The sequence below is a fragment of the Emydura macquarii genome, unplaced genomic scaffold (assembly GCF_026122565.2).
Source record: "Emydura macquarii macquarii isolate MOO-44397 ecotype Brisbane River unplaced genomic scaffold, CSIRO-AGI_Emac_v2 contig_1353, whole genome shotgun sequence".
Classification (NCBI taxonomy): Eukaryota; Metazoa; Chordata; order Testudines; family Chelidae; genus Emydura; species Emydura macquarii.
This window is the reverse complement of record NW_027131490.1, coordinates 672,823-744,911: the sequence shown is the minus strand read 5'-3', so window position 1 is coordinate 744,911 and position 72,089 is coordinate 672,823. Positions and strand designations below refer to the sequence as shown.

The window sequence follows — 72,089 nt, the reverse complement described above, 5'->3', positions numbered from 1 at the left end:
GTACGTAGTATTACAAAACATTAATGAGGGGAAAATCCAATATTTGATTACAGATTATTAAACTAGACTTGCTTGAGAGTTGTTCCTTTATGCAGAAAGCATAATGGATAGAATTGTTGTAAAATACAGCTTTAGTAAATGCATTTCTATGACAAATCAATTGTCCACTGGGTGCCACTGTTGATCCACGTGGTCTTAAACTGAATACTTTCTTTGGCAGTATAAATGTTTCTCTTATTGTGAACAGCAGGTGCTCTCTTAACCATTTGATGATTCCTACAGAGAGAGCATCAGTTTCTCGTGGATGGAAAATTGAAAGCTTTCTTTCTACTGTTAATGGATGATGATTGAATCTCACATCAGTGTCAACATACAAGGATTCAGCAAACACTATAGGTGAACACACATTTGTGAGGTCAGACCACTGCAAGAACCATTTTACATGCAGAACAGACAAGATTGTCCATGGACATTGCATTTTGTTGCATTCTTGCTTTGCATTGTTCATGTTTTTTACATAAGGTGTTAATGTTCCTTGCTTCAAAGAAGTTAACTGTGGCATGACAGATCTGTTGCCACCTTGCTCTATCAAGGGCTGTTGCTTCCCGGTTGCTGGGGTCAACCTGACATGCTTTCAATTTTTACTTCAGTGTGTCTTTATATCATTTATAGTGGCCACCGTGAGAATGGATGTCTTGTTTTAGAGGGCCATAAAATATGGCCTTGGGTATTCTCAAGTTGGGTCTACAAACGAGATGTCCAGACTAATGCAGCTGAGCTTTTATGAGCATACTTTGAATGCTAGACATCCAACAACAATTAAGGATTTTGATATTGGGAATCTTGTCCCACCATTGCAAATCAGTTGTCCAGTGGGTGCCACTGTTGATCCATGTGGGTTTAAACTGAATACTTTCTTTGGTAGTATAAATGTTTCTCTTGTTGTGAACAGCAGGTGCTCTCTTAACCATTTGACAATTCCTACACAGAGAGCATCAGTTTCTGGTGGATGGAAAATTGAAAATGAAAATTGAAATTGAAATAATTGAAATGGGACAACACATATGGAACTGATCAAGTTTCCTAACGTGATGGCAATATGTTGTCTTTTTCTCACAACCATGTAGATGGGTTGAGAGTCATCAGCTCAAGGGAGTCCTGTTTGCACTAGCTGGGTGTCAGGTCCCTAATACCACCAGTCTGTCAGCCATTCATACACCCTCCTCTGGGCTACTGTCTTTACCTTGCGGGCTGACAACAGATGCATCCCAACCTTCAAGTCCCATCAAAGTATACAACCCTGGATCACTGGATACCCACAGAAATCCCAGCTCTTCTGTTCCTAAAGGAACAGTGTACCACCGTCTACCAGTTTTACCTTAGACTGCTACTCCTGTATTACACTTATGCTCAATTATAAAACAAAAAAGAAACTTAAGAAAGAAAAGAGATTCAAATAAAAACATGTGTGAGAGATGGAAACAAATGAATACATATAAAACAATACCATAACATGATTTCTGATGACTAAACTTAACTAACAAGGCATTCCCTTATCTCCTACAAGATAGCTTACCCTAAATTCTTTCTTCAGTGTTTCCAACCAGTTTGGTTAAGATTCCTTCCCATAAGGTCAAGCTTATTAACAGTTAGTCCTACAAATGGAAGGAATAACTGGCATTCAGCTTCACTCTCTAGAAATAGTTCTCAACACCATTGTTTCAGTTTGCAAACAGGATAAACCGTGGAGGCTTATTTTTAATCCTGTGTGCTTCTGTGATGCTGATGTCACATCCCACCATTAGCAATTAAGTCAGTATATAAATGGGCCTCCACTGTAAATCTTACAGTTCCTCGTTTACATGTAGCCAGAGAAATAGACGTTCCTTACCTCCAGTCTGGTGGAACCATTCTAGGGCAAGTCACTTTAATAATTTAAGAACATAATTTTATACAGATACATAGCTCCTTAAATACCATCTGTACATACATCTCAAAATGATTGAGGACCAGCATGACATATGCTTAAATTAGAAACCTTCCATGACATTCTTTGGTGAACTAAAAAGTGTATACTAGACCCAGGTGATCCCTGTATCCTATGGCACTTCTTATGGCCTCTACCAGTTGGTATCAAGAGGTCTCTGGGTCACTCTTAGCAACTTGAAATCTAATCAATTAAGAACAAAGAGTAAAAAGTAGTTACAGATACTACACCATACAAGACCACTAACCCAGGAACCTATCTCTGCAACAAACCCCATTGCCAACTCTGCCTGCACATCGACTGTAGTGACACCGTCACAGGTCCTAACCACATCAGCCACACCATCAGGAGCTCATTCACTTGCACATCTACTAATGTAATATATGCCATCATGTGCCAGCAATGCCCCTCTGCCATGTATATTGGCCAAACCGAACGGTCACTACACAAAAGAATAAATGGATACAAATCAGACATAAAAAATGGTAACATCCATAAGCCAGTGGGAGAGCTCTTCAATCTCCCAGGACACTCTGTAGCTGACTTGAAAGTTGCCATACTTCAACAAAAAAACTTCAAAAACAGACTTCAGTGAGAAACTGCAGAGCTGGAACTCGTATGCAAACTTGACACAATCAGACTGGGTCTGAATAGGGACTTGGAATGGTTATCTCATTAAAAGAAGCAATTGTCACTATTCATACATTCTCACCTTCTAATCAACAGTTGTAAATAGGCCTCATCTACCCTAACTGAATTGTCTTTGTTAGCAGTTGCCCTCCCTAATGTTATGTTTCTTACCCTTGGATGTATATATATATATACCTCGTATCTGTGATTTCCATTTCATACATCTGATGAAGTGGGTTGCAGCCTATGAAAGCTTATGCCCGCAGAAATTTGTTAGTTTTTAAGGTGCTACAGGACTCTCATTGTTTTTGATAGATACTACAGCTTTCTCTAAGTCTCTCCTCTAATTTTTGTGGTTTTACAATCACATTTTCTATTTTTATGGAAGTTTTTCTTCTGCTGCTGCTGCTCCTGCAAAATATCCATATCAACAACATAGAAAAAAGACTCTCCAGGGGAAATGGTAAAATTGGCTACACATGAAGTGCTAATAAATGGACAAATAAATGGTTTCTCTATTTTTATATTCTCCCCTATCCTAGTTATGGTTATTTTACTACTACTTGTAACTAGAGTAGATTAAACATTTTCAGATAGAATTATGACTGACTGCATCCCTTTAAAGCCTGAAACTGGGGAAACCTAAGGTATCAGAAGAAGCAGTGCAAAGTCATTTACTCTGACAAAGACTACAAGATATGTTTCCCATTGTGAATGTTCTCAATATCCAGTGCCATTTCCATCATCCTTGAATGAAATAAAGTAGAATGTAGCTAATTTACAAGATCAGTCCTTATTCAGACTTCCCTTGTTGAAAACTCCAAATTTTTTCTTCCTGTTCCAGTTTGTTTGTTATGTTGATATCTTAATGGTAATGATTCTTCGATTTTCATAAATCAGAAGATCAAGATCTGATGTTTTGCAGTAGAATACAAATATCACACAATGGTTTCATTAGAAAATACATATTGAATAAATGGATATACAATAGTATTCAGTTTTTTATTTATTTTGCTATACTTCTGTAGAATTGTTTATAAAGCTTGCTCCTAACCAAGGCTCGGTTACAACAAAAACACAATGCATAGATTTATCTGTCCTCCCACACACAATCCTTATCTCTTCACATACACTCATTGAATCCACCCATAGTTAAATAATCTCCTCCTCCACAAACCAGTACAAATATGTCAACTCACCATATGAGGAAAAGCCTGAAAAAATAGATGAGCCTTGCAGCGTACTCTGAAGGTCAACAAATCCAGGCTCCGATGAATCAGATTTCACAGTAAAGCACTTAAACAAAACATCAACTCTTTTCCTTTTCAACCTGAGCGTCTGATACTTGAGCAGCCCCAGTGATCACATGGGTAGTGATGCTATATATGGAGAGAGGCCAAATCTCACCTCAGGTAATTAGGTTCCAAACCATTTAGGAATCAATAGATAGAACCAGCACACAAACTCCATCCTAAACAATCAAAATCATATGTAGACTAATTTTTAAAGTGGTCATACACTTCCTACTGTTCCCACCATTATAGTATGCAATGAACTTGACTACTTTATTTATGCTTTGCAAGGTGTATACTTACCAAGAAACTGAACTCTGAAAATAATTAATAGTAACCTGTCTCTTTTTATTACTCACTACCTCTCTGTTTGTTTGCTATTTTTGTAAATCTTCTTTTCACTTTCTCTTGCCACTTCTTAATACCGTACTTTCCCCTTCTGTCTGTATATCTTTGAATACTCTTCTCCATTTCTTTTTTATTTTAAAACTCATACTATGCTAATTACAGAATATGAAACATTGGATACTGAAGTCAGCACCAGAATAACAAAAATGAAAGACAAGGTGGGTGAGGTAATATCTTTTATTGGACCAACTTCTGTTGGTGAGAGAGACAAACTTTTGAGCCACACAGAGCTTGTCTCTCTCAACAACAGAAGTTGGTCCAATAAAAGATGTTATCTCAACCACCTTCTCTCTCTAATAGCCTGGGACTGATATGGCTACAACTACACTGCATACAAGAGTGAAAGAGACATTCTGGAAGAATGAACATCTGTTGAGAAGGGACATAAATCTGAAGACTAAATTCTGATTCTTACCACACCCCTTACATTTGGTTTGTATTGAATTATGGCTGTGAAACATGGACATTCAAACAACCAGTGAAAAAGAACCTACAATTATTCAGATTATGGAGTTATAGAAGAATTCTGAAAATATCCTGGATTGATTGTGTAACCACTGAAAAACATTGGAGATGATTGGAACTCCAGAAAATGCCAGTCAGAAATGGAACCATAGGTTTAGAATGGACCACAGTGCTCAATTAGTCTAACACCCTGCCAAGATGCTAGATTTGTTGTGTCTAAGCCATCCAAGATAGATGGCTATCCAGCCTCTTTTTGAAAACCTCCAGTAGGGGAGTTTCCATGACTTCCCTTGGCAGTTTATTCCATTTTCCTACTGTTCTTATAGTGAGAGAATTTTCCTGAGATTTAATCTAAAACAACTATGCTGCAGTTTGAACACATTGCCTCTTGTCCTGCCCTCTGTGGCAAGAGACAACAATTTTTAATCCATCTTTTTTTATGGCAGCCTTCCAAGTATTTGAACACCACTATCATATCCCCTCTTCATCTCCTTTTCCAAATTAAACATAGTCAATTCCTTCAGCCTTTGCTCATATGGCTTGCAATCTTCCCTTAAATCATCTTTGTCACTCACTTCTGGATCCTTTCCAGTTTCTCTACATCCTTTCTATACATTGGTGACAGAAACTGGACACAATACGCCATCTGAGGCCTAACCTGCGCTGAGTAGAGCAGTACTATCCCCTCTCATGACTTGCATCCTATGCCTTTGTTAATGCAACCCAAAATTGCATTTGCTTTTTTTTGCAACAGCATCACATTGTTGACTCATGTTGAAGTTGTGATCCACCACAACTCCCAGCAGTGCTGCTGCCAAACCAGTTATCCCCTATTCTGTAGTTGTGCATTTGATGGGGTGTATACCCCACACTGGCATGGAAGGGGTTAACCCCAGGACTAAGCAGTGGAGGCAAATCCTCCTAGGCTGAGTTGGGCACAGCCACTCTATGCTGCTATCAGGGAAGGGCTGCAGGGAGCAACCAATCAGAGCCCAGTGGGCTCATATAAAAGAAACTGCGGGGCCAGAGTTAGTCAGTCACTGCCTGGAGCTTAAGGAAGAAGGACTGGGTTTCTATCAGGTAGATGGAAGCTAGCACCATGGACAGAGCAGTTATGGTCAGGGATTGGGGGTGTGGGAGAGAGCTCCAGGTTGGCTGCTAGGACTAATATGCTGAGGCCCTCAGGTAAAGGAGAAGAAGGTGCTGGGGCTATGGGGAAGTGGCACAGTGAAATTTACTGAGCAGTTGGAGGGGATTTAGCTACCACCTACAGGATGTCTGGGTCAGGAATTTGAGTAGTGGGCAGGCCCGGGTCCCCCCCGTCCACTACTGGAGAAGTGTCTTGACAAATGGACTGCAGCATGCTTACCTTCTCTCCTCCCCCCCAACCTGGAAGGGGGAAACACAGATGGTGACACAGCTGGAGGGCTGAGAAGACGCTGCAGTTCCTGGAGTGATGCAGGTCGGCAAGCAGATACAGAGTGACAGTGTGCAGACTGCGGACAGGGGAGTTGGCCTCAGGATAATCCCCAGAAGGACCAGGAGGAGGCTGTAGTCTGGCACTGAGTGGTACATCCTGTGACAGTGCATTTGGTTTTTCTCCTCTAAGTGTATCATCTTACATTTGTCTTTACTCCTCCCCGCCCCAGCTTTGTGCGATCTGCAAATTTGATCAGTATGCTCTCTATTCCTACATCCAGGTCATTAATAAATATGTTAAACAATCCTGAATCCAGAACAGATCCCTGTGGAACCCCACTTGAGACCTCCTTCCAATCTAACATCATTCCATTAATAGATACTCTTTCATAGAACCATAGAGTTGGAAGGGACCTCAGGAGGTCATCTAGTCCAACCCCCTGCTCAAAGCAGGACTAACCTCAGATAAATAATCCCAGTGAGGGTTTTGTCAAGCTGCAGTTTAAAATTCCACCATCTCTCTAGGTAACCCATTCCAGTGCGTCACCACCCTCCTAGTGAAAAACTTTTTCCTAATGTCCAACCTAGATCTCCCCCACCGCAATTTGAGACCGTTGCTCCTTGTTCTGTCATCTGCCACCACTGAGAACAGCCTAGCTCCATCCTCCCTGGAACCCCCTTTCAGGTAGTTAAAGGCTGCTATCAAATCTCCCCTCATTCTTCTCTTCTGCAGACTAAACAAGCCTAGTTCCCTCAGTCTCTCCTCATAAGTCTTGTGCTCCAGCCCCCTAATCATTTTTGTTGCCCTCTGCTAGACTCTCTCCAACTTCTCCACATCCTTTTTGTAGTGGGGGGCCCAAAACTGACACAATACTCCAAATGTGGCCTCACCAATGCCGATTAGAGGGGAATAATCACTTCCCGCGATCTGCTGGCAATGCTCCTACTAATGCAGCCCAATATGCTATTAGTCTTCTTGGCAACCAGGGCACACTGCTGACTCATATTCAACTTCTTATCCACTGTAACCCCCAGGTCCTTTTCTGCAGAACTGTTGCCTAGCTCATCGGTCCCCAGACTGTAGCTGTGTATGGGATTCTCCCATCCTAAGTGCAGGACTCTGCACTTGTCCTTTTTGAACCTCATCAGATTTCTTTTGGCCCAATCCTCCAGTTTGTTTAGGTCCTTCTGAATCCTATCCCTACCTTCCAGGGTATCTACCATTCCCCCTAGCTTAGTGTATTCTGCAAACTTGCTGAGGGTGCAATCTACCCCATCTTCTAGATCATTAATGAAGATGTTGAACAAAACTGGCCCCAGCACTGACCCCTGGGGCACCCCGCTTGTGACTGGCTGCCAGCTAGAAACTGAGCCATTGATCACTACTCGTTGAGCCCTATGCTCTAGACTATGCTCTTTGTTTGCAATTGTTTAATCAATTATGTATCTGCTTAATGGTAGTGTCACCAGGACCACATTTCTCCAGCGTACTTATAGGAATGTCATATAGGACTGTGTCAAAAGCCTTGCTGAAGTTCACGTATATTATGTCCACTACATTCCCCCCATGCACCATACCAGTTACCTTGTCAAAGAATGAAGTCAGGTGAGTTTGGCATGATTTGTTCTTAGTAAAGCCATGCTGTCTGCTAGTGATCATCCCTTCATCCGCCAGGTATTCATAAATTAAATGTTTTATACATTTCTCTAGTAGCCTCCCAGGTACTGAGGGCAGGCTGACTGGTCTATGGTTCCTCAGCTCCTCTTTTTTCCCCTTTGTTATGTTATAACTATGTTAGCCCTTCTCCAGTCTTCCAGGACTACTTCTGTCATCCATGAGTTTGCAAATATTATTGCCAGTGGTTCTGAGATGTCTTCAGCTAATTCCTTCAGCACTCTGGGGTGAATAGCATCAGGCATTTATGACTTGATGCATTCAGATTAGTCAGAATATATCTCACGTGTTCAGAGAACAGAGAAAATCTATTTGCAGAGCTTATTTTAAGAGGTTCGATGGGCAATGCATGTTTATGGACGCTGGAAGGAACAGTTGATGGCAGAGGAACATGAGGCAGAAAAAAATCTTGGATGGACTGTGTGGTATCCTGCGTGGATCAAAAAGACTATTGATCCACAAAGAGATGAGCAGGGGATCATACAGGATGAGCTACCATGGTTACAGACCTCCAGTAATTGAGATGCCACAAAATAATAATTATGCTCTTTTTAATGCTATTCCTAATGATTTGCTGTTTCTAATTTGAAGAGCAATGTTTTGACTGAATTAGAATGACAAGGAGACTACTTATTTGTATTATTTGTTTGTTTTACTGCTCTGCCCTTCTATTTCTCCTCCCTTGTGCTCTGCATCAGGGGCACTACCTCAATATTTATAATGCAACATAATTATAAGGTTTACTTTAACAAGAGGGAAAGGAGAATAAACTAATGAGGATACAGTTCTAAACTAGCTCTTGTGTTGTTGATTTCCTTTGGAAATATTCAGAAGTCAAAAACAAATCGAAGTGAAGGAAGATTGCAACCATGGTGATAGAACTGATGGTAATCTTTATGACCATGAAGAAAAAGTAGATTTTGAATTTTCTGTAAACTAGTAAATTCTCCATGCAACAGGTTAATTCCCAGTTTTGGACATATATCATAAGGTTTGGTATATTACTCTCTATAAGTGGTCATAAATGTTTCCCTACACCGTGTTGGAGACCAAATGTGGCTGATATAAATTCCATACCCTGTTAGTTAATCATGGCACATAAGGATTAATTTAAATTGAATACTGCTAATAACAAAAAATTATCCAATACCAATATCCAAAATACGCCTCTGCCCTATGTACAAAAGTTTGATTTTCTACATGTATAGTTTTTTGAAGCTAGAAAGGCAAAAAAATATATTAACTCCAAGTTTTAACTGATTATAACTCAAACTAGAGAACAGATTTATTTGAAACTGCACAGAAAATTCAAGGTTTATTCAGATTATGTGGTGAAAATTTGGGGCAGATACCCTTTGTTTTTCATACAGAAAAATAGAACTCCTGCTTTTACAGGCACAATAGAACCTAATGGCAACTGTGGCGTTGGAGCATCAGCACTATTTTGTTTAGAACAAGGGAACTGTGAATTGTGAACTGGAGTGCTATAGAGCCTCTGAAAATACGAATACGCCTTTTTTGTTACATAAATTATTTCATCTAAATACAGTGATTTACAATAAATGACCCATCCTTTCCCCACAGTACACATGCATGAACACACCTTGTGCTTTGAGTTTTGTGCATGTTGTTTTTTAAATACTATTTCCACTTTAAGACCCAAGAGACTAGTCAAAGATAGGGACCCTGGGGATGTTCCAGTTGGAAGCAGAAATTCATGCGTCTGGTATTTTCTTTGATGAAATTTTGTTGATTTACAAGTTATGTACAAAGTCATGCTCCTCTGAATACAAGAGGAACCACGAACTAAAGGAGCATTTTCTTAGCTTAGAGTCCCAAGCCTGCATAGCCAATGCATACGTAAACACACATGCATCAGATACCCAGTTGAATCCTCCATACATATGGTGATAGTTTCTTTGCAGACTCTGTTAGGCCTTTTTTTAAGTTGGGGCCCCTTAAGTGTTTGTTATAACTGTCTTAAGTGAAGAGTGTGTTCACATCCAACTTCCAAGGGTATGTCTACACTGAAATAAAAGACCCGCAGAACAGTCACAGCTGACCTCAGTCAGCTGACTCGGGCTTGTTGGGCTAAAAATTGCTGTGTAGGGGTTTGTGCTTGGGCTGGAACCCTCCTGCCTCACAGGGTCTCAGAACTCAGGCTCCAGACTGAGCTCTGTAGTCTATGAAGCAATTTTACAGTCTTGCAGTTCTAACCCTGAGAGCCCAAGTCAGCTGACCCGGGCCAGCTGTGGGTGTTTAATTGTTATGTAGATGTACCCAAATAGGTTTGTGATCTAAGCAATCATCAGTACCTCTCTGCATAACAAAACAGTAACAGTGTCAGAATTTAAAAAGTTCTCCCATTTTGAATGCTTCTATCAGTCTGATGAGCGCTATTTCTTATTTTTAAAATGGGGACTACTGCAGAATTTGGTAACCTATCTCAGACTGAAACTTTAAAAATATACACTGAACAGCAGATATATTTTCTGTTCCATTATTCAATTAAAAATGCATTATGGTTGGTTGGAAGCCTATACTTCATTGTTTTATTTTCTTTAAATTTGGTCATGTATTTTGAAAATATTTATAGGTATTTGAGAGTGTTAAAACAAAATGAATATTCATTCATATTTCTGTGCATAGTGTAGCTTCTGTTTAAGTAAAGTTTTTACCTTGTGAAAAAGTCTGTATAGTATCCAATTCCAGATGCATCAGAAACAAGCAGCAGATAAATATTAGCAGCATTAAGAAAAAAATAATTCTTCAAGCTCAGGGAGTTCCTCCTCCCCCAAAAAACACTAATATACAACACTGAGAGAAGGGTCAATGATCTGGGAATAGACGAACATCTCATTATAGAAATAGGTTAATAGTGGGGTACCCCAGAGATCAGTACTAATGGTCTAGAAAAGGGTTGAATAGGAAATGGCAACATTTGCTAAACAACATTTATTTATGACTAAGAAGTACTGTGGGGGACTTCAGAAGGAAATAATAAAAACTAGATAATCAGACAGTCTGATGATAGATTAAATTGAACGAAAGATGTTCGAGATAATGCAATCTTAGAAGGAACAGTTAAAGCTTCCAGTAGGCTCTGGATTAGTTATGGTCTCCTAGGAAAAGGCTTAGGTGTCACTACTGACAGTTCAATGAAGATATCTGCCAGTATGAAGCATCAGTTATAAACAAGTGAAGTAAAACGAAAAAAAAAGAGAGAGAGAGAGATTAAAAACTACTAATCTTCATTGGGGGAATAAATTATAAACTAAGGCATAAAATAATGACTAGCTGGTAGAATAGGAACAGGAAATTTCCTTTCATAATATAATATTGCATAGGGCAGGCACAATAAAGGCTTTAGATCTTCCTTTGAAGCAAGCAGTCTTGACCACTGTCAACACACCAATTTTGTATGGTATACTATAGCAATTCCTGTGCTCCTATGTAGTGATAGAGGAAAGAGTAGACTGGTTGATTCAGGCTGTGCACTCCAGAAGGGGTGCTAGTTTGTTTTGTTTTTCACCTACAATCCCTAACTTGCTCTGAAGACGACCATTTTTTATCTTTACCATCACATCCTTACTTTATGTATCATGCTAACTTATCCTGAGAGGAAAAACTGGTTTATTTTTCTTTTAATATTCAGGCATCAGGCAGAGGTACTCTGGATTATTAGGGATCTGATTCTTACTTTATGTGGGCCTAATTCAGTATGGAGTGGACTTCATTAAGTACTCAGGAGTTGGCAGTAACATTCTAATTACTGTATCATTTATGTATTTTACTATAAAATTTGTTTTGCTGCTTTGGAAAGAAATTAGTTATTTCTTTAAAATATTCTGCAGCTGAATGAGTTACTGTAAAGGGGAAAAATTAATAACAGTAGTCATTGAACAAAATTATACATGTATGGTATCCTGTATAAATTATTATATTTTTGGATATCTGTTTGCAAATGGGAAGATGTTTTAAGAAATATTTTCCTATTTGTTTATCAGTTCCCTCCATATTAGCATTGTGTGGCAATATCTGATATAGTGGAAAACACATCAAACTATAAAATCTATAAAGAATTTTTCGAAGCCTTGAAATCACTAACTGGAAATATTTTCTATCTGTATAGCTACAGTATATGGCGGTGGTGGGGGGAGATGGATTTTAAATGATGTAAGACTGAAGTATTCTACTAATGCAACAAGATCAATATTAGAAAAAAGGCATTGGGATCAGCTAATGCTGCAGTTTCATAAAAATCTGAGCTATCAGGAGAATCTGAGAAGCAGAAGTTAATGAAAAATAGAGGATCTGGAAACTGATCCAGAAGCAATAACATAAGACAGATGTGGAGGGGGGGCACTGGAAGTGCCCTTTACAATGAGAGAGAGAAAAGGCCTCAGTGTGAAGAATATTTTGGAAAAAGTGGTTCTATCCATTTTCTAGGGTCAATGAAAGGATCATAGTTCTACAATTGAAAAAGCTCATTGTAGCATTATTGGAAGTCTCCAACTGGATTACAGATAGCATTCTATGATCTGGTTATCTGAATTTATGGGTGTTAGATACTAAAGAAATGCTTATTGTCAGTAATCATATAATTATTTTTTTAACCATATTGAATGTATCATCAGTAAAGTAAGTTTTCTGATTATATAGTTTTCTGCAAGGTCTTCATGTTTGTGTGAAAGCAAATAAAATGATGTCAGTAAACTGATGAGCCTGATCCTCCTTTCTTTTAGTGTTACAGGTTTGTGGAATGTCAGCAAAGCAGAAATAACTTGTTCACAACAGGAAACCCAGGGGTGGACCACTAAAGTGCTAAGTGTGATCCACAGAACTGTGCAATATGCTACTAATTCTCTCTCTCAAATATACTTCATTTTAAAAGAGGTCACTATTTTTAGCTCCATAGCTAACTACTTTCCATCCACATTTGCTATCCTCTGACTATGATTGTTGAAAATCAATTTTCATTCAATTCGAATGAACCCCACAGCATTTTAATATTTTTTGTCTCTCTTAATCTGGGCCTTTCTTACACATTGTGTCCCACATTTGGACACTGGCATTCACACTACCCACTCCTATTTTTTGCATATGTCTCTCTAAAACATATGGGATGTGATGGGTGGGACCTGCTTCCTAAACTGTTCCGTAGAACCCTTCCAATGAGGAAAAGAATCAGACCTTTAAGTATATAACACATTAAACAGGCCCTTCAATCTGTAGTGTATTTTAAATTTATTAACTCAACAATTCTGGTACCACTCCGACTGCTAAATCTCATTCTCATATAGATTTTTTTTTAATTCCCACCAAATTCAAGGAAGACTTACAAATACTGAATACAGAACATGAGATTGCACAGATCACTATTTGGTCATATTTAAAAGTTGGTGTAATGTCCCTATTCCACAAGATAGATGTTGATGCTATAATTCTGCCCCCTCCCCCCTTCTTAAAAATCCCAACTTTCAGCATTTACTTCACTATGAAATCAAATTATATTTTTAACATGTCTGTCATAAAACATTCCTTGACATTAGCTGGAAAGCTTTCAAAGCAACCATTCAGAATATTCAGATATAATACTGTAGCAAAGAGACATGGCTTCCCTCGGAGACTGACAGAAGCCCCCAGTTGGGAAGAACCAGGAAAGCCACACCCACCAGGCTGGAAGCAGAGGAGCAGGACAGTGACAGCAAGTACAAAAGGCAGACCCTGCAGGTCAGTTGAGGGGGAGCCACCGAAGAGGAGACAGATCCCACCGGCTCCAAGAGCCAAAGGAGCTGCTGGGGCTGTTGCCTGAGGACTGGCCTGGGCCGCTGACCGATCAGGAGGTAGAGGAGCTTCTGGAACTGCCGCTTTCAGTGTGCCTGGGAAGATGGAAGACAATCCCAAGTGGCAGGTACACTACAAATGGGGTGTAGGAAATAGTCCAGGGGTAGCCAACCACAGTCTAGCTCTGCTCTTGCCCAAGTACAGGGTAGTGAATTTCAGCCAGAACCCTGCTGATCCAGTGGTGGAATACTCCACCACTGTTTGGGCCCTGCGCTGGGACCCAGTGGAGTAGGGTGGAGCTGGGTCCCCCTATCACCTGCCACCCCAAACTTGGGGTGACAGACTCCCCGCCAGGAGGCCTGTATTTGGTGCTCAACCCTGCCTGTGAGCCCAGACTGTGTTGGTGCTCACCCCTGCTTTGGTGGCCTAGACTGTGTTGGTACTCACCCTTGCCTAGGCCCTTTGATTGTTTGGTGCCCCACCCTACCTGAGGGCTTGGATTTACAGACTCACTACTGCCCTACGCTGTCGGAGGGTTGGAACCCTGGTGACTGCTAAATTCTCCTGTTGATAGACTGTCGTCCTAGGACTGTGTAGCAAAGAGGTGTGGCCTCCCTCAGAGATGGACAATGAGAGAGGGCCCCGCACTCCTACACACCTACAAATACAAATAAACTGCCCACACACTCAGATTTTCTACTGAAGTTTACCTTCCCTCACAACTCAAAAAGTTCAAAGATCTCAATCTCTGAGGGTATGTCTCCACTGCAATTAAAAAATGTGTAGCACCGATTCTCAGAGCCCAGGTCAGCTGACCTGGACCAGCTGTGGCTGCGCTGTGGATCTTTTATCATCCACCATATGTAGACATAGCCTTAGAAACTAAATCTCTAGAAAACATTTTTAAAGCTTAAAGCCCAGGTTATGAATGGAGAAATGAAAGTTGGATGTTTTTAGTATGCCTCCTGAGACAGGATGATGATGCACACATAATGTCTCACTCACTTATCATCCTATATTAATCAACAAGAGATTGTGTGAATGATCTACACACTGTATCACCCCAGAAATTGAATCACATTTAGCTAATATGAATAGTTCAGGCTATCATTGATGTATGCAACCAACACTCAGGCATTTGTTAAGTAGACATGTATACTTAGGTATTCACCATCGGCATCCTACTTCAATACTTCTTGACCAAAACCATACTTTTCCGCAAACCAAGTGAAAGCCATTTGTAGCAAGGAGATGTGGCCTTCCTTGGAGCCTGGGCTTGAGGAAGGGCCGTGACGCCCCTGCTGGATGGATCTGGGAACTGCAGAGCTCAGACCCTGGAAACAGGGGGCGGGCCCAAGCCAGGGGGTGAGAGTATAAAAGGCTGGGCCAGCAGCTCAGTCAGCAGAAAGTGGCTTCCGGGAAGGATGCTCTTTCCCCTGGGCGGTGGCCTGAACCCTACCTAGGCTCCATGGCAAGGCGGTGTGAGCCCTTCACTGGCCAGAGCCTTGAGGGCCTGCCAGGGCTACCAGGCCCTAGCAGCTGGGAAGGACTGCCAGAGCCTCTGACTGGGGAGGGCTCCCAGATGCCAACAATGACCTAGAGGAGCTGCCCATCGCCTGGGACCTGCTGGAGCTGCCTGAATCCTGAAGGCCTTGTAACATGGAGGAGCTGCCATCCGCTGATGGTCCTGAGGGAGTTCCCAGACCTGCCGCCAGATGATGGCGAGGGACTGGTGGGACTCCTGCTAACCACATACCCTGGGGAGGCTGAGAGCGACCCCAGGATCCAGGTACCTGGGGGCAGGGAGGGAGGAAGTAGCCCAGGGGCAGCTAACTTAGATCTGGCTGAGCCTGCACTTGGACCAGTGTCAGCGTGTTGCGGCTAGAGCCCCGCTGACCCAGTGGCAGAACCCTTTGCCACTGATAGGGCCATGGGCTGGGATGCAGTGGAGTTGGGTGGCCTGCATCCCCCGCCCTCTCCCTTGCCTAGCCAGCAGCAGAGTGCTTGGCTCCTTCTGGCCTGCTGCCGCAGAGGATACAGACTCCTTTGCCAGCCCTGCCCCGCCTGGGGATTGGGGGCTACAGACTCCTTTGCCAGCCCTGCCCCGCCTGGGGATTGGGGGCTACAGACTCCTTTGCCAGCCCAGCCCTGCCTGGGGGCCAAGGGCTACAGACTCTTTTGCCAGCCCCGTCCCTCCTGGGAGGTGGGGGTTACATACTTCTTTGCCAGTCCTGCCCCTCATGGGGGCTGGGAGCCACAGACTCCTTTGCCAGCCCCGCCCTGCCTGGGGGCCAAGGACTACAGACTTTTGCCAGCCCCGCCCGGGCTGGGGGCTACAGATTCCTTTGCTAGCCCTGCCCTGTCAGGGGACCAGGCGCAGGCTTGAGCCGCCACCAAACCTGCTAACTTTCCCCCTGTTCAAGGAGGTGTGGCCTTCCTCGGAGCCTGGGCCTGATGAAGGGCCGCAACGCCCCTGTTAAACAGATCAGTCAGCCTACACCATTACAGAACTCCTTCCATGGGCTCATAACTCCTCTCTACCTCGCTATATAGGGTAGAATTTTTAAAAGGATCCAACTTTGTTCTAATTATACTCCCATTGCAGTTAATGGTAAAATGTCCGTTGACTTCAATGGGCAGCAGAGTTAGGTCAATAGGGAGTGCTTTTGGAAAATCCCTTAGGATACTGTCAGAGTTGAGAGGTGAAAAAATAATCACCAAAATCAGTCATCACAATTAATCTAGATTTAGGCCAAAGAGGTCAGCTTCAAACAATGTATTTAAACGATTCAATATTCATATTACCTTTAAAATAACAAGAAACAATGATTATGATGCTCTGATATTTTGAAACTCTGTTCAGTGGTATTTTCTTTTTGTCACTTTGAAAAGAATCTGCTTTGGAGTAAGATTAAATGGATCAAGCTCCTATACATTTGAAAACATATCTATAATTTGCTATACTGTTTCCTACAAATTCCTCAGTTATTTTGCTTTAGTTGCTATAAAGCCTCTAGCTGAATTGCTATGTCTCAGCCAGTGATTCACAGGAATTCCAGCTGGTAATATTTCCAGTCAGGTTTCTCTTTAAGATGATGATCTATTAAAATAGTTCTCTAACAGTATACACTCTACTCAAAATAATACAGACTTTGGTGAATCACCAGGATAAGAAGTTAACTAGGAGGAAACAAAATAATTGCCATAAATCCCAAATCCTGCCATCCTTCCAGGTTAGATCTTCTTTGTATGTGTGATACTTTGGTAATAACATTGACAATAGGGCGGATATGCTGTTTAAATTTACATACAACCCAAACATGTGTCCCCTCTTGTTGTTGGTCATGAGGTGCATTTTGGAACTTTTGGGCAATATGTTCTGTCTGCTTTTCTCCTTGCAAGGCTGGCTCTTTGCTGCCAGGTTGACAGAAACAAAGGATGTGGGGGCAGACTTGAGGAAGTGGGGCGTTGTCCAAAGGAAGAGAGTGGGGATGAAACGAAAGACTTGTGGGGAGGGAGGGACTAAAAGGCAAGGTTGGAGTGAAGAACCTAAGGCCATATCTACACTACAAACTTATGTCAACCTAAATCATATTGGCATACAGCTGCCACAGTTATTATATTGCTTATATGCGTGCACACTGCACTCCTTGTATTGGTGGTGCACGTCCTCACCAGGAATGCTTGTATCAATGCAGAGTTCAGTGCACCAGGGGTAGGTATCCCACTGTACAACTCGCCACCATCCAGCACAGGGTATTTTGGAAAGTTTTTGCAATACCTAATGTGGCTGAAATGAGTCATGCAGGAATGACTGGAAGGGTCAGTTTCCCATAATTCAGTGTTCTCCATCCCATAATTCCATCTGAAGCCCATAATATTTTGTGCCTTTCTTTCCAAAGTCCCACAAACCCACGCATCCCTCCTTGCAGTCAGCCACCTCAGACAGAATCATGGAACCTGCACGGCTCTGCACTATTGTCATGAGCGTTGCAAGCACAGGACATCTGACCCTGCACTATTTGCAGAGCTGCAAGAGGCTTTGCGGGGAACATGATGATTCCTTGCAGGCTAGATTGCTGTGGGACCTAGAAAGAAACAATTCTAGGTTTTTGGTGGCATTCACAGAGCAGCTGGAGTTGGTGGAATGCTATTTCTGGGCCTGAGAAACAAGCACTGACTGATGGGATCGCATTGTCATATAGGTTTGGGATTATGAGCAGTCACTGAATAATTTTTGGATATGCAAGGCCACATTTCTGGATCTGTGTGCTGAACTTGCCCCAGCCCTCCAGTGCAGGGACACCCTAATGAGAGTTGCACTGACAGCTGAGAAGTGAGTCGTGATTGCACTGTGGAACCTTGAAATGCCAGATTGCTACCAGTCTGTTGGGTATCATTTTTGGAGTCAGGAAATCCACTGTAGGAGGCATTGTCATGCAAGTACACAGGGTCATTAATCGCCTCTTGCTGTGCAGAACTGAGGTTTTCAGCAATGGGCAGGACATAGTGGATGGCTTTGCAGCAATAGAGTTCTGAAACTGCAGTGGAGCGACAGGTAGTACACACATCCCTATTTTGGCACCAGACTACCTTGCCACAGAGTATATCAAAATAAAGGGTTACTTTTCTATGGTATTGCAAGTGCTGCTGGATCACCAGGGACTCTTTACGGACATCATTGTGGGCTGTCAGGGAAAGTGCCTGACGTGCACATCTTTAAGAACACAGGCCTTAACACAGAAAGCTGAAAGCAGGGACTTTCTTTCCCAACCAGTGGATTATCATTGGGAATGTTGAAATGCCAATAGTGATCCTGGGCAACTCAGCCTACCCCTTGCTCCCATGGCTCACAAAGCTGTATGCCAGCCACCTCAACAGCACCAACGTGTGCTTGAACTACAGACTTTGCAGGTGCAGAATGACAGTTGACTGTGGCTTTGGTCATTTGAAGGGTTGCTGGAGTTGTTTACTTACAGGATTGGACCTCAGTGAGAAAACTATCCCAATGGTTATCGCTGCCTGTTCGGTGCTGCATAACATCTATGAAGCCGGGGTTGTGGGAGGGATTTTTTGTTGGGGTGGAAGACAGAGCTGGAAAAGCTGTCTGCTGAATTTGAACAGCCAGATAAAAGAGCTATAAGAAGAGCTCAACACGGTGCTATATGGCTCAGGGAGGCTTTGAAAGACTGTTTTGACAGTGAGTCAGAGTAGTGAGTTGCTGTAGTGTGCTCTGCCTGGCCTTTCTCTTTTGCAGCCCATCATGTATCTTGTGGTGATTGCTTTGTATGTAGGAATACAACATTGTCAATGCACCTACTAATATTGTCTGTGAATGATGTTATGGTTCTGTGACAAAACGAAGGAACAGGAAACTAGTGCGTATCAGACCAGCTCAGCAGCAGACAGCATATCTTGTGAACTAATAAAGATGAATCTTGGTCCAGAAAATAGAATTTTATTCTTTAACATGAACCAGGAAATTAATAAAACATTTAAAATGTAATAAATTAAAGGAACAGAACTTATGAAGGGGAAAGAACACACGTCAGGCACACACTGACCTGTGAAAGCCACGGTTGGTGTATGTATGTGAAACTGTGATTGTCTATAATGTCACCTGGGATGGAGTGGTAGGAGTAGTGCAGTGACTCCTGCTGCTGCGTGGAATGTTGAGCGAGGTATAGGGAGTTCTCGAGGGGCTTTAGAGGAAGGTGAGCATGGGATTGTTGAACCTGCAGGTCTACCAGAGTCTGAAGCATCTCAATTTGCTGTCTGAGAAGCCCCATTATGTCCTGGTGCATCTCCCTCTCCTTTTCCTGCTTGGACTCCCAAGCCTTTCTCCTTTCCACCCTTTCCTTCTGAATGTTGTCTGCCAGGGTGAACCTCTAGGCCCTGGTCTCATTCTCTGATGCACCCCAGGCTTGCCAGTTCTCCTGGAACATGTCATCCTGAACCCTCTTTTTCTCCTCCTTATCTGGCTCAGGCATTCCGCAGGTGTGGAGGGGGAGACCCTGAAGGCTGCAGTGGCAGCCCCTGCAGATAAAACACACACAGGCACCATTGTCAGTGTATTGATGAAGGAAATTGAAAGTTAGGATGCTGAACTCACTCCTCTTGAGCCCCATAAATCTCATGTCTCCTTGGGACTGATACAGCACAACACCAGCCATGGTGAGTATGGCCCTCGGAGATGGGTGGGGGGGGGTTGGAAAATGAGGGGGGAATAGGTCACAGGCATGAATATAGCAGCTGGATAGGGCAACGGAACTTAACACTGGCACCATTTTCTGCAGGCAGTGGTGATTTTAGCTAGTATCTCACTCCTAGAGGGTAACAGAGTTAGAGAAAGCACAGCTGTCGCTAGCATCCCAGTGCCACCCAGGCCTGTGTGCTGCTAGCCAGTGGACCGCAATGGTGCCTGCTGATGTAAACTCTGAGTGGGAGGGGAAAGTATCCTACTGTGGTGTAAAAAGTAAGGCAGCCCTCCCCAGAAACCGTTGGTGGAGGATTGCAGACTACCTCCATGAAAGTTTCATCAAGATCTCTCTGGAGGATTCATGGGACATCCTGGTGCACATAAACAAACTGCCCCACATGGCCCCATCTGCTCAACTCTAGGGGGGAATGAAAAGCAGATAGCAACTCTATCTCTCTTGGTTGCATCACTACCTTTTCCAGCACAAGTAAAAAAGACTAAATCAACAGAAGTGTCCTGCTATTTTGGGGGTTCCATCCCATTCATTTCAAAGCAAATTGCATACTTCCCTGAGGTTTCTTCACCTGTGTCAGGCTCACCCGAGCTTAACTGTCAAGAGTGGCTGGATTGCTGTGGAGTCAAAAACATGTCCTGGCTCACTGCACAGCTGGATCCCCTGGTCACCTGTCCCCCATAAACCTCATCTTCTTCATCCACCTACTCCTCCTTGCTGTTCACAGCAAGGGTCTGTGCCTTGGGCTCTTCAGAAGTATCCATGGTGCTCTTGGAGGTGGTGGTGGGGTTTCTGCCGAGGATGTCATGCAGCTCTTTGTAAAAGTGGCAGGACTACAACTTAGCACCAGGTCGATTGTTGGCCTCCTTGCCTTTTAGTATGCCTGTGCAGCTCCTTGGCTTTCATGCAACACTGCTACTTGTTCTTATTGTAGCCCTTCTCCTTCATCCCTTGAGCAATCTGCTCATCAATATCCACTTTTCTATTTATTGGATTGGAGCTGTGCCTGTAAAGCCTCTTGTCCCCACAGGCCCAGGAGACCTAATACCTCCTATGAACTCCAGACAGGAGTGTGTCTGCTGCGTGTAGCTGGCATTGTCAGCTGGGTATTTGCACTCAACAATGGATAGTTGCTAGGTGTGCACGCCAAGCTGGGCAATCAGGAAAAGGAATTTCAAAAGTTTGCAGAGCTTTAAAGGGGAGGGGTGGCTTCTTGTCTGCCTGACCCCTGGGCGATGCAGTTCACAATGATCACCAGAACGCTCAGTGTGAGGCATTGTAGGATGGCTCCTGCAAGCCAGTAACAGTATATGTAAGTAATGCAGCACCTATGCTATTGCTGTGTTGACCTAACCACATTGACCCTGACTCTATGCTGCTCAGGCAGTTGCTGTTATTAAATTGGCATAGTGGGGAACTTACATTGGCAGGAGCAAAATTTAAGTGCAGACACACCCACAGCTATGTCGATGTAAGCTGCTTTGTGTCAACCTAACTGTAGATCAGGACTAAAGGATCTGGGGTAGGAGGCTGGGTGAGTGGGGAGGATAAGGAGAAACAGGTGATGTGGATGGGAGAAAGATAAAGCAAGAAACAGAATCCTTAGTACCAGCTGAACACTGCTGCTGTGGAAGCCTGAAGCAGTATGAGAAGAGGAAGCAGAGAGTTGATTTACAGTTAGCACAGAGGAGGCCACAGTGCTGACGAGAACTGAAATGTCTAGTGGTGGGGAGGGAAAGGATAGATCTTCCGGGAACATCAAGGGGACTAAGGGATCTTGTGGAACTGTTGAGGAGTACCTTTGTCCTTTCCCAGTTTATTGGCAAAATTGCTGGTGTTTCCCCTGAAGTTCGCTAATGTAATGCCATAGAAAGGTCAGGGACGTAGCCTTTAACCCTGAGTATTTTGTAAAATTGAAAGAATTGTTCTTTTTGTTGGCTCTGGGATTCATTAATTTTCTCTTCTGCAAATCCACACGCCTTGATAATATGTGCTAATGGGTGACTTTTTGTTCTGCATGAGCTTGCAATGACTCTGGCCATATAAGGACAAAGCACAATTAGAAGGGGAGGAAAAAAGAAGGAAAAAAAATCCTGAAATGAGTTAAAACTGCAATTTATTTAAAATTAAATTAGATGGGTTTTTTTAATGTAACTGTTGTATTTTGTCACAGCAGCAAGGGTATACATAATTTATATCTTGTTTATAAGCCTAACAAATGTGTTTTCCAGAGATAAGGGGTCTGTTTCTAATACTGGTTATTCTTTGCATAGCAGAACTTTTCTAAGAGGTTTATGAACATTACTTATGACTTATTTATTAATGCTAGCTCTTTCTTTAATTGTAGGCCTAGACCCTGTATTGCATGCCAGAATCCTAATGCTTATTCAGTTCATTTGAGGATCAGCAAAGATCAACTTTCCTTTAGATAACCCACAAACCCAGCAGGGGATTCAGCATGTTAATACTGGATTGTAAATTTAAAATGCAGTAAGTGAGAAACTGTATTTATTGTTTATGGTATTTAGGCATTGTAAGCATTCTACTGTGAAAATTTGTGTTTACAGGATGCTGTGCCTCATGGCTTGTCACTCATTTGGTCCTTCTGTTTTTGAGGTGGATTTCCAAGCAGTTTGAAATCCAGTGTAATGTGGTATGAAAACTAATGCAATACATTGTTCATTTTCAAACTGAACTCCGTGGACTACTAAGGCCAGATTTGCAAAAGTTTCCATTTTGGCACCATAATAAGAGCTAGATAATACATTTATTTCAAATGAAAGCTTAGATGCCAAAGTACATGATACTGAGGAAAAACATTGACTTGTCAGACCACTGTGAGCCAGACCAATCCAACCTAACCCTGGGCTCTGCAGAACCCCTCTTGATAGTCAGCAGAATAAAAAATCAGAGAGGCCAAAATGCAGTGATGGCAGGCATAAAGTTCCTCTTTATCTGATCCTGGGTGCCTAAAGACAGCTTATGGTCCCAATAGGCTAAAACTGCAATCAGGCTCCACATATCAAGGGCGTCTCAACCATACCCATTTTCCTCCACCAGCAGCCGGGAAGGGGCCTGGCAGCTATGCTAGCTCTGTGCCACAAGATGATTCCCCTTGCACCAGCGTGATCCTTTTAGGGTCAGATATGCTGGAAGTAGTAGTATTTCATGGTTAGGCCACTGAATTTAGAATCAAGAAGCAAGGATTCTATTCTTAGCATTGCCATTGATCTGGTGTGGGACCTTGGACAAGTCACTTCATCTTGGTATGTTTCAATCTTCCTGTCACGATGGCTGAATCGGGGGGCCCTTGAGGTATATCCAGGAGCTCTGATTACTCCCTTCTACACTAGTCTTGTGTTGGGAGTGTCATGCTGGTTATATTGGGGGGAAGTATTTATTATATTATGTGACATTAGTATGTCAAAATCATAATAATTCATGTAAGATATGCCATGTCAGATACTGTTAGAAAAGTTATAATATGCTAAGTAAGATGATAATACTTTTGTTCATGAGTTATATGTGTAATGGAAGTTATGGATATATTTCAAATTGTGCTGTATGAGACACACCCTAGACAGGGTGGCAGCAGAACAGTAGTCTGCTTAATGGCCCATTGAGACATTCACAGATGCAAGTGGCCCAGGGGGAGAAGCCAGAGATATACCTAATGAGTCACCAGGACTTGCCCATGTGACTCTGAACTCCATTTTGTTCCTGTAAAATTTCACAAACAGCATGGGAAGGGCCAGAGGGTATATAAGGCAAAGGCCTGGGAAATCTTTTGTTCTTCAGTCGGGATTCAGCTTCAGCTACCAACCTACCTCTGGATCAAGTCATCTGCAACTGAAGCTGTGAAACAAAGGACTGAGGCCCATCCAAGTACTGAATGTAAACCAGAGGAACTTTCATTAAAGATAATGTTTAAAAAATGGTCAGGTACAGAGTTTAAATGGAAGAGTTCCTGGACATCCAGGCATAATGTACAGATTATCAGCAGGTACAGAGTTTGGTTGGGAGTGAGGGAGTACAATGAAAGGTTAATCTGTGGTATCCTGGATAGGGGGTAATAGATTTGACGGTTAACAGTACAAGCGATCAGTAATTCAGGAACATCACTTATTGCAGGGGTTACATAGGATGCGGTTAATGGGGAGTACATATGTCCATAATAATGGATTGTCCCTCATTGAGTCAGTTATGTAATGAAGATAGTCCTTTAATCTATAAATTTCCCATGGTGGCGCTCCAGTTTACTCATCCCGGTACTGTTTGTGCCTGGTGATGTGCTCGATGTAGATGTCTCTCAACCACCGGATGTGTCGGACACCATGAGGCGCTGCATCAGCCGGGCGTAGTGCCGACCAACACTGCAGGCCCACAGCACACACTCATTGAGGGGATCCCAAGCTCCCAGGGCTCCGATGATCAGGGCGTAGGTCTGAACCTCATAGCCCTTTGCTCTCAGGACGTCGGCCAGGGGGCGTACTTCTCCTCCTTACGAGCTCGGGCTGCATGAAAGGCTGGGGTCCTGTTTTTGAATGGGATTGTGACATCCACCATAACGATCTTCTTCTGGTCCTCGTTGGTGGTGATGATGTTAGTCCTGCTTTGAGCAGGGGGTTGGACTAGATGACCTCCTGAGGTCCCTTCCAACTCTAATATTCTAATATTCTATGATTCTATGTCCGGCCTCAGCAGGCTGTTGGATCTGGGGACGGCGGAGTTCATGGTGACCTTTCCCAAGTGAGGCGGGATGGCTTTCACAAGTCGGCTCTGGATCACATTGTGCTGCAGCTGCCAGGCTCTGGAGTGGGGCTTGCAGCTGCAGAGAACGTGGGGCAAGGTTTCGTTGTTGTACCCGCACTTCCTGCAGCATTTGTTCTGGTTTGTCCCAGTTTGTTCCAGGATGGCCCCGTTCATAGAATCATAGAATATCAGAGTTGGAAGGGACCTCAGGAGGTCATCTAGTCCAACCCCCTGCTCAAAGCAGGACTAACCTCAGCTATATCATCCCAGCCACAGCTTTGTCAAGCCTCAGCTTAAAAACCTCTAAGGATGGAGATTCCACCATCTCCCTAGGTAACCCATTCCAGTGCTTCACCACCCTCCTAGTGAAAAACTTTTTCCTAATATCCAACCTAGACCTCCCCCCCTGTAACTTGAGACCGTTGCTCCTTGTTCTGTCATCTGCCACCACTGAGAACAGCCTAGCCCCATCCTCCCTGGAACTCCCTTTCAGGTAGTTAAAGGCCGCTATCAAATCCCCCTCATTCTTCTCTTTTGCAGACTAAACAAGCCCAGTTCCCTTAGCCTCTCCTCATAAGTCTTGTGCTCCAGCCCCCTAATCATTTTTGTTGCCCTCTGCTGGACTCTCTCCAACTTCTCCACTTCCTTTTTGTAGTGGGGGGCCCAAAACTGGACACAATATTCTAAATGTGGCCTCACCAATGCTGAATAGAGGGGAATAATCACTTCCCACAACCTGCTGGCAATTCCCCTCTTAATGCAGCCCAATATGCTATTAGCCTTCTTGACAACCAGGGCACACTGCTGACTCATATCCAGCTTTTTATCCACTGTTACCCCCAGGTCCTTTTCTGCTGCCTAGCTCATCGGTCCCCAGTCTATAGCTGTGCATGGGATTCTTCCTTCCTAATTGGAGGACTCTTTTCAGCGGGAGGTGGTTGAATCGGGCACGGTGGATGAACCGCCAGTCTGTGAATCGGATGAAACTGCCCCCTGGCAGAAAATGGTTGCTGGTGTCCCACTTGCTAGTCAATTCGAAGGCCTTTCCCTGGTTAGGTTTCTTCTTCAGGTCCTTCACGTACAGTGCATGGATGGCAGCCTTCAGGGACCTCTCCAGCATGCCCCAGATGATGGTGTGGTCGGTGGCTCTGATCTGCGGCACCAGGACTGATAGCTCAACCTCCTGTATGACAATACTTTGAAAACTGTGAAGAGTTATAATATAGAAGTGCTAAGTATTATTTGTTCTTCTATTTATCCCATGAAGAGTCTGTGTGATAAATAAAAATTGTGAAGTGGAATTTTAGTACTAGCGAGTGACTGGCTGAAGATGGATTTTCTTTTGCCTGTTGGAGATTTCAGGTCAATTTTCTCTATAGGTTTTTCTCAGTATCAAGGCCTCTCAAATAATTCTGGTAAAAAATCTGCACTTTTCCCAGGCCATGTCAGGTTGCTTAACAATGTCCTTGGTTATGTCATGTGATGAAAGTAATATGATGACAAAATATTCAGCATTAAATATATTTTTAAAAAGCCATGCATGCTTCTTACTTACGTACACATTTTAAAATATGCTTTTAGGTTTAGTAGAAGAATATAGACTGGATGCCCTGAAAGTTTGTTTTACTGAGTCCAAGTATTTGAAAAACAAATCTATGTCGCAGCCCAATTCCAAACTGGACTATTTGATTTTAAAACACCTGACTTTATAGGCAAGTCTACTTCAGACTTTGTGTTCAGACAAACAATCAACTAGTTGCGCAATTCCTTGGTAATGGGATAAAATTACATGCCTCTGAAAAGAAAACTAATGGCATTATGACATTTACTGAACACATAAAGTGCCTGAAACACATCAGAAAATGTGACTTTGTGAAGGTCTTTATTTTTTAAATGTCAAACTGTCTGAAGCAGAAAGATTTTTTTTTTTTTAAAGTCTAATTTTGGACTCCTGATACAAAATTCAGTACAATCACCATCTATTTTTTACTGCTACTTCTTCTTTACTACAGAGAGTTGGCACAACCTCTATCACAGGATTTTGGAGCCAATGATCTTGCCTGTCAGATGTATTCCCATTAGAACTTCAGCCAAAAAAGGCTTATTTTGTCTTTCAGTATGATAAAGTAATTTTTGGACTACCCAACTCACCTCAGAAGAAGATAGCCTTTCTTTCCTGATGTTTATTTCTTTGTGTGTATTAAATATTTACACTCATTTAGTAACAGAAAGGAGAATTACTTGGTGAGAAATTCTAACATTAGCCATTTACGGGTGGATATTTAAGTGACAGAGTAAAGATGAGAAAACTTATTCACCTCAAAGAAGGTCTGGCTCAAACTTTCTTCCCTAGTAGGAAATTTTTTCTTTTTTTGAGTTACACAAAGGATAGAGAGTATAAGAGGAACAGCAGCATTGTGCAGCCATGTTGAGATAGAGATTAACTTAATTATCACTATTTTGGAGAACAGAGGCCCATCATGACTGTGAGCCCGTGTCTGTTTGAATGCATTAACAAAGTCAAGCAGGTGTTGATGGATACCTCATATGAATCTGCCACAACAATCATGTGTCCTTCCACATGGCTCAGATACTGATATACCTGGGCCAGTGTATTGGGATGCCCCCAATGCGATGCATCTGTAACCTATGTAAAGGGGAGGTAAGTCAATTAATTTACCAATTCTGTGCTACAGAATTCCTCTATCCAACTTAAAGTATTTGCACAGACCATGAATTCCTATCCTTGCAAGGGACTACAGCTGGGATTTTCTATATGAACCTTCTAAATACAGAAAGTGGAAATTATAATAGGATTCACTTTTTCTCATGTTAGAAATCCAGGACCAGACTTTACTATCAGACAGTTATGCACATACACAAGCAATAGTTTCAAATTTCTTTTAAAGAATAGCACTCCAAAGATAAACCATGATAGCACAGCCATTACAATGCATCCTAGCTAGATTAACATCACTCACTAGAGTTTTGTTATTTTCCTTTAAAATGAAGACTATAATACAGGGTCTATCTTACATATGTTTATAATACCTTACAAAACAAATACAGGGATTAGGACTTTGACAATCTGAGATCTTTTGCTTTCACATAGGCTCACCCCAGTATTATATTGACACAAATAAAATATTTAGTTATGCTGCATAACAAAATGTTTCAGCAACTGTACTATTGAACATATATGCAACTTCAAATATGAGGAAAAAAAAAACAACCTGACAGTTACTGTAGCTGTGAGCTCAGACACTGTCTCTGGTTCAATTATGTGATACACCTCACAAAGACATTTGGCCTCTAGTCTGTGATACCTCCTTTATGGTGTTTTCCCAGTCTCAATGCCACAGGAGCCAGCAAACAGAGCTGAAAACAGGGGAGTCTGAGCGGGAGTTTGTGGTGTTCTGGTATTGTTGGGGTGCTCATTGGGAGTTGTTTTGGTGAAGTTTTTTGTGTCGCTCACTGACAGAAAGTAGGGGGAAAGGCTATGACAGACACAGAGGCAGTAGTTGTAATCACACAAGCAGTGGAAGAGACAATGAAGATGACTGGATGTGGAAGCTGTGAGATGTACATGATCCTGAAGGAGGTACCTCAAAAGAGCTTTGTTTGTGTGAAGTGCTGCCTCATAGAGCTGATGGAAGAGAAGATTCGAGGGTTGGAGATGCAGGTGGAAACTGGTTGAGCTTAGAAGGGGGTTTGAGCAGATGATGGAGCAAAGGAATGAGGAGGCTGAAGGGAAAAACCCAGACCTGCAGATGGAAGCAGGAACAAAAAACTCTGAGGGGAGAATGCTGCGTGAGGAAAGTAGTCAGTGGAAGCATGTGACTGCGAGAACCCGGTAGAGGAAAAGACGGGCTAGTGAAGGAGAAATAGAGCTCAGAAACAGGTTTGCAGAGTTTATGAAGGAGCCCAGCATGTGGCTACTGAAGGTGGGAGGGCAAGGAAGAAGAGAAGAGCAACTGGTCCTATACAAAGAGTGGATGAGCCAATGGAGATATCACCAAATAAGAGTCCCAGCAAGATACAGGAACAGTTGCAGAGGATTGCAAAGGAGAATAGTAGACAAGATGACAAACAGTCAGAAAGAACAGGGAATAGGTTAGAGAATTGCATCTCACCAGGAAAAGGCAGGACTACGTGACTGGGGACTCTCTTCTGAAAAGAACAGACAGGCCTGTAAGCAGAGCTGATCTGGAGAACAGAAGGGTGTGCTGTCTGCCGGACACTAAGATATGGGATGTGGACCTGAGGTTGAAGAGGATCCTAATGGGAGTGGGAAAAAATCCACTGATTGTCCTTCATGTGGGTACAAATGATATAGCTAGATTCTTGCTGGAACGTATCAAAGGAGACTATGCCAGGTTGGGGAAGACTCTTAAGAAAATCGAGGCTCAGGTGATCTTCAGTGGGATTCTGCCTATCCCTAGAGGAGGACAACAAAGGTATGACAACATTCTGGTGATCAACATATGGCTCAGCACTGGTGCTATAAGAAGGGTTTTGGGATGTATGGGCACTGGGAGGCATTTATGGACAGAAGACTGTTCTCTTGGGATGGACTTAACCTGAGTAGGGAGGGAAATGCACTTCTAGGATGGAGGCTGGCACAAGTGATTAAGAGAGCTTTAAACTAGGGAGTTGGAGGAGATGATTGGGAGATGCCCAGGTAATCTCATGCCTGATTTTAGCAATGAAAGGGAGGAAAATGAAGTAAGAAAGGTCACAGTAGTGGGGAGCAGAATGAACATTAAGAGGAAGGGAAGTGTAGATTCCAGTCTAATAGGCAATATTGGCAGTAGAATGACTGTGCCAAATCAGGTAAGGAATGTGAGCGAAGCCAAACAGCAAAAATGAACATGATTGTATACCAATGCAAGGACCTTGGGTAACAAAATGGAGGAACTAGACCTACTGGTAGAGGAAGTGAAACCAGATATTATAGGAATAATAGAAACATGGTGGAATAGTAGTCACGAATAGTGTACAAGTATTGAAGGGTATGTGTTGTTTAGGAAAGACAGATATAAAGGCAAAGGTGCTGGAGTAGCATTGTATATCAATGATGAGGCGGACTGTAAAGAAATTAAAAGTGATGGAATTGATAAGACAGAGTCTGTCTGGGTGAAAATCACTCTGGGAAAGAAAACTACTAGAGTTTCCCCTGGGATAGGACTTGGGGTGTGCTACAGATCACTGGGATCTGATTTGGACATGGATAGAAATCTCTTTAAGGCTGTTAATGAAGCAAATACTACTGGGAACTGAGTGATTATGGGAGACTTTAACTTCCCAGATATAGACTGGAGGACAAGTGCTAGTAGTAATAATAGGTCCCAGATTTTCTTGGATGTGATAGCTAACAGATTCCTTCACCAAATAGTTACTGAACCAACAAGAGGGATGTCATTTTAGATTTGGTATTGATGAGTAGTGAGGACCTCATAGAAGAACTGGTTGTAGGGGACAACCTTGGTTAGAGCGATCATGAGCTAATTCAATTCAAACTAAATGGAAGGATAAACAAAAATAGATCTGTGACTAGGGTCTTTGACTTCAAAAGTTAAATTAAGGGAATTGATTGGGGAAGTGGACTGGACTGAAGAACTCATGGATCTAAAGGTGGGGGAAGGCTTGGAATTACTTCAAGTCAAAGTTGCAGGAACTATCTGAAACCTGCATTCCAATGAAGGGGAAAAAATTCATAGGCAAGAGTTGTAGACCAAGCTGGATGAATAAGCATCTTAGATGGGTGATTAAGAGAAAGCAGAAAGCCTACAAGGAGTGGAATATGAGAGGGATCAGCAAGGAAAGCTATCTCTTGGAGGTCAGAACATGTAGAGATAAAGTGAGAAAGGCCAAAAGCCAAGCAGAGTTGGACTTTGCAAAGGGAATTAAAACCAATAGTAAAAGGTTCTATAGCCACATAAATAGGAAGAAAACCAAGAAAGAAGAAGTGGGACTGCTAAACACTGAGGATAGGGTGGAGGTTGAGGATAATCTTGGCATGGCCAAATATCTAAACAAATACTTTGCGTCCATTTTAATGAGGTTAATGATGATCTTGGGGATAGTGGAAGGGTGCCTAATGGGAATAAGGATATGGAGGTAGAAATTACCACATCCGAGGTAGAAGACAAACTCAAACAGCTTAATGGGACTAAATCAGGGGGGGCTTTGATAATCTCATTCCAAGAATATTAAAGGAACTAGCATATGAAATTGCAAGGCCATTAGCAAGGATTTTTAATGAATCTGTAAATTATGGGGCTGTACCATATGACTTGCTAAGGAGAATTGCTAATATAATTCCTATTTTTTAAGAAATTGAAAAAACGTGATCTGGATAACTACAGGCCTGTTAGTTTGACCTCAGTAGCATTCAAGGTCTTAGAAAATTTTTTGAAAGAGAAAGTAGTTAAGGACAACAAGGTTAACGGTAATTGGGATAAAAAACAACATGGCTTTACAAAAGGTAGATCATGCCAGACCAACCTGAAATTCTTTTTTGAGAAGATAACAGATTTTTTAGATGAATCAAATGCAGTGGATCTAATTTACCAAGATTTCAGTAAGGCATTTGATATGGTTCCTCATGGGGAATTATTAGTTAAATTGGAAAAGATGGGGATTAATATGAAAATTGAAAGGTGGATAAGGAACTGGTTAAAGGGGAGTCTACAATAGGTCATACTGAAAGGTGAACTGTCAGGCTGGAGGGAGGTTACTAATGGAGTTCCTCAGGGATCGGTCTTGAGACCAATCTTATTTAACCTTTTTATTACTGACCTTGGCACAAAAGTGGGAATGTGCTAATAAAGTTTGTGGATGACACAAAGTTGGGAGGTATTGCCAATACAGAGAAGGATGAGGATATCATACAGGAAGATCTGGATGACCTTGTAAACTGGAGTAATAGAAATAGGATGAAATTTAATAGTGGAAAGTGCAAGGTCATGCATTTAGGGACTAATAACAAGAATTTCTGCTATAAGGCGGGGACGTATCAGTTGGAAGTGACAGAGGAGGAGAAGAACCTTGGCATATTGGTTGATCAGAGGATGACTATAAGCTGCCAATGTGACGTGGCTGTGAAAAAAGCGAATGTGGTCCTTGGATGCATCAGACAAGTATTTTTAGTAGAGATAGGGAAGTGTTAGTACCATCATACGAGGCACCGGTGAGACCTCATCAGGAATACTGTGTGCAGTTCTGGTCCCCCATATTTAAGAAAGATGAATTCAAACAGGAACAGGTGCAGAGAAGGGCTACTAGGATGATCCACAGAATGGAAAACCTGTCTTATGAGAGGAGACTCAAAGAACTTGGCTTGTTTAGCCAAAAGAAGTCTGAGGAGAAAGATGATTGCTCTCTAAAAATACATGAGAGGGATAAATACTAGGTAGTTCAGTGCCAATGTGGACACAAGAACTAATGGATATAAACTGGCCATCAGGAAGTTTAGACTTGAAATTAGACACAGGTTTCTAACTATTAGAGGAGCGAAGTTCTGCAATAGCCTTCCAAGGGGAGCAGTGGAGGCAAAAAAACGTAGCTGGCTTCAAAACTGAGCTTGATAAATTTATGGAGGGGTTGGTATGATGGGACAGCCTAGTTTGGCAATTGACTGATCTTTGACTACTGGTGTCAGATATGCCAATGGCCTGTAAAGGGATGTTAGATGGGGTGTGTTCTGAGTTACCACAGAGAATTCTTTCTTGGGTGTGTGCTGGTGAGTCTTGCCCACATGCCCAAGGTTTAACTGGTCACCATATCTGGGGTCGGGAAAGACTTTTCCCCTGGGCAGATTGGCAAAGACTCTGGATTTTTTTCGCCTTTCTCTGTAGCTTGGGGCACAACTCACTTGCTGGTGGATTCTCTGTACCTTAAAGTCTTTAAACCATGATTTGAGGACTTTAATAACTCAGTCAGTCTAGAGGCCACAGGAGTGGGTGGGTGAGGTTCTGTGCAGGGCCCCCACATGGGGGGGGGAGGGAAGGATACACTTTACCAGGGCCTGGAGGCCCTGGGGGGTCCAGCCCAGGCTGCAACCCCCATTACCATGAGGAAAAATTTTTTCATGGCTCATGAGATTGTATGTATGGGATGACGGATTGTGATATGTATGTGGGAGGAGGTCCCTGTTATAAGTTTGTATTGGGCTCGAAAAAATTATGCTTGGGCTCTGGTTCTGTGACCTGCATTGTGCAGGAGGTCCAACTAGATGATCACATAGGTCCCTTCTGATCTTAATCTATGACTCCTGTAAAATTACAGGAAACTTTATTGAGATCCAGCCCACAGATTCAGTCTCGGTTTCCCCAGCAGCTCTATCATCTGCTTGGAGGGCTGGGCTGGATCTGACTAGTGCTCAACATGGCTGCCAGTTTTTTTTTTTTTTTTTACCCCTGATAGAACTCACTACTGCTTGGTCAGGAGATTTCACCTTCTAATTAAGGGGGTATGTGTGTACCTGCAGAAATATCTATCCTTAATGCAGGCTTCTACATCAACTTCAAATGGCTACTAGGCACAGTTAACAAACTTTCTGCACTCCCTCTAGTGTGCTGAAATAGAAACTACTTCTTTGCAGTCACTCAAGGTTCTATACTTCCACCTTCTCTGGCAGTTTCTATATCAACTCAGAGCAAATAGAAATAGCAGCTGTAATCACAACACTGTTTTTGTTGTTGAACACCTTGAAATAAGAAGAAAAGGGAGTTACCTGTCTATCATCTGCACGATATTTATTTTGAATATTAATCCCACTCCATTGGTTTCTCCCATACTGAGATCTTCTTCATCCCTGCTTTCGTCTTATATTGGTACCTGCCCTGCTAGAAGCAGAAGCCCTCTTGTTGTGCACAAGAATAGATATTGTTCCTGGAGCAATATGTGACCATCAACCCACTAGCTCACCAGCAGCCTTATGGGTAGATATTCTGTGCCTTGCCTTTGCAGTTCTTGAACTAGTTTCCTCATTGTTCCCTACTTTGCCATTTCTTTATTGTGGCAAGTTTTTTTTTAATTGTCCTGGATGAAAGAATACAGGCATCTCTGCAGTCCTTTCCACAGTTCCTTATGCCTGCCCATTGGGTCTGGGACTGCAGTTTCAGGGCTATGTCTTCCTATCCCAACCAGGAAGTGGTTAAAATGTTCCTCTGGGCACAATCAGTCCCAACCCCACACACCTGTGAAGCTTATAAAGCAAGGGATGGGTGGGCCTTTAAAAAGGACAATCTCTGCTTCATCCAGGTGGCATTCTGACAGAGGAGGACTGCAGCTCAGTGCTCCTTGGTAGGAAACCAGTCTGAGAGCCTTAACTGCCCCTGTCTTCTCAGAAAAGAGACAGTCTGGTATGTTTCTCTTTATTTCCCTGGTCCTCTTTGGCTTCCTGAAGGTGTGGCACTCTGCTTTTTGTGGGCTGTGGAAGTATATTGCCTTTTTTGTTTGGCCTATATTAACTCCCCTGCTTTTTCATGTGTATTTAAAAATGTGATGCTCAATTTTGATCTCATAATCCACTGAAGTAATTTGAGAGATGCCAGTGTGAAGTTGGTGAAAGATGAGAACCAGCCTCACAGTTTGTGAAGTTAAAGAAAGTAAGTTAATACAGGTTTGTAAGAGCAGTATGGAATTTCATAAAACTCCATTGAATATACTGGAGGGGGCTAAGCATATACATCACCAACAAACTTCATCACTTTTCATACAGACATCACATTCAATTAAGTATAGAGCTCTCTGTCAACAATCTTGATATGTATACCTAGGGAATGTCACCAACCACAGAAAATCAATATTCAGGTTATGATGGACTGACAGCTTCAGAGCTGAGTGAGTGTCCCTTGATTTTTTACCTATTCTTGCTGCAGAGCAGTGAAAAGTTCTTGTAGCGTGAACAAATAAACTTAATTAAGCTAAGGGATATGGTTGAGTAACATAAACCAAGAGTAAACAAAATCATGCCGCATTAAAGAACTGCTTAATGAAATTCAAATCAACAAAATAATAGAATACAAAGCTGCACTGAGTTTAAAAAGACAAGTTTTCAAAAAGTTAGAAAGATAAATCCGCATTCTTATGTACATTTACTTGAGTGAATTTACTGAACTTTTTAAGTACAATCAGACACTGAGGGATGTTGAGGGGGCCTTGGCAATGCTGCCATATTATTGCTATCTGTTTTGATCTGATCTAAAAATATAAAAACATTAATACATATGAGAAATGACCAATGGTTCAGTTAGGTTGAAGTTGCATCTTTGACAATGGCCAAGGTTGAATCACTGAGGTGAAGGTTAAAGGCCTCAATGTACAGGGAGATTAAGAGACCAGTGAAAGGGCCAGGGACTACTTGATAGTGTAATATTGATTATCATACTTGTTGTTAACAGCCAAATCCAGTCGGCCTTTTTGCAGGCCTATGCAGCCTTGGCATGACTAAGCCAGTTGGGGAGGGGATTTGGATGATCACAGGAAGAGAGACTCTTGCTTAACCTTTGGCTTGACTGAAGCATCAGGGAGGGGCTCAGGGTGACTTGCTGGGATCTGTGTTTGGATTGGAAAAGACCAATAAGCTTATTTATGTATGCTCTCTGGGAAACGTTTGTCCAGGCCTCAAGATATTCAGATTCTGTAGGAATACATCTAGTTAATTAGTACTCTGAGGTGACCTCTTGATTAGCTTTTGAAACTGCTTGCCCAACAAGTTTTTTTTTCTTCTTGGCATGTTGTTTTTTACTAACAAGGATAAACGTGGTATGGAGAGGCTTGGACTTTTGGGGATCTCTTCTTGGACACACCTTCGGGATCCTCCAATGACAGCTGGAAGATCAGGGCAGTCGGAAAGCTGTCACTGTTTCCACTTGAAAGCCGCCCCAGGCTTTGGTAATTATTGTGGGTTTCGGTGTTTTACTAACCTGTTGCAGATGTGTAAGTGCTTTAGTCTAAGTAAAATATAGCTTTAAAGTAAGAGCACTCTTGTTGTTTCTACCACTCCATCTATCTGCTGGATGGCCGTGTCTCCATTTCGTTTATTTCCTGAAGTAAAGTTACCATGAACTTTGGGTTGGCAGAACCCAGGGTAACAACACCACCAGTTGCTGTTAAATAAAAGAAATATTATTCTTTATTATCATAGTTCAATACCAGTTTTAGAAGAATACTAGTTCTTGAAGGAAAAAAAAATGTCCCCTTTCTGAAACATTTAGTACAATGGTTAGAGTAGGGGATGTGTGCTATTTAATCATAGTTACTCTTCAGATGGCTCAAGTATAACAATTTCTGTCTTAGCAATATTCGCTTAGGAAAGAGTCATCAGTGTAGCATTGGGTTCCTCACACAGCATGTGCTCAAGATATGCTTATTTTCAAGGACATGAGATTAATATGATAAAACTTGAATTCTGCCTTCATCTTGAATTAATTTACTAGTAGATAGGCCCTAATTTTTTATAAACATTTTGAAATATACAAGCTGCAGATAAGGAGGGTGTCAGGCTGTCTGAAGTGGCTCACGAGCATGAGTGCCAACCTCAGGGCAGAGTGTCAAGGAGCAGGCACAAGCCCTAAACTGGTTGTGTATGTTCTATAATTAGATTTCAACCAACCCTGTAACAATAAACAGTCTATACGCCAAAGTCCTCAGGCCAGGTGGGACAGTAAAGCAGAGCAACCAGCTATGGCCTATTGAGGCTTAGCTGGCTGAGGGGCAGTTGAGGTGGCCAGAGGGAAGGGGGACACAGGCCCACCCGATTTCACTGTGTCCCAGTCCAGGCCCTAACAGTGACAGGGCCTCCAGCAACTGGATCAGCAGGGCTCTAGCCAAAACGCACTGAATGTTGCCGGGACTTGCATGCAGCCAGACTGTGGTTGGCTATCCCTAGGCTACTTCCTCCCCCCCCCCTGCCCTCCGGTGCCCGTGTACCTGTGGCCCAGGTCATAGTCCACTTCCTCAGGGTAGATTGCGAGGGGCAGTCCCAGCAGGCACTCAGGGTCACTATTATCCAGCAGCTCCTCCAAGTCATTGGGGGCAGGCTGCTCTGGCAAGTCACAGGTGGCAGGCAGCTCCTCCAAATCATTGGCAGCAGGCTGCTCTTCCCAGTCGCGGGGACCCAGAAGCTCTGGCAGGTCCTCTAGGCTCCCACCAGTGGGAAGCCCAGATGGCCCTTTAAGGGGGGGTCAGGCTCAAGTCCCAGTCCTGGGGGAGCAACCTCCTTCTTCTCCAACAGCTTCCCCCTGACTGAGCTACAGGGCTTGGCTTTTATACTTCCTGTCCCTCCCCTGCGCTTCCAGTTTGCAAGTGGTGTGATACCTGGCCTGCCCACCAGGTGGTGTGTGGCAGACTCCTCCCCCCCCCCCCCGCGGTGTCGGCCTCAGAGGGAGGCCACACCGCCTCGCTAAACTATTACAAACTAACTAAAGGTTTATAAACTAGGAAAAAGAAATGAGTCATTAAAGCAGGTAAGCATACAAATAGTTATAGTCTTAAATTCCAAATGATGATGATAGAAACTTCTCTAATAAGCAACTTCTTTATATGTCTTATAGGGCTAACCCAAGCTAAGCAGTTGGGACCCCTTGCTTATGCTTAGAAATTCTCCCACTCAAAATTCAAGCAGCATACGAATAATAATTTCTTCTTAACAGGCAAACTGTGATGGGATCAGGGCTTGGGCACATACACTCTTCAGGGATGTGGGGGAAGCTGTTGACAAAATGTTTGTTTCACAAGGGCCCATTTGGATTCAATAGTCCTTTCTGATGGGCAGGCGATAACGCTTTCTGTAGGAATCCAGCATTTTGTATCAGGTGAAGCTTTTTTCCTGTTTGGTTAGTTACATAGTTTCAGAACAAACATTGTACAGTTCTAGAACAAACACATAATTATTACCTTATAGCTTGGGATAGAGTCATTAAAGTGAGATTAATGCATGCAGCAATATGGAAGCATTGCACAAAGTCTAAGCTCTAAACACATTGATGTAAATCCAACGACTTTCTTAACAATACTAACACACAGGTGAGACAGACTGGTTTCCAGTTATGCATTTGTCAGTGTTCAATGAGGTCTAAGGGCCTTGGCATGAGCTGGTACCTCATCTGCCAGTGTCACTGAAGTCTCAGTTTTGCCCCTACTAGTTCAATGGTGTGCAAATTTTACCACTGAATCAACAATGGTATCTGCTCTTCAGGGTGTCTGGTTTTCTTAGCAGAGGGCTTCTGAACTTGACTGAAACTCAGCAGTTTTGAGTTATGCAAAAATGAAATATAATTTCAGAGGTGGTTTAAATTAGAGTACAAGGTTTTCAGGAAATGTTGTAGGAGTAGTGCTATCAATTTATCAGAACAACAGGGAGAAGCTGTTGGTGGAATATAGAGGTAAAAGAACTTCAACTGTTTCAGGAGGTGATCTCTCAAAGTGGACTGCCATTGTCTCAGTGACAGTGAGAAGTACTATCAGATGTACATATGTGGATTCGATATACTAGAACAAATCAAAACATGTTCACATTTCTCTTAGATTCTTCTGCTGCTTTAAACAACTGACATTTACAGACCTGCCCTATAAGATGTCAGTTTCTGATTGGGCATCTCTTTTAAAGCAACCAGATATTCTGTGAAACTACAAGTCTTGGTTGCTATGTCAAACTGAAAGCTGTACAAAGACAGCAAAAGAACACGGTGTGAAAATTCCCCAGACAGCAAAATCAGATTCTTCAGACATGTTTCAAAATATTCTGCCACAATAATATAGCATGTAGTATAGTGTATTATTTCTCTTTTGTATTTTAGCAATGTAGTTTTTCATGGTTACCACTTTCTTTTTCTTTCTTTGATTCCTCTCTATCATCTCAGCAGCAACAATGGGGCCAAATGAAGTCTTTCCACTCCTTTCTGTCTTGTATCAGCTTCATTCATCTGTAAACCTTTTTGTTTGCTATCATTCTTCATTGTATGTATCCAACACATCCTCAGTCTTCTGGTATTTTTAGTTCCTTGCATACTGGTATGTATCACCATTCATGGCATCCTTTCTGGGTCCATTCTTGACATGTATTCAAATCATCACAACCATCTATCTTAAGTCTTTCGCAACAGTTTTTCTTGACCTAACTGTTTTCTTGTCACTTCATTTTTTATTTTCTGCAGTCTTGAAATGCTCAATATTCCCCTCAGCCAATTAATTTCTGCAATCAATATTTTCTGTTCATTGGCTTTCCTCATACCCCAACATTCTGACCTGTACAGCAGCATCAGCATGACAATTGCATCAGATATGCTGATTTTCATTTTTATTGAAATGTGTTGTTTAGCTTCCCAGATCTTGCAGAATTTTCTGAATGCAGTAAGGACTAGAGTAATCCTTATTTTTATGTTCTCTTCACAATTCCCATTCTTTGCTACTAGTCCTCCAAGGTACACATTTTCCCACTTGTTCCAGTTCTTTTTCTCTGACTTTGTTCTTTACCTCTTTGTTCTTTACCTCTTTCTCTTGTCTTCCAATTACCATAATATTGGTCTTCCCCATTCTGATCTTCATTCTGAACTTTCTGCATTTCTAGTCTATCTTGTCAGTTATTCTCTCTAAAACCTCCTTGGTCAATTCAATAGCATGTATCTTTGTCTCCAAGTCATCTTGTCCATTCACTCTGAACCATTCCATCAGCTTCTTATCTACTCTCATTACACACATCAACTTGTTTTAGATGTTTTCTATCAGCTTGATCAATTTCTTGGGGATGCCATATAGTCTCATGGCTTGACGTAACCCTTTCTACCAAATGCTATCAAAAAATTTTGAATTCTGTAAAGTTGTTGCAACAGGTTTGGTTGTATTCTATGTACTTCTCTGGTAACTGCTTTATCACAAATAGCTGATTTATTACACTTTCTCCTAGCCTAAATCTGCCCTGTTCTTCTGCAAGCACCACTTCCACTTACCTCTTCATTCTCCTCTTATAGTATTACATTGGCAGAAATGTTGGTGGAAAAAGCTAGTGGCTACTCAGAGCTTTGTTGCAGATGGATGATGATACCTTGGTCAATCACAAGGCCAAGGAATAGTGGGTGAATACTTGGCAAATATTGGACCATAGAAACCAAATGATTGTCATGTACAGTTTAATCTTTATTTTTCAGTTTTCCCCTTTTACTAAATAGATTTCTTGCTGATGGTTGTTGTTAAGCTATTGAAATCTGACTTAAACTTATTCCACCAATGCACTACGTACATTTTACAGCTTATTGTGAATGATGAGGTACCAAATGTCTATAATATATGCAAATTATACATTAAGATCCATCAAATCTGTGTTTCTAATGCAGATATTTCTTGAGAAAATAGCACCAGAAGACATATTGTGCTACTATTCATAAGTATTTTTCATTCTCCTGAGTTGAAATTTGGTATTATTTGTCACTTAGAGGGGAACAAAACACCACTTTGATAATCCTAAAGAAAGTTTTTAAATGGAAACATTTCTCTTGTATGCTTTTAGAAGCCTGCTCACTTAGCAGGAATTTTATGGTATATTTATTAGAGATACTTTAGGAACACTCACAAATGGACACATTTTGAACTCACTTAAACTTAGAAGGTACAAAATGTACTCTAAAAATGAAGCTTTTAAAATGTTCCCTGAGTACAGTTCCTTGAAATTTTCAGTAGCACTGCCACTCCAATATAGTAGTCAGACAAACAGCATAGGTCAAATTTATGGAATGCTGTTTTAAATTGATTACAATTTGAGAGAAGGGAAGATGTTTTTATTTATATTGCAGTACGAAGGTGAAAAGAAACAGAAATGTGAAATGAATATGGCCCTAATTCACACTACAGATCAATGGCAGAGCTAGGAATAGAACCCCAGCTTTCCTGATCCCCAGTACTCTACCTGCTAGACTACACCATAACCTACAGCCATTGATTAGAAGTACCCTAAAGATTGAGAGATGCTGTCCTTTACTCTCCCAATAGGAAGCAGAACTGGGATCCTCCCATGCTACTCAGAACCACCTCATATTCCTGGGAGGGAACCTTGAAGTCCAGATCCAGGAAGCAGCATCTCCAAGAGGAATCTGAGTGGTGTTTCTTCTCTGCTGCCAGGTAGTGGCAGCACATCAGGAGATATTTTTGGGGGGGCAGGTAGAGGAAGTGTAGCCTAATATCTGCACCTCTACAAATATATTGTACTAGTATTCATTTGTTTTTCTGTGCCCATATGCTTTCTTCATTCCATTTGCAACCTCATTTTACACCCTCCTTAAAACATGCAATATTGTGACTAGTCCTAATGAAATTATCATTTGGTGCTATCGGCCTTGTGAACTCCCTTTTCTAAGCAAGTTAATTGAAAGGCCCACAAAAGAAAGTCTCCAAAGCCAACTGTCATCAATTATTATCCTGGATACATCTTAATTAGGGTTAGCCCATGGTAAAATGCTCAAACTGCATTTGTTGCTTTGGTGATTGATGTCCTTCTTTCCATACACAAGGAAAATACATCCATATTCGCTCTGCTTGATTTCTCTGGAGCATCTAAGATTGTTGAAGCATTGGGGGCATTTCTGTTTAGCTTTGGAGGAATACCTGGTGATCAAGTTCTTCTTCTTAGACCAAAACAAGGCGTTTATAATGAATTCCTTCATCTCCAGCGTTTTTATTTGAAGAGTCCCACAAAGCTCATTTATCTTTCCCATATTGTGTTCTTTCCCAGATGATCTACATCAAATACAAACACCAGTTCAAATTAAACATAACATATCACATCAACTATAAATAGAGCCATACCAAGTAGATGCATGTAGCTAACTCCTGAATTCTATGGTATTAGTGAGTCTGAAATTTCAAGAGCTTTTGAGACTCGGAAACCATGAGACAGTCTGAGACATGCCATCACCTGGTGCTTTTCAAACAGTTTCTATTTAATCTGACATTGCGACTAACTCAGTTTCTAGGTGTCTGAAGCACTGCAACATGTTGGAGACCTGTACTGAAAGCCTTAGACCAACATTGTTTCTACATTAAACCTCTATTCACGGTTTCTCAAACATTTTCATAACAGACTAGATTTTAATGCATAGGTTGTATCTTGGATAACTCCTCACCCAGTCAGGATCAGACAGGCCATCTTCCTTCCCATATGATACTATCTCTGTAGCAACTGTTTGCATGGGCAGAAATCAGTTCCTTGAAATGGATTCTCAGAGAGCAGTAGAGGTGGAGTAAAGTGATGACCTGGAAAGGCAGTATAACAGAGCCTGCAGTAAGAAGATTCCCAGTGTGTGGATGCCAAGTTATTCCTGCCTACAAGCAGAAAGATGGCCAAAAAAGGAAAGTACATTGGTTAGCATTACATCTGCATGAAGATGATCTTGCTAAATCCTATGATATGCCCATCCTCCACATACAGTTCACTCCTCTTTACTGTGGGCTCTTGAGTGCAGGGGACTGAAACTTATTCATACTCTCTTGTGGACTACATACTCTTTACTCTACTTTGCTTTACTGTGTCAACTACTTTACTGGCACCTACTCTTAGTCCCTGCTCACACGTGTGTTGAAGCACAACAATCTTTTGCTTCTGCTACACCCTGCATGAGGACTTAGAGAATCAAAGCCGGAATGCTCATTTTCTAAGCCATGGAAGCTGATTTGCATCGTAGCAGTGGTTGTATGCTGGACTTGAAAAATTCCACTAATTAACAATGCAAAGTAATGCACATTGGAAAACATAATCTCAACTTTACATACAAAATGATGGGATCTAAATTAGCTGTTACCACTCGAGAAAGAGATCTTGGAATCATTGTGGATAGTTCTCTGAAAACTTCTGCTCAATGTGCAATGGCAGTCAAAAAAGCTAACAATGTTAGGAGTCATTAGGAAAGGGATAGATAAGACAGAAAATATCATGATGACTCTATATAAATCCATGGTACAGCCACATCTTGAACATTGCATCCAGATCTGGTCACCCCATATCAAAAAAGATGTATTAGAATTGGAAAAGACACAGAGAAGGACACCAAAATCTTTAGGGGTATGGAACAGCTTCCATATGAGAAGAGATTAAAAAGAATGGAACTTCTCAACTTGGAAAAGAGATGACAAAGAGAGAATATGATAGAGGTCTATAAAATCATGAATGGTGTGGGGAAAGTGAATAAAGAAATATTATTGACTTCCTCATATAACACAAGAACGAGGGGTCATCTGACAAAATTAATAGGCAGCAGGTTTAAAACAAACAAAAGGAAGTGCTTCTTTACACAACACAATGTCAACCTGTGGAACTCGTTGCCAGGGGAAGTTGTGAAGGTGAGAGCTATAACAGGGTTAAAAAAAGAACTAGATAAGTTCATGCAGGACAGGTCCATCAATGGTTACTAAACAGGATGGGCAGGGCTGCAACATCACGTTCTGAGCGTTCCCAGCCTTTGTTTGCCAGAAGCTGGGAGTGGATGACAGGGAATGAATCTCTCAATGACTGCCTGTTCTGTTCATTCCCTCTGAAGCACCTGGCATTAGACACTGTTGAAAGACAGGATACTGGGCTAGATGGACCATTGGTCTGAGACAGTATGGTCGTTCTTATATTCTCAGTCAAGCATACACCTGTGTACTGTTTGAGCTGAAGTCTTTATATCCCTGATTCTGCCCAGGTATAAATGCTGGTTCTTTGTTCACCAGTGGCTTTTTGGTTTTATAGCAAAGCAGTGGAAATGTCAGATATGTCTAAAAGTAAAATGATTGAACACTTTTCATGTTTTGTCAAGCCAGAGAAATCCTATCTATGCTATACAGGTGGAAAAAAGTACAACCTACTGAAGCAATAGGGTCAGACTTATTGGAACTTTGTGCTATTTGCTTGAAAGGGTTTAGGGAAGCACAAACTAGGAAAGGCTGATATCCTTATCTTCACTCACTTGAATCCTTCCAAGCAGTGCTATCGAATTCCTCCCTAATAGTTTTTTTTATTTCCAAACATTCTAATATTTGTGTCTTTTTAAAGCTTAAATTTTTGTTAAGAAATATTACTTATAGGTGTTAGCTGGATGACACTGAAATGTTGTCAATAGTCACTCTTATGCAATGCTTTTTGCTTGCAAATAAAAACTGTACATTCATTTTGCTGCTAATCACAATCCTCTTATTTCATTTTGCAGAATTTTTGGCACAATTAGGAGATCTCTTAAAAGGGAACTGGGGGCCAAATTTAGAAATGGTACCAAAGGTGGTATGTAAATTAGACCTCCTTTAAGACTCACTTGAATTCTCTGAATTAAAAGTTGTAATTTACATCATCATACGTCTTCTCTTGACTCCTAAGCTTGTAAGGTGGACCAATTTGCACTTGGGCTTAGTTAGTGTAAGTAGGTCTCAGGATATCTGAATGCAATGGGGTGTGGTCTAACTCTTGCAATATTATGTATCTCTCCTGACCTTGGACCTCAGAGTTTCTATGGGATTCCCAACAAGATTCTACCTGCACCAAAATGAAGTAAATAAACTTCACCAAACTGCAGCCAAGTTTTCATACAATGGTATAAGGAAAGAGGTATCAGTTCAGGTGGATTTGGGAGTATATTATGGCAAAAGGAAGCCAATAGTTTGTGCATTTGAGCCTTGCACTTATACAGAAATAAACTATGCAGAGATTGAACAGGAAATTAATGCTGTATGTGAGCAATATATACATAGGAGAACAAGATGTATATAGGAGTAATGTTAGGGCCAAGTCTGATCATAATCCTTGGAGGCAATCATGAAAAACTCTTTATGGCAGCCTCATCAAGGCTATAAAAATTATATTGCTCCTGCAATACAGCTTTAAACCTAAGTACAGACCAAGAAAGGATATTCCAGGCCCTGATACTTAAACAGATTTTTCTGCTAAGGAATGACAATGTGATGACGATACTTCAGTCACAAATTTATTTAGTTACAGTTTTAGACAAGAATTTGACAGAACTAAGGGTTGCAATTAAGCAAGATCCCCAGTTATCCACATTACTGGAAACATTGGTGGTTGGTCAAAAGAAAAACATGTGTCCACCACAATGAGAGTATCTGAGGGAATGTTCAGAACTATCAGATATGGGTAATTTAAATCTACTCCTCTTCCATGGTAATTGGTTCTCTGCAATATTGCTCTGCCTAATGTTCGCAGAGAGGAAAATGTAGCAAAGCTCATGACTAAATTGCGTGATACGCCACATCTACCACTAATTAAGGACTTGTTTAATCCACCCCATGATCGTCTGCCCTCATGTCGCCCATTGTGGATAAATTTACTGGGTGAAGGGTTTTGTGGTAGAGGACACGTGGTGAGCTTCATGGTCCACAGAGAAAGTGAAAAATAATACTTTTGTCTCAAACCCTACTCAATGTCCACTGGGTTTGACTTACCATTAAGGCAATAGAGCCTTCTGAATCGTTTTTATACAGGACATTGAATTTTCGCTGCAGTTTTGTGCAGGAATTCTGGTGGCGTTTTAGAGACAGTCCATTATGTCAGTTTGGACAGCTACAAACCATATTGTTGAGGACTGCAAAATGACTCAGCTTCCTGGAGCTCTTTGTGCCTTGAACATCATTGATAAGAACACTGTGGCTTGGCTTACCTGGATTGCATATGCAAAATAAATAAATGGATAATCTGATTTTTTTTAAAGATGGAAGTCTTGTCCAGAATCACTGAGATGAGAAATGCCAAAGATCTCTCATTTGGGACACAGAGCAGTAAAAGAAAACAGTGCACATTTGGGACAGAGTTTTGCTGTTTTAGTCTGGCATGAAGGCACAAATTGAACAGATTCACCATCCCTAATTAATTACAAATGGATATACAAAAGCTTTAGCTCTCAATCTGGATGAGAGCTAAAGATGTGTGAAACTTGCAGGTTTCACTTCCTGAGTATTTGCTTATGAGGAGTAAATATTATACCTGCAAAATGATCTTTTTTGCAAACAGTTTGAAGCACAACCGAAAATAGCTATTTGATTTCTGTGATCTCATTACAATGCAATTTTTTTTTACCAACTTTGTGACAGGGAGAATTTTTAGTTTTAGTGACTGTAGTCATACTAGGTAACAATCACAAAGAGATTCTAAACTATCTAAGAACAGGGCCACTTCAAAAGCCTGCTCCTGCAAGGCGCTGAATACCCTCCTCCTCCATGGAAGACAGTGAATGGTGCTCATTCTGACAAGATCAAGCCTTTACTTTCTCCCTGTGGTAACGAAAGACCTCCCCTATGGAACAGAATAAGTAGAGGTTGCATGGGAGAGGTTTTACTGTGTCACAGTCAGGCAGATTTAGCTTTCATGCTTCCAACAGTTTACAATAAACTGATGTGGAATGTGGGTCTAGAGAGAATCATTGCTGAAATAAAAACTCTATCTTCTAACAAAGGACAAGACCTGCAATATCAGTCACATTAGAAAACGTTTAGACTCTTAAAACTGGTTTTAAATAAGATTGAGATTAGTTAATAGAAACATGACCTCACCAAGAATTAAATGAGATAGAAAGAGGAGAGAGTTAAAATGGGAGCATAAACGTTCATTGGAGACATACAGAACAACACAGGGATACAGGCAAAATTCTTCTTTTGCATTATACCACTGCAGTCAGTGGTGTTACACGAGGGATGACTTTGGCCCATGAGGAGTACAGCCTTGTTGAGCATTATTTGCTTCCACGATCATTTTTTATATTGGATTAATAAAATTGAACTGTGTTAATAAAATTGATACCTCTAGCTCTGTGGAAAGTTTGTCCTACAGTGTAATTTGGTATTAGCTGGCCAGCCATTTTGACAATAAAAAGAATTCTGACAAGTGCCCTTTATCTCTGCAGGATGCATTAGCGGAGCAGATTTGAGGAAGAAAGAAGCAGGACTGTCACAATTTCTCTCTAGCCTCTGTTGTTGTAAGTCCATTGTAAGGTTCCTGGCTATGTCTACGTTGTCAGTGCTACAGTGGCAGAGCGGCAGTGCTGCGGTTACGCTACTGTAGTGTAGACACTTGTTATGATAACTGAAGGGGTTTTTCCATCACTGCAGTGGCTACACCCCTTCAAGATGCAGTAACTAAGTTGATGAAAGAATTATTCTGTCAACCTAGCGACATCCTTACAGGGGCTTAGGTTGGCTTAACTTTGGCTTTTAGGAGGGATTAATTTTTCACAACCCAGAGTGAGGTAGCTATGTCGAGTTAAGTTTTAGGGTAGAGCTGGCCTAAGGGAACTCTCATTATTGCTCTTTCCTTCTTGGATTAGTGAATACATTTCCCCATCGCTCACTCTCCTTTTCTGTAGGCTATGACACAGTGAAAGTACTAAAGTAAAAATGAAATTGTGTTTTTGTCAGATTGTTACAATGAAGTTTGTGGAGTTGTTTCGTTGCTCTCCAGAATGGATGTTGGGCATAGGCATGGCTCCTTGTTTTAACAAGAGGTAGCCTGAACTTGTTCAGTCTGTTACTCTATAGTGTGTGGGCTTAAGAGGACTGTAAAACAAAGTATTATAGCTCTAGGTAGATGCTGCAGAGTAAATGTGTTGTGTATTTTCTAGTGTGCGCGCATGCACTTTAAGAAGCTGTTATTTTCCTAGTAAAAGTCTTCTTTTCAAGTGAGGGGTACAGGTTTTCAGTCAATGGGCAACATTTTCAAAAGGGCTTAAGTCACACAGGCCTGGTCTACACTGGCGACCAAGGTTGATGTAATGTCACTTATGTCGATCTCCTAAAGCCTGTGTTTACACTGGCATGGTAGTTCTGTCAACTTAAAGCGTGGCAAAAGTCGATGTAATAAAACCACCTCCGCAAGTGGCGTAGCGCATAAATCGAATTTCATGGGTCGAGTTTGCGTTTGAACGTAATTTGAAGTTAATGGCTTCCAGAAAGTATCTCATAATGCCTCCGTTGTGACTGCTCTGCACATTCGTGCTCTGCTGTTATGTGGCCATGCAAACAGGAAGTGGTCCCTCCCCTCATGCCCTGGGAAAATTTGAATTTTCATTTCGTGTGCAGCCAGCATGGAGAGAGCTTTGTTGCTGGACTTCTCATGGCTACTGCAAGGCCCAGACGTGCTCCAGCATGGAGTCGACCAGAGGTCTTAGATCTCATCAGTCTGTGGGGCAAGGAGTCCGTTATGGCTCAGCTCAGAGCCAGCAAAAGAAATTTGGACATTTATGGGAAGATATCCTAGGGCATGTTGGAGAAGGGGCACAACAAGGAGGCGCAGAAGTGCCGCATGAAGATCAAGGAGCTACAGCAGGCATATCAAAAACCCAGGGAAGCTAACAGCTGTTCTGGCTCCTTGCCCAAAACATGCCGCTTCTAGGAGGAGCTGCATGCAATTCTCAGTGGTGCCGCCACGCAGCATCGATACCTCCACTGGATCCCACTCAAGGGATAATGATGAGGACTCCGTGGATGAGGAGAGTAGGGTTCAGGAGAGCAGTGTGCCTGTTCTCCCAGACAGTCAGGACCTATTCCTGACCCCAGAGCAGTCCAGCAGCACACTGGACAGCAATAATGATCCCAGAGAAGGCACATCTGGTGAGTGTTTTTTTTTCTTCTTAGCAGTTATGTTCTTTTAAATGGGGAGGAAGGGGATTTCAGGGTTTTAGTGGACTTTACTAGGGGGTTACTCTCGGAACAGATTATTTATGTGCAGAGGTATGCTTCAAGAATCATCTGTTGATATCTCAAGGAAACTCTCATGTAGGTGACCTGTTACCCTTTGCACAAGTTTTGAGGGGAGGGCAGCCTTGTTTCTTCCTCCCTGTAGGGTATTTTGCTGTGCCATGCTGCAATCAAGTGAACCAGAATCATGACAGAACAGCTCATAGCAACATAAGGGCCAGGCCAGTACCCCGTTGCATGCAGCAAAACTTCCCTTTCTTCATGCGTTACCCTCAGGATACTGATATCACTCATGGTTACCTAGGGAAGACGGAGCATGTTTAAAGTACCTGAGCTACACAGCCGATACCCTGTACCTCTCTAGTCCCCTTTGTATTGTCCTACTGAGTCACTTAAATCATTTTGCAAAGGTATCTGATAAGACTATTAATCCACCCGTGCTGCCTTCAGATCCAATGTGGCCACCTCGTCACAAAACGGTCATCTTAATTAAACCAATATTCCTAGTCACCCCCTCATACAGGGCATTTGAAATGAGCTTTTTAGAGAAAATTAATCCTCTCTATAGCACAGCAAAGTGCCCCTGGCTTATCATTACTATAATGGCACAGCGAGCAGACCCTTCTGAGATGTTTGGAATGCAATGACAGTCTGGCTTAGCCTTGTGCACACTAAGGGGAGTATTTTGTACATTGTTGCAGTTGCTTCATTTTCTTGGGTCTGCTAACAATGGCAGTGTTGTGTATTTCTTTTCCTTCTGTAGACATCTTGGCCTTGCCCCCCACCCTCTAGAATTGCTGCGGAAAGACTATCGCAGATCAGAAAGAGGGGGAAAAAATCGCTGGACAACATGTTTGCTGAGCTCATGAACACTTCCACGGCCGCTGAGACAGAGCTCTGAGCGTGGTGGTTGACCTTGTCCCAGAACATGAACATGGACAGGGAGAATCGAAGAGCAATGCAGGAGCATGATTGCAGTTCCCAACAGGAGATGCTGCGAATCATGCCCAATCAGGCAGACATGCTCAGGTGGCTTGTGGAGCTTCAGGAGGAGCGGCGGCCCAACAGAGTCCTGCTGCAGCCCTCCAGAACACTCCTCCATCTATGGCTTTGCTGCCCTCCCCCTCCACCACCTGCAAGCGGTCTTGGAGGAGAATGGCCAGGCTGCAGTACGTGGTGCAGATATCGGTAAAACAACTCCTGTGATCTACAAGGGCCTGCAGCATCATGGAAAAGTACCCCTTGCAGTTTATGTACTCTGTTGCTAGGTGGTCAGGTGCTAAGATAGGGATGTGTGTGCCATCAATGCCCCCCCTCCCGCAGTTTGGGAACCCCATCGCGGCAAACCCGTCCACTATGTCCTGCATGTTTCCCAAAGTCACTACCCTTCATAGCAGAAGTCTATTGATGGCCCTGCACAGTTGAATCACGGCAGCTCCCACTGTAGATTTACCGACTCTGAACTGATTCCCAACTGAGTGATAATAGTCAGGGGTTGCCAGAGTGATGGCCACTCACTTCTTCACCATCAGACCTTGTCTCCAGTGAGTATTCACATGCTTCAGGGAGGGGGTCAGCTCAGTGCAAAGTCCAAGGAAAGTGGCCTTTTGCATACGAAAGTTCTGCAGCCACTGGTCATCATCCCACAGCTACATAATGATGCGGTCCCACCAGTCTGTGCTTGTTTCCCAGGACCAGAACCAGTGCTCCATGGACTGCAGATGATGCATTACGGCCTGCAGCAATTGGGAATTGTTACACTCGATGTTTTGTAGCAGGGTAGCCTTGGTGACATCGCTGTTGCCTGTGCTTTGGGTTCTAGCTTTCCTTTGAAAATACTCAAGGAGGAGCCACGATGTATTTGTGTTGCTCATAATAATAGTGCAGAGTTGAGCTGGCTCCGTGTCTCCTCAGCAATGGTGAGCATGCAGCATAAACAAATAGCGTGAAAACCGGTTTCTTGTTTGTTTGGGGCAAGAAGGGAGGGAGAAGGAGCGTTGCATCATGGGATGATGAAACTCATCCCAACAGCCACTGTGACTAGTTGCACTGTGGGACGGCAACCCACAGTGCACTGCTTGGAATGTCGACACAAGTGTGGCGAGTGTGGACGCACGAGCCTGGCACAAGAAGTGTGGTGTGGACACACTCCAGCGACTTCTAAAAATAGGTGGGTGAAAGTCGATTTTAAGTGAGTCAACTTCACTCTTCAGTGTAGATATACCCACAGTCCCAGCTTTTCAAAAGCGTTTAGGCACTTTACTCTCATTGAAATCAGTGCAAGTTAGGGACTTAAATACCTTTGAGGATCTGGGTAATTATGTAATTTTGAAAATGTAACCCTCTATCTTTCCTGTGCGATCACGTGGTTCATTTAGATTATCCTCTGGGACTCATTTCTAAATTTGTTTGGAAATGAAGAGGGGTAGGTTGTTCAGAGAAGGAGCAGGTAGGGTTGTGGAAAATTCAGCGTAACTTAGAACCTTTGTTTTTCTTGTGCATTTCCGCATCACCATTGTTTTTTATATACTTATTATACAAATTGTAGTGCTGTAGAATCGCCAGCAGGTTTTTCTCCTCTCATTTCTTAGAGGCCTTAGTGTGGTCTACATAGTTGAAGTGAATAGTTTGATCATCATTCCTTAATGTTTATCTGATGAAGAGGCAGATAAAGATAAGATGCTGCTTTGTGACGGCTATTTCTGGAGTAACGTTGTGTTACAGTGTGGTGAGCATTGTGGGTTAAATTAATCTCTAGTGTAAGCAGCTACAATGTCCCTCGAGTTGCTGTTTTCCTGAGGGTTGAAATTGGTCCCATGGGCCTAATTTTTAATTGAGTTTATGGGTTAGCCTTAAAGGATATCATAGGCAATTAACCAAACATTTCACATTGCTGTTTGCCGTTAACTGGTTTTGGAAGACATGGCTAGGCAGAAAATTGATAGACATAGTAAACGTACTGTACTTGAATAATTAGTTTAGCTAGAGCAAGTATTGGTCTTCAATACCTATCAGCAAAGCAAAAGTGCTTTAAATGTCATATACACACTAGGAATAAAAAGAAAACAAAAGAGAATTTATCGCAACCAACAAGCTGAGTGCAGACTCATTTGACCCCTGCCATCTATTGCAAGAAGCTCAAGTTAGCATAACTTTATTTTGTTTATAAAAAGAACAATTTTAGAACTGTACTTACAGTCCCAGGCAAAAGAAAACAAATCGTTAACTCCGAGTTAGAGCCGAGCAGATGCACAGGCAGTTTGCCTTGTAAAAGCCTTAAAAGACTCTTTCAGACTGGGGAGAATGAAAGTCTGGAAAACAAGGAAATTAGAAGTCATGTTTCCACTTTAAAAAAACAAACAAAAAAGAAGATATGAAGTTTGTAACTTTTCCCCAGTGTTCTTCAAAATTCAAAATTTCAATGAAAACTTTTGTCAAAAATTTCTAATTGTGAAAAAGATCTACCCAACATCATAAACAATGAAAAGGTGCAGTTACAGTCACTGAAACAATGAGACAGATTATGATAGAACTGGGAGCATTGGGATGAGGGCAGCCAGGTTTTAAGAGGTAGCAGGGGGTAGGAAGATGATGGATTTTCTGGTTGGGCCTGGGTAGTTTGGAGACCAGGGGAAATGGTTTTAGGGCAGTGATATTCAGACTGAGGCTCTTGAGCTGCAAGTGACTCTTTAATGTTTCTCCTGCAGCTCTTTTCAGCACATGATATTAAAACTCTATGTGATTTAATTATTAACCAATCAGGATGCTTTTACTATGTTATTAGCCAATTCAGTGGAATGTGCAAGAATTTAAATTTGACCCCTTTTGGAAGGGCAAGTTCTGTGTCCACCCTGGGAGGAGTTCGCTCTTTCTCCAGCTCACCCACTGGCCTGGGAGAAGCTTGCTCTCTCCCATCCTGCTCCATCCCGGCAGGAACTCACTCTTCCTTCCCTCTCCCTGGCAGGTGTTCACTCTTCCCTCCCCCCTGCTCGCTCTCCACCTCCACTCCTGCATCCCCCAGGACCATAGGAGTTCTGTGCCCCTAATTATTATTGGGGGACCCATGACCCTGCTTGTCCCCCAGTCACCTTGTGTATGCCCGTGAACTAATTGTAGTTGATAAAATAATAATACTTGGTCAGTTATTTTGCTATGAGAATAATAAAAAACTGAATATTTCCTGTCGTACTGTTTAAATATGAATCTATAGTACAATAATAAATGAAACAATGAATTACCCCAATATGGTAATTCTTTTGGGTAATGTTGATCACTAATTTGGATCCTGAACCACTGAGGTCTGAGTATCATTGTTTTAGGGTATTTGCACACTGAAGGGGAGATGGATGATTTTCAGGTGCCAGCGATTAAGGTTGGACCATGAGGATCTGGATTGCAAGTGAGGGAGCTGAGATTATGGTGGGGTGAAACTAGTGTCTAGCAGGACTGGAATTGAATCTCCCTTCTCCATACAGAGCTGCTGTGGTGAACAAGAGAGATACTCCTCCTCTATACTTCTAGAACACAGAACTCTCACATGAGATGAGGTTTCACCTTTTTCCCTTTTGGAGCTCATCTGATATCTGGTTGATGCATGCTTGCTAGGCACATGACTAGGCCAGCACACTTGGCCCCAATGTGACTTTAAAAAACATACATTAGTCATATATGTTTTTGTATGTGGCAACCATTATTTTCACACCCCCATTTTGCCATGATAAAAAGCCCTTCAAAACTACCTAAAAGCACCACTCCTCAGAAGGAACAGGAGAAACAGAGTTGGGATTTCCAGGACAAGCCCTTCTGGAGATATTTATAGTAAGAAATACATTACGGAAACTTCCCCATTTTTTCAAGTAGCCACCTATTGTCTTTCATCACATGCTAAGATTATAAATTTTGGGGTACAGGGACTGCCTCTTCTTTATCATGCACCTAGTATGATGTGGTCTTTAACTCTGATTGAAGTGTGTAATCATTATAGCACTATAAATAATAGGTTTCTGAATCTTCATATCTTAAATGCCTTGGTCATTGTCAGTGTCAAAATAATACTTCTGACTAAGTTTAATTGTGAAATTTCAGGTAGATGGGATTGATTTTGGCAAATTGAGGTGACCATGTCAAAACTGGACTTATAATTGGAAGTTAGCTTTATTATTAACTATAATCTTTCTACATTTTAAAAAAGAATAGAAGAGACCAATGTCTAAATTAGACATCTTCTACATAAAAGGAGAAACCTAATTCAGTATATCTAATTTTCAGAGAAATTGCATTGCTAGATTATTGATAAGAAATGATACTTTCTCCACCATTCTAAATTCCACCATCTGGACTTTTCACACGGGATACAATAACCAAGGACCCATATCATTCTATACTCTATAAGCAATAGACATATGAGGCCCCAAAGACCTCAGATGTTTAAATGTATCATTTTCAAGAAGGCATTGTGCTATTAGTAACTGCAGTAATGGAAATTCTATAAACCTGTTTCCTAGCTTCATTTTTCAGTTAGCATTACTTTTACAATGTAGCTTTCAGAAATGTTATCTTTTTACATAAACTTGAAATAGGTCCAATATTGTTAATACCTATCTGGATAATGAGAAGATTCATAATTCCATTAAATCTCTTATATTTTTTTACCCCTTTTGCACAGGGCCATCCACTCTCTGACAGGGACAAAGGAACTTCTCTTATAGGTAGGCTATTCCTTAATTGTCCGCCACAAGGTTTCTATCACCTTCCTCAAGAGAATTTAGTACCACATGTTATAAGACAGGATCACAGATTAGATGAACTACTGATGTGATTTGGTATGGCATGGTCCTTGTGAGCTTTTCCAACAGCTGCACAGAGCAATTTGTGATACTTTTGTTCAACATTCCTACTTGTTCTGCAGCATTCATAAAAACAGATCTCCACAGAATAAAAAATGCAAATCGCATGCAATTAATTTGTGTATAAATGAAGACACAGAAGCCATGTACATGACACTTCATACAAATGTTGTAGTAAATTATTCCAAGTTTGTGTGTTTCACACTGTCATTTTTTAACCTTGGAACATGTTAAAATAAATCCCTCTGTAGCTTACAGGGCATAGAATTCATTAATGAGATATTATGCAGAGTAGTCATTATTAATACCTTCCACAGTAAATCTGACTAAATCTATTCAATTCTTGGTTGACTCAAGTGCCATTTAAGAGTTTATTTTTAAAAAGTCAAGTCCTAAAATAATTTGAATTGAGTGTTGCATACATGGTTGAAGAAACATTTAAAAACCCATCAAAACATATGTTTTAGATAAAAAAACAAACACATAATTAGGTTTTGCAGCAACTTTGGGCAGAAATATGCAATCTGACAGTGTTTAACTGTACCATCAACAGATGGAAGTGATGCATGCTGACAGTGTAGTCATGCACTAACCCTTAACTCATATAAAATTTCTTCATAAATATAATGCAGTCGTAAGAGACAAAAAGAAGGAACTGAAATTCTAAATATTTGCATGTTTAAATTGATTATTTATGTCCTTTCATATGACTTCTATGAACAAAGAATACCTTCTCAGTGCAAACATGTAGCATTCATTGCTTGGATTAGATATTCCAGATCAACTGCCATATATTTCACAAAATGTAAAACATTCCTTACCATAGCAACTGGTTAGATTTGACTGGATTTGAAAAGTCTCAGTATTTGCTGAGAGGGTAATTAAATTTCCAGAATAGGGGCCCCGGTCATCCAAGAGAGGATGGTCCCTGAGGTTCAGGCTGAGGTACATGTTGGACCAATGTAATGAAGCTTATTATACCGCTGCCTGCTCTATGCTTCATCCGAGATTGCCTTTTCCTCTGCTTCTCACTACACAGAGGTCACATACACAGCTTGATTAATTTCAGGGTATTTTCTTTCTTCTTAGCAGGGTCAAAGCAAAAGGCACAGAAGAATAATCTAAAATTCACTCAAATGCATATAAAAGACTGCAGTAGCCTCCACCTTATTTGAAAAATTGCCCCCTTAGAAATGTTGCTTCCTCCTCAACCTCCTGTGTCCATTCTATCCCCATAGTTTTCCCTCTCCTGTGCTCTTCTTTGCTCCTATCATGTTTCCCCCTTTCTTTGCTGTCTCCCTGGTTGTCTCCATTTTCTGCTGTTCCCTTCAACCTTCCCTGATTTTCATGATTTTGGGGACCCGGCTCATTAGTTTTGAATGCTTGGGGTTGACAATACTGAACATGGGACTTAGGCTCTTAAGTCTCTTGGATACTTAGAAAATGTTACCCCAAATGAATGTTTGCTTAGAGTCAGATTGTGATTCCTGTACTCCAGTGGGTGAGCAGCTAGTCACATGAATAGCTGCTTGCCAATTGAGGTAACATTTTACCCTGGGTTACTGGTGCTGTGTGTAATTTTAAAATTTTTCACTTTAAAAATGGTCTTGGTGAAAATGTGATTTCATAAGGCAAATACAAAGAATGGGTATAATAATCTCTGTCATAGGTGCCCTGCCATTTCCATATTACAGAACAAAGTAATAGAATTTCCATTACAATAGTTCAATATTACAGTAAAATATACTAATTATCTAACTACATACTCTCTAATTCCATCACTGCCTCAAGAAACATTCTGTTACTTGCGTATTCACATATGAGCAGGATACTTTATTAAGTGTACCTTGTTCATGGAGCCTAGGCAAAGCTCAAATCTCTCATACACTTCTTGGGTAACCATGTAACCCAAAGCAGGTTTGGCTAGTAAAACATATGCCAAAGACATACATGTCTGGGTCTGTTGATTTTGAACATTTAGCTCATTGTGAAGGTGGGCAGACAAGAGGAAACAGATTTAATTGAGAACATAGATCTGATCTATTACTAGATTTTTTAATGGACTTAGGTCAATTTCCCTGTTCTGTTCAAAAGTGTGTGTGTGGAGGGGGAGTTTTAATTGTCTCTGATTTGTCACCCTTTTGTTTTTTACCATTCATGAAACATCAAATTTCCATGGGCAAAACAGAATTTTTATGTGGAATTAGCAAGTAACCATGATGCTGCTTATTGTATTGTTACTGTGAATGTTTGCAAAGTAACCTTGTTGCTGCCGTTCACATGGGCTCATACATGCATTGAATGAAATTTCACAGCAATCAGCACCACTGCAAAATATCATTTTAAAAGCTTTGCCCAATTTAAAATGAAAAGCTGATATTATTAGCCATAAAGCTCAATAGTAAACTCTATTCTGACTTTTAAAGTTGCCATTTCTTTTTCTTCTACACAGGTTTGGTAGTTTTGAGTTTCAAGAGTGTTTGCTTGTTTCCATGCTCTCTTATTTTTTGGTCAGATTAATTATGATAATTGAAAGTTACTCAATTAAAAACCTAATTTGTGAAAGCTAAAATTCATGAGGATGCTCACTTGTAAACTTCAACATCACTGATGCCAGGGAAGTAATGTCTGGCAAAAGGAAAATTTTAAATTAGTCAGTAAAAGTATTAAAATCAATACTTGAATAATTCAAGTATTAAAGATATTTGTAGCTGCATTTAAATGTTACATGTACATAACACTGCATATGGGCTAAAATACAATCATTCATAAAAATCAATATATAATAGATAAAATACAAAGAGGGAGATTTTCAAATGTCCTGCACTTGGCACTCTGCATTGGACAGTCTAAAAACCAAGGAATTTACAAAATTGAATATGGGTATACACTGCATGTTCTCTCAAATATGCTTTCATTACTGCCCAGCCTCGTTATATGGGTGCTCAGCTTTCAGCAGGGTGCTTAGCCAGTATCGGTTTAAAAATGGTGGTATGGTGTCCAGGTTGTACTATATGGTGGTACTATATAGTACTGTACTGGCTATACTATATAGCCAATATGTTACTACATGGTGGTATGGTTTCCAGGCACTTTTCTCCTTATTGCAAAATTTCCCAGCCTCCCTCCATTGAGGTGCTTGAGTGTCACTCTCATGGTATATCTCGCCCCTGTTAGAACAGAATAATGACTTAATCAGCATCTGAAATGTCAGAGAAGTCTAATACAAGGAAGGGTGGTAGAATTGGTCATTGGATTTTAAAAGCGATATTCAAGCATCTTTTCAAATTCCCTGCAGGGATGCATGCCTTGAAAGTGAAGCAGATAAGGGCAGTATTTACACACTTTGAACCTAAAAAGATACAATTTGAATAAAACCCTTTTGGTTGTCATAGCTCATTCTTCGCCATTCAAAGGAAACACTGCAATGTGGATGTCTCTGAGGTGTGAACTGGGACAAGCAGCTGCAACAAGCAGATTAGCTCTTATCTCTTTACTGTGTAGAATCTTGGTAAAAAAAAAAATGGGAAAGGGCTCTAACGTGAACTGTTTAGAACCTGTTTAGAACATTCATCTTGTTGAAGGCATAGACTAGTAAGGCAGGGAAACAGACGACCACATGAATGTGAATATTCCAGAGGCTGATTGAGAAGTAGAGCTAGTTGAATTTTCTAAATTTTGAGTTTGCAAAGAATTTTTTCTGAAAAAATTGATTTTTTATCTCCCTCAGCCACACCATTTGATGCCTTTTTTTGAACAGCTGTAAGACATATCTAATTTGTTTGGACAAAAAATTAATTGAATTTTAAAAAAGTGAAAACATAAATCCCAACAATTATTTTTTAAACCATCTCTAGTGAAGAATCACCTATCATGTTTGCCTTGGAGTTGTTCAAAACAATGGTTTCCACTACCATTATGGGACAATACAAAGATACCGAGGCCTTGTCTACCCTAGAAAGTGTTGTCGATGCAAGTTACAGTGATGATCAAGAAGCAATATAATTAGAACGCTTGTGACTGTCTACACAGTACTCATTGTTTTGCCGAAGCGCGTGCAGTTGGTGCTCTAACATCGACAGGGAGAGCAGTGCACTGTGGGCAGATATCCCACTGTGCAACTTGCCACCTTATGTCACTAGGAGTTGTGGGAAGATGGAAAGGATTGCAGTGCATCATGGATGTGGGCTCAACATCCCGTGATGCAGTGATTTAGGTCCCATCATTCCATGGGTTTCTGACTGCATTTCATGGCATTTTTGAACGGTCCCAGTTTCCTCAGTGACTTCCATCTTTATGTGAAAGGATGAATCCTGCACTGCTCTACACTGTTGTTGTCAGTGTTCTGAACACATCATGGCTGGTCATGCGGCATATAATGAACTTCCAATCGGAACAGGAATTAGAAGCTCCTGACCTGTTGTGTGCCATGCAAACTCATAGACTCAATGACTTTAAGGTCAGAAGAGACCATTATGATCGTCTACACTGTCCAGTCATACCTTCCCCTCCATAAACTTATCAAGCTCAGTGGGGTTTTTTGCCCCCACTGCTCCCCTTGAATGGCTGTTCCAGAACTTCACTCCTCTGATCGTTAGAATCTTCATCTAATTTCAAGTCTAAGCTTCCTGATGGCCAGTTTATATCCATTTATTCTTGTGCCCACATTGGTGCTGAATTTAAATAATTCCTCTCCCTCACTGGTATTTATCCCTCTGATGTATTTATAGAGAGCAATCATATCTCCCCTCAGCCTTCTTTTGGTTAGGCTAAACAAGCCAAGTTCTTTGAGTGTCCTCTCATAAGACAGGATTTCCATTCCTCGGATCATCCTAGTAGCCCTTTTCTGCACCTGTTCCAGTTTGAATTCATATTTCTTAAACATGGGGGACCAGAACTGCACATAGTATTCCAGATGAAGTCTCACCAGTGCCTGGTATAATTGTGCTAACACCTCCCTATCTCTACTAGAAATACCTTGCTTGATGCATCCTAGGACTGCATTAACTTTTTTAACAGTCACATCACATTGGCAGCTCATCGTCTTCCTGTGATCAACCAATATGCCCAAGTCTTTTCCTCCTCTGTCACTTCCAACTGATGCATCCCCAGTTTATAGCAAAACATTTTGTTGTTAATCCCTAAATGCATAACTTTGCACTTTCCAGTGTTAAATTTCATCCTATTTCTATTACTTTAGTTTACAACGTCATCTAGATCTTTTTGTATGATATCCCGGTCCTTCACTGTATTAACAATACCTCCCAACTTTGTGTCATCTGCAAACTTTATTAGCACACTCCCACTTTTTGTGCCAAGGCCAGTAATAAAAAGGTTAAATAAAATTGGTCCCAAGACCGATCTCTGAGAAACTCCTCTAGTAACCTCCCTCCAGCCTGACTGTTCATCTTTCATTATGACCCATTATGAACAACACCGGATTACTGTTTTCATTCATGGAGCATCTGCACACAGTGCACCACTCTTTTTGGGTGCGTGAAACAAGCACTGAGTGGTGGGGTTATGTAGGTCTGGGATGATGTGCAGTGGCTGAAGAACCTTTAAATGAGTAAAACCACCTTCATGGAATTCTGTGTGGAGCTCGTCCCTACCCTGTGGTGCAAGGACACCAGAATGAGAGCTGCCCTCTCAGAGAAGCATGTGGCAATTGACATGTGGAAGCTGGCATCTCCAGATTGCTACGCTGGTCGGTTGTTAATAAGTTTGGAGTGGGGAATTCCACCACTAGAGCTGTGTTATCGCAAGTGTGCTGGACCATTAATCGCATTCTGCTATTAAGGACTGTGTGTCTTGGAAATATGCATGAAATAGTGGATGCTTCACAGCAATAGGATTCCTTAACTGTGGCGGGGTGAGAGATGGAACACACAACCCAATTTTGGCCCCGGAGCATCTTGTGACAGAGTACATCAATAGAAAGGGGTACTTCTCTAAGATACTGCAGGCGCTTGTGGATCACCCCTGAGTGTTTCACTGACATCAACACGGGTTGGTCAAAGAAGGTGCATGACGCATGCATCTTCAAGAACACTGGCCTGTGCAGAAAGCTGCAGCAGGGACTTTTTTTTCAGATCAAAAGATTTCAGTGGGGGATGTTGAAATGCCCATAGTGATCCTTGGAGACCTTAGCCTATCCCTTAAAGCCATGGGTCATGCAACTTTATATGACCAACCTGGATAGCAGCAAGGAGCTTTTCAATAACAGTTGAGCAGGTACTAAATGACTATTGAATGTGCTTTTAGCAGATTAAAAGCTCACTGGCAGTGCTTTTATGGCATGTTAGACCTAAAGGAGGAAAATATTACCATGGTTATAGCTGCGTGTTGTGTACTCCATAATATTTCTGAAGCTAAGGGTAAAAGGTTTTCACCAGGGTGGAGTGCAGAGGCAGATCGTCTTTCGATTGACTATGAATAACCAGATGTCAGGGCTATTAGAGGGGCATAATGAGGGACCATTCGAATCATGGAGGCCTTGAGGAGCAGTTTGACAATCAGCAACAATAAGGTGTCTTTGTAAACAGTGCTGAGCCATGCTACAACTGCTAAGCAGCTTGCACTTTGTATCAGTGAGAGTTGCAACCACAGTGTGCAAGAGACAAATAAAGATAGCTTATTCTTTATAGAGTATATCTTCATTAAATAGCAATTATTCACAACACAGACAAAAAGCTAGGCTGCAAGGGAGAAAGCAGGGAGGGGCTCTGTGAGCTATGACAGTAGGTGTAAGTCCAGCTATCATTTTGGAAGCAGTCTGTAGGAGTGGAAGTGAACTAGCCGAGACAGGCTGGGAGTTTGTTAGGAATGTGTGGGTGGAGTTTGGGGAGGGCATGGAAAACAGTTTTGTATTGGCTGTAAAGAGGGGGTAAGCACGCATGAATCTAGTCTGCAGTATTATGAGTGACTTTGGCAGCTCCTTTTGCTCCTCTATGGCTTTTATTATGTGCTTATGACCTCTTATCACTCGCTCCTGGTTTCCCTCCTCTCTTGCCTATCAATTTCTTGATTTTCAGATACTGTATGTCTCCAGGCTCTTTTTTCTTTTTTTTCCACCTCAAAGGAGTGGAGGAATTCTTGGAATATCTCCTCTTTGCTTCTCCATGGTCATTTTTGTATTAGCTGCAGGTGCTCAGCAGCTGTGGAGGAGTTTCCCGTCAAGGGTTCCTCTGCAGAAGCACAATAAACAATTAACAGAAGCATGATTTTGGGTGCAATAACAGCATTGATTCATTACTGTAAAATATACCTCTTTTTCACTGTTCCCTGGCAAGCGCACACAGCTCGATGATCAATCAGGGCAAAAAACTCTACACCTCTCAGTGAGATTTTTTAAATTTTGTTGTAAAAATCAGGGGATTGTTGATGGCAGAGGGATTGTAGTGTTTACACCACCACTGTTTTGGTTCAAAAAGCTGACTTTGGTTGACAAAAGTCTGTAATGTAGACCAGGCTTGAAAGTTTCATTTGGGATGGAGAGCTAATGTAATAGACACACTTGCCTCTTGCTTGATTAAAACTTCTCTAACTCACTAAATCAAGCTGATCAGAGAAAAAATATTAACTAACCTCTAATGTACTAAAATGAGATTTTCTCTTGTGCCGGTAGGGTATCCCACATTGTTGACCCACACTGGAAGCCAGTAGGCTGAGAAAACAGATTTTGATTAGACTCAAGTCCCTGTGTGGTACAATCAAAAATAAATTATTCTAGTTGTTTGCACTTTGAAATCTCTCCTGTCTGAGGTTTAATGAGAAAATAAATCAGGAAATATGAGTAAGCACCCACAGCCATTGTAAGTGAATAAAGGATTTGAGAGGAACCACAGTAGAATAGCTACACCAGCATTCTTTTGGGGGCAGGTGGAGTTATTGGGGGAGCTGGCAGAAGGGACAGAGAGGAATCCACTCTTCATTGGTAATGAGATGGTAACCATTGTCAGGGACAATATTCCTTTTCAGGATGAGTTGGGAGAGCTCCCAAAGCTTCCTGTCATAATCGGACAGATGATTTGGAGGCAAGATACCAGTCTCTGGTGGTTCCTGTGGGTGGAAATGGCAGGACAGTGGAGGAGAATACAAATAAATGGAAAGACTTCTGCAATAGGTTCAAAGAGATGACTGAGTGCTGAAATGCAAAGCTAAGGATGCCATGGAAGCAGGAGGCTATCCCTGGTGTCAACCAAAGGAATTAGCTTGCTGCCACCCACAGAGTCATCTTTCTAATGATGAAGCAGCCAGCAAATAAGAATAAGAAAAGTGTGCCTACACAACCTTTTCAAAACTTTGGCCTAACAAAAAAGACAGTAAAAAGCAAAGTAACCAAAACACTCCCTCTCAAAGACATGGGGACAATTTATTTGTCATAGGTAGAATAAGATCAGATGCTGGAGAATTATTAAATATTATTGTTCACTTTAGATGTGATCTATTGACTGAGCTGTGGAGAAGACAGGGAAGAAGAATCTCACTGTGAGCCTCCATTGACCATTGCTGAGTTATTCTGGCATATCATGAACTTTAAGGGGCTGAGACGTTGATCTATAGACATTAGTGATACAAGATATTCCTTTCTTTTAAATTAGTTTGTAAAGCTAATCATCCTTTAAATTCTTCCCTATTTTCATGACACCACAATATTTGGCATTTTATTTGTTTTTATATTGTGTTCACTATATATTAAATGTCCGTTCAGTGCCTCAGCTGGGAGACTACATGAAGCAATGTATAAATATATTTTTAATTTTTTATTAAATCCACACATCTATAATATGATTTCTTTATTCTGTTATCTTAACTGTACCTTTAATCTGACTGGCTGTGTAACTTCAGAACCTTCATAAACTCTTTTATAACCTACTTGTTCAAAATTAAATCAGGTTTTATCCAGTCCACATTTCAATTATGTATGAACTCCCCTCGCTCTTCTCTATTTTCTTCCATGCTTGGAGTGTGCTAAGTTAGCAGTAATTTAAACTGTCTGAAAGACACAATTTTTGTTTAAAGGAATTCTGCCCAAAACTGCTTTGCACACAACAAACCCTCCCAGAAACCCAGAAACTATCTGAAATTCATTAAATTATAATGGGTGTATGATTGCTAAGGGGCTGTTACTTTTCATTTTGTAGTGATCTAGAGACAATGCTTACCATTAGCTGTAATAGCTCATCTAGGAAATTCATGTTCAGTTTGTGTGTCCATATTTGGGTTAGGGTTCTCCCTTCCATCTCTGAATGTTCTACAGAAACAGTTATCTGTTGGCAGAAATGGTTTCTTGTTCTGTCTTTGGAACATTTGTTTTAGTTCAACAAGAGATTCCAATTTCTAGAGTAATTTCAATCATATAAATATTTTATCCTTTTGGAGATACTCTTCAGAACTCTAACATGAAGCTGTTTAGTCAAATAAACAATTTGAAAACTGCTTGGAATGTCTGATAACTGCTCCTTTTTATCATATTAGATTAACTATGAGCATTCTCACTATGGTAAGAATATTTGTATGTGTAAATCTGGTTTAAATAACTTTATCCACAAAACACAGTTTTGACCTTATCCTGACCATTTAAGAGCCCTCTTGTGAACTTAAGAAAATCTATTAACCTTGATGAACATATAGGCCTGTACCCTCAAGAGGACTTACTTACTAACTTTCAGGCACCTTGAAAATGATGGGACTCCACAAACCCTGGGTTAGGTGCACAGACTCCCTATAGAGTACCTGGGGAGATATAAACACCTGGGAATGAGATCTACAAAAGCCACCATGTTGGGCAGGGAGCCACCTAAGCTAGACAATGGGAGGTGCTGAGGAGAGGGATGTGACCTAAGCCCTGCCCTCTCTGAGTTAGACACCTTCATCTATCTCTGAGTCACAGCTGGGAACTTCTCTTCTGAAGTCAGATGCCTAAGCCATTCTTGCCTCACTCCACACAAAACTGCTGTAGGGAGAAGAAACGATGACTTCCTATGACCTTTAGCTCAGTGGTGAGGGCTACATTATTAAGCCATAGCTGGGAGAGGGTTTTGTGGATTATGGTAGGCACTTAAATACCTGTGGGTATCTGGATGTTATTCAGCACTTACTAGTCCAAATGACATCAAGGAGTAAGTGCTCATCAATATAAATTATGCTTTTACATGCAGGCCCAAAACTGGCAGGGATAAAGCTGCTCTAAATATTACACTAATTTAATGCCAAGAAACTTAAACCTATTTTTAAAAAATGACCATTGACAATGGACTCTTACTATAATGATAAACTTGAAACCCATCTGTTGGCTGGCCGTCAAGCATGAAGGCTTCTGATCCAATGCTTTGTCAAAGCTAATTTTCTATGTTGCATTGAATATCTTGAAACTTTAAGTTCAACCAAGCATTGACAAAGTACAAAAACAGAAGCCTCATCACTTGAGACTACCAATCAAATTTAATAAATAAACTTTTAGAACATCTCTAGAACTAGCATCAAAAGAATACCTAAATTTATAGTTATGCCACTATCATAACATCTTAACTTACCATAAGTTGAAATTATTTTGCGCTTGTGTAGCACATATAACGAAGAAAGAGAGGTTTTTGTATTTTGCTACTAGAAAATGACTGCACTGTGCATCATGTAGTAGCCAGGTAAAGAGATAAATAAAGGTAGCAAAGTTACAGGTTAACTGGAAAACTATTTGCCTGACTCTCTAGTGTTATATTTTGGTTTTTAAAATAAAGTAGCTGTACTACTTTTTAGCAAGCGTTGTATGGTCATGCTGTCTGGAGTGGCTCATGATCAAGAATACCAGCCCGAGGGCAGATTATTAAGAAGCAGGGCACAAACCCTAAACTGGTTGTGAGTGCTATACAGTTCGCCAACCAAGTAGCAAGTGTGAACTTCTCAGCCACTATGCAGCCTTATCATGAAGTCACAGACAATCCCCTTCAGCATTCTGATTTATCTTGCTGCTCAGGCAAGCTTGACTCTGTTATAGATGGTCATGTTACACTAAAGATCACTAAATATTCAGGTTACTCCTAGTCCTAAAATACCAGTCACTTACCCCAGGTCAATTTGCACCTTAGATCTCACACCAAAGACTAAGCTTGTAGCCAATCCTATAGTAAACTAACTAAAGGATTTATAAACTAGGAGTTAATAAACAAATAATTAACAAATGAGTTACAGCCAGGATTGAAAAGGTAATATACATTTCTATAGTAAGCAGACTCTGTATATCCTATAGGGGTAAGCCAGGCAGAGCAGCTGGGAATCCTGGCATAGCTTAGGCATGGTCTACGCTACAGATTTTTGTTGACCAAAGTCTGCTTTTTGCACCAAAACAGTGGTGGTGCACACACTGCAATCCCTCCCACCCCACTGACCCAACTCAAGAGCACCAACTGTGGATGCCCTTCGCTAACACAATGAGTGCTGTGTAGACAGTCACAAGCATTGTAATTACAGCGCTTCTTGATCATCACTATAACTTGCATCGACAACATTTTCTAGTGTAGACAGGGCCTTAGAAATTCCCACCCTTCAGAGTTCCAGCAGTAAAGGAATAATAAGATCTCCTTAACGTGATCTTTTATTCCCTTCTCTCAGTGTTCAAGCTGTGATGAGGTGTGGGTCTGCAGGGCTGTGGAGGAAGCAATTAACAAAAGTCTTTGTTCCACAATGGCCCATTTGGCCCATATACCTTCTGTAGGAATCCAACATTTTGCATTAGATGAAGTTTTTTTTCCTGTTTGGTGAGTTATAGTTTCAGATCAAACATTTTACACTTACACATTACCTTATAGCATGGGATCCATATAGCGATTATAAGTGAGATTAAGGCATTCAGCAATTTACAAGCATTTCATGAAGTCTAAACATTATACACATTGATATGGACAATACTCACCTTAACAATACTACACACAGATGAGACACACTCACTTTCAGCTATACATTTTCAGTATTCATTGAGGCCTAAGGGCTTTGGTGTAAACTGGCAACTACTATGTATGTATATATGAAACATCAACTGGCAGGTGCATAATATAGAAGATGTCACACTACTAGGAAGCTTCAGAATTTTATTAGGATCCTACAAAACCATTCTTACACAAAGCAGAGATGATTTTCCATGTAACTCATGAATTGTATTGAGACTTTTGAAAGTGCGTGAAAGGCTCAGTTCAGCAAGATTCTTAAACATGTGCCTAATTTTCAGCACCTGAATATTCTGATTGAAATGAATGAGGTAACAGCATGCTTAATTATAACCTCCTGAGTAAAGTATCTTGCTGAATCAGGGCCTAAAATAATAACATGCATACACATGCATAATGGCTAATCGTTAATCCCTTAAACATGTATTACAAGGGTATTGCTTTATGCCAATATTGCTGCTTAATTAACATGCACAGTTTATATGCCCTCCAGGTGTTTGTTTTATATCAACATAGTCTTAAGTGTCCATGTCTCTTATTCTAACTTCTTTTTGCTGGAGGTTTGGTTTCCTCTGTCTGTGCTACGTGTTGCAGCATGAGCTGTGACATCATCTTTCTTCTTCCTCCTCCCCCCCCCCCATCTCCAGTTATTTTTAAAAGATTTTTAATGGAATGCTTACAGAACTCAATTCTGCAATTAAAATCAGCCTCTAGTTATATTTAGCTTTGAAAATGCATTATTGGTGGAACTGTGACAAGAGCAGTGTTTTCTACACGGTATATTTGTGATGAGTGCATATTTATATGATTCATCTTTGATGTCATTTTGTAGATCTATGTTTTGTAAATATGAAATGTACAGTGGGCTAATAGTGGACTGATAGCATGGATTAGTGCAATAGAGTGGAGCTGATTTTTCCCTAGCTGTCACATTTTGTGCAGCTCTTTCTATGATGTTTTATTCAAATAATTGGTAAATATATAAATTAGCTGAATGAATAATTTGTATATTAAAAATTACTTGCATGTGTCTGTAAACTTCAGTTTAAGGCCAATACACTCTGACCCAGCCTAACCAGCAGGAAAGATTAGGATCTGGAGCTGCACAACACTTTGCAGATATAGCTGGTGGGTAGATGCTGAAGATTGTCTCATGAGTAGGTAGAAGCTGGGTGAAGGATGTATAGGGAGCAGGGTGGGCAGCTGGGATGGGTGGAGGTGGCTAGTGTAAGTTAGGCAGTAGGTAAGGAAAGTTGTCTCTGTAGGATTTTCAGGTGGAAGCTAGGGTAGCTTGGGGTTGTTGGAGAAGCAGGTGGTTACTAAGGGAAGCTGGGTGTGTGGGGTAACTAGAGGAAGACAGGTTCATGGGGATGTCTAACAAGGATGCTGGAAAGGAGAAGCTGGGAATTGCTAGATTTATGGGCAATTTGTTTAGGGGAAGATGGGGGCGAGGCTTTGTGGGAACTTGAGGCATGCCAGGGAAAATGGGATAGCGGGGGGCGAGGGGATGGGTGGCTGAAGGAAAATGGGTAGAATAGCTGAGGGCTGGGTAGCAACTGGGACTGGGGTGGGGGCTAACTTGATGGGACTGTGTGGGGGAGGGAGGTGGTTAGCTGGTTGATGACTGAGGGCCTGTGACCCTTCTTATTTTCTCTCCCCATTGCCGCCACTGCATGCCTGCTCCTCCTGATTGCTCTCTTTTGGCTGCCTGCTCAGGAATCATGACAGTGGCTTGTGGTGGTGATGAGTTGCAATGACAGGCTGTTCCTGCAGCCTGGCAGAATACTGAAAAGAAACGTGTGAGGGATGGCTACATGTGTGAGTGACACACAAGATGCAAGATACTTGAACGGTTTGGATTTCATTTAAATAGCCAGAAAGTTAAAAATGGGCAAACAAATGAGGGATCTAGAAGTCCACAGGAAGCAGTCGGAGGGTTCTTCCTGTTGATGAATTTGTCTGAAGACTGCTTTTGAGATATTTGGGTGAATAACACAAACCTTTTTCTTCCATTTCTGTGATTTTTTTAACTGAGAGGCACAATCACTACTTTTGCAAAATCTAGGTTTTAGAATTACATTATATTGGAGTTTTTGTGCATGTGCCACTTTTCTATATTTTACAATTAACAATGTACTTACCAACAACTCTTTAGGTGCACAAAGAACCAGTAATAATCTAATATAGACTGATCAAGTAGCCTAAAAGTTAGAAGCAGAATACTTTGACATTTTCTCAAGCCAATAAAGGCATTTCAGCGAGGTAAAACTGAGATAAGAAAACACTAACTTAGCAGGAAGCCAGTAGTTTACAGCTTAGAAGGAAACATAATCTCAGACTTGTGTGACAATAAAAAAAGGCTTATCAACTGGAAACCAAGATGCCCCATTTTTTACTAGAAGGAAAACTTTAAAATACCCAGCAAGCGAGCCAAGCTGTACACAAAGCTTAAAGAACAAAAGTTCTTATAAGAAGAAACAAGCACTGCTACACAGAAGTTGAAACGCAAATCGGACACAACATAGAGGAGGAATATAAGAGAGTCAGAATAAGTTGGGGGACAAATTGCTTTGAGATAGAGAAATCTCTCAGCAAAACAGAGGGAACATTTGTTCCAGTAAATTGATGTAGTAAGCTAAACTCCATAAAAATCACAGACACTTAAAAATAGATCAAGGGCAGAGCTGAATGCAAGCTAAACTGGAGGATAAGGGTTCTGAAACCTCTTTGCTAAATGAAATGGTTTGCACTGAATCTATTTGAGTGTGTTTTGAAAATTGTAAACACTGATATTGCTTTCTCTGTGCATATGGTTCACTGCCAAATATCTCAAACAACCATCCAGGAAGGGACATTGATTTGGGATGCCTGCACTTGTTGAAGAACTTTAACTTCAGGAATCAGTAGGCAAGACTGCACTAATCACAGATGCTGACTTGTTAGGTTGCCAGGACTAAAATGTATCATACTTCATGTACTATAACTCACAATTTAAGATTATTTGACAGTAATATCTTTTCATAGTAATTATATGGAGATGCTCTATTGATTTAGGTATGTGTATATATGGGGATGCTCTGTCTAGGTACTGATGAGTACTATGAGGTGGTCAGTCTTGATGTGGTAGATTTTCACCTAATACATCAGAATCAGTTTCACACTACTGTGGCAGAGATTTAAGAGCCCCATCTTGCTCTCATTTCCCATTGGCTTTAAGGACAGCACAATCAGGCCATGAAAAGATATATCATATGCCTTATTCCAGACCTGGGTCCTTGAATAAACTATAGTACATGATAAGCAGTGACAATATTATAAAAGTTGGAGAGATTTAAGATGGCTGACCAAATGTAAATGAAAGTCTCATAATGATTATGATTACTCCCATCTCATGCAGACAACAGCCCATGGCTAATTCGGACTGCTTATAAGGCTAAATACTGTTAAATTGTGAATGAGCATGTGATTATCGTACTATGTACACAATTTCTCAATGCCAGATTTTCAGAAGCATTTCTGCAATCCTTCAAACTCCATGCATATGAGAGGAGATTTCGCCCTCAAATTGAGTATATATTACTATATTTTTAAAATTATTAGTATTCCATTTTTATTTTGAGTTTGTATAGTTAAGTAAATACATTATTGAGAAGAATGTTCAGGATAATTTTCAACTCCAAAAAAGTTAAAAAATCAAATGCATTAGTTTCCTTTCTTCATTTATCATTTAACTTGCTAAAAAGTTTGAACCAAACACATTCCCTCATAATATGCTTTTCCATATGGCTCCTATATGACATTAGGTGATCTGTAGTCTTGTTAATCTGGTGAATTATTTTTATCAATATATTATAATGATGCAGAGCAATTTTTCCCCCTGTTGTTTTGCTGATAGGTAAAAAATAGATACTAAATTTGTGAGTACTGGTAGAGCAGATGGCTGCCTTGGTATTTCAAGTGACAGTAGGAGTATTGATGTTGCCCATAGAAACTGGGAAAAGAGAAATAAGAAACTCAAACCTTTTGTAATTGATTGAAATGTCAGGCTCATTTTTTTCCCTTTAAAAAGGAGAAAAAAGAATGTGGCACTTACTTAAAGCAGCAGTAAATAATACCAGTTTATTTATATTTCACATGCATTTTACTATGCTGTGCCAACTAAATATTTAGTTGCTTAGGAGGTTAGAAAAATGTATGTGGTTTGCTTTGCAAAAATCAACAATCCCTCCCCAAATACATTAAAATGTTCAGTAGGAAATGTTTTCCAGCTATGTCAAAATTTACCATTTCACTACCACAAAATGATTTCAGATTTATATCAGGATTAGTCTTCTTTTGTTTTGCTTAATCAGCAGAAACCTAAAGAATAAAATATATACTATAGGTAGGAGGAGGGAGAAGAGCTCTGTTTGGGTTGAGTATGGATGTGGTTTTGAACAGTTCAGCAGGAAAGTGGGAGTCATAAAAGCAGTGTCATCCACAGCAAAATCAGAGTACTATTGGTTTTAAGAGTTGGTAATACAGTATATCACAAACATAATGTATCATTCTCTTTTTTTAAAATCAGATATATTTCACTTATCATGCAAAGATGACAATACCCATAATAGCAAACGATACTTCTTAGAGTTAATATCGGGGAATACTGAGTATGAAGCTTTTATTTATGTGTGTGTGTGTGTGTGTGTGTGTGTGTATACTTCAATATATGCAAATCCATGGATATCTGCTTTATATCTGTGGACCATTTTTGTGGATTGTGGATTAAATGCAGATACAAAATTGGTATCCATGCAGGGCTCTGAAGCTGCCTCTGACTCCAACTGATCTGATTCGGCAATTAAGTCAGGAGAGGTTTCCTAAATTGCTTGGATGCTTAAACTGCGGTGATAGGAGCGTAGGGGATTTTGCTGCATATCTTGATCTATCCACCTGCCCTTTCTCTGTATGGCGGAAGTGGGGTAGAGGGAAGATAGGATCTCGAAGGTGGGGAAGAAGTCTCATAGGCTATCAGGCCTGTACAAGGCATCCATACAGACACTCTTCCTGAGAGATGGAGTGCAGATTGCGGGTCTGATACATGGTGATTCTTGAGAATGTGGATCCGATGAGGATCTGCATTTTTGTATCCATGCAGGGCTCTATAAATATATATATTAACTTAACCAAAATTAGGAAAGATAAGTATTTATCAAAAAATTAATCTATTAATGTGAAAAGAGACAGGAATAGTTGAATTCTGTTTCCCACCTGTGGCGCAGAATTCTTATGCTGCAAGGAAATTGCTTCCTCTTGGTTGTTCCTGCTGTGTTCAGAGAAACAGACTTTGTGTACTTTCTTTGTAAATAAGCAAAATTGCACCAAAGAAATACCTGACTGATATCGTCAATTTCTCCTCCAATCAGAAACAACTGGACAAGACTTGGAATATTGGCCAATTTCTCTGGCCAAGTGGCATCCAAACACTTCGTCTCTAAGGATCCTAAAGAACTTTACTAACTGAATAACCAGATAAATATATTAGAGGTCAAATACTGTCATCAGACACATGGCACACAACTACCATCAATTCATGTTGCACATGTGTAGCAAAAGTCAGAGTTTGCCCTGTGATGGGATAACTTCACCACCAACAGCAGCTATGAGCCAGCACACTAACAACACCATGAAACAGTTTCAGGAGACAAATGGATTGCTTTATCCAATCAAAACTACAGGAATTTTGGGAATTACTTGCATTGTAACTTGGTCACATAACATGAATGGTATTTAATCCATTTATGGAACTTATTTTCAAGTATGGTCCCTAACCTCAAAATGACAAGGGAAGAGAAAGGGTATTGTGAGAGAAAATAGTTCCTCTGTGAAGACCAGAAAGAAACATTGAAAAAATTACAGATCTCTGCAGGCCTGACATCTTAGTGGATGAACTCAGAAAACAGGAAGGGAACAGAGTTGCAGATAGCCCTGTAACTGTAATGGTGACAGTTTTGTTTCCATACTG

General features: G+C 41.2%; 1 long non-coding RNA gene across 2 annotated transcripts; it reads left to right on the top strand.

Moving 5' to 3' along the window:
• Nucleotides 1–33,896: 33,896 nt before the first annotated feature.
• LOC137155374 (uncharacterized) lies at nt 33,897–63,045 on the top strand. 2 transcript variants are annotated; one of them, XR_010920444.1, is made up of 4 exons: nt 33,897–33,995; nt 35,391–35,529; nt 40,621–40,749; nt 62,583–63,045. It is a non-coding gene; the product is annotated as an uncharacterized lncRNA (long non-coding RNA). The 2 variants fall into 2 exon arrangements; XR_010920443.1 differs by lacking the exon at nt 62,583–63,045 and having other exon boundaries at nt 40,621–41,299.
• Nucleotides 63,046–72,089: the final 9,044 nt, after the last annotated feature.